Below are 72,089 nucleotides of genomic sequence, written 5' to 3'. Positions count from 1 at the left end.
GTTCTTTAATAGATGGAAAAAAACTAACACAGCCAGAGGAGGTATCACCCTCTGTCAAAAAATGGAAAAGTACACAATAACTACTTTTGTATGGTCACATCGCTTATTGTCTCACGTAACCAAGGAAATGGAAGTTAGTTTGTCCTGTGCTGAATGCCTTAACATCGCAGAAACAGCTCTCTGCTTGTCACTGTGAATTTGTAGTGTGAATGCTGGAGAGAGAGAGAGAGAGAAATCTGTTTTAACTTCAATCTAATTACTCACCTTCACAAATTACTAAAATTGCACCAGCCAAAATGAAACCAATTTATTCACAGAACTTGTGTCTAAACAAATGGAGACTGTTTTCTTGTACAACAGGTTTGAATAATTAATTCTTGCCTCATTAACAACTAACATACTTTGAAGATCCAGTATATCGGTGTCATAGATATCTTACCGCCAGTGTATCACTTTCAATATCGTGGCTTGATTTAAGAAAAAGTACCTTATAAAAAATGCCATCTCCAGTTCTTACTGCTTTAAGTTCTCTTTAGTGCAATCAACTTTAAAACTGTTTAAATACAATTTTAAAATTTTCATCATAGGCACAACAGTCCCACAAAATAAACTGATCTCACATTTTGTAATTATTGTAGAGAAACTAGTTGGTAAATTTAATTTTTATTGGGAAATGAGGCAGTAACACTGTCGTTTGGTTTCAGTGTTCCCTCTGGAAAAATATAGAATTCAATAAAGTAAAATGTAAATGTCATGTGACTAGGGCCTCCTGTCGGGTAGACTGTTCACCGGGTGCAAGTCTTTCTATTTGATGGACTGTTAGAACAAAAAAACCTAAATTGTTTTCATTAGTGGTATTCAGTCTAAAAACTAAGCAGTTCATGCAACTTAAAGCTGCAGAAAGCCCAAAATCCCATTCAAACTATCTTAGCTTCTGTAACTATGCACATTAAATTAGCTCCCTTGGGTATATTTCCTCCCATCACTTGATCTACAGAACAAAATCTGCATTTTAACCTGAATTGTAATTTTTGCAGGGTGTGTTGAAGATTTGTGTTGTTCTGTTAATATGATGGATTATGGAAAAATAGGTGCCCATATTAGTATATGTAACTTTCCTAGAAATGCGTTAAACATAGGTCATGTTCAATCTGTCAGTTTCAGTTGAAATTAAACAGTTTTAATGCAGTTCTGTTCCGAATCGCATACCTTTTCATTCTCAGTGAAAGTGTCAGTGTAAAGTTGTATGTAGTATGTTAGTCACACCTGAACACTTGTAACTGGAACACGTAGTAAAGAATCCAAAATTGTAGGCAAGCATGAATACTGCAACAAGTTTTTAGTAGTGTATCAGGAATATGTAACCCAGCAATTATTTCCTGAAACTTCTGCATACTTGTACACTAAAAAGTTTAAATATTAAAGCCTGAATATTTTTTGCAATTAAAAGGCTTTACAGGGAGCATGCCATTAAATATTGTGTGTAAAGAAGCTCAGAGTGAGGTTCATTGTTGGAATTTTGACTAGGTTAGGATGAATTGTAATTTTTAAAATAAATATAGCATGAGTATCAGCTTCATTGTGAATTCACATAAGTGCAGTTAACAGTAAGGGATGAAGAAATTACATCGAAGGGATCAGTAGAGAATAAATAAATTACTATAGAAGCAATGCAAGAAAAATAAAATTAACTTTTTCCATAGTGTTCTTGTGACTTAAGACAGCTTGATTCACAAGTCAGTGATACAGAAATGACACTAGTTGTCTCTCACGTGGATGTAAACAGATCATGGATGACTGAAATAGTTGCATTTCAGCAGTTACTGCCTTCTTCTGGTTCTTGTTCTGCATAAAAATCCAAAACTTACTCAACTTGGTGCCCTATTTTGAGGTCAACACGAATAACAGAACAAGGAATCATGGTTGTGATTTAGTTCCCAGATTGCGAATTAATTGTAGCTCATGCTACTTTTCTGTATAATTGCCCATAGTTAGCCCCCATTTGCGTGAAAAAGGGGGGGGGGGGGCATGGATTAGGCTAGGCATTGCGAAAGCAAACGTTCAGTTCCTGTTCCCTCATTTCAAACTTTTTAAGGTGTTTTGACAGTCATCTGCCCCATATAAAAATGTTTCTTATTGTAATTAGTGTCTCGGAATTGACTTCTTTTCTTGCCTGGTAGCATTTTCATATTTCCTAAGAATAACAGAATGCGAAGGTTACCTTTGTCATATCTTAAACTTGATTATTTTTTTAAAAATTTTGTTCTTTTTTTTTAACCATATGCAAAGAGCAATAACCAGTCCTTTGAAATTTAATGTACAGTACTGACTCAATGTTTAAGTATAGTCTCAAGATGTACAGATCTCTCGTGCAGAATTGGAGAGCTCAGACTGGTACAAGCTTTAGCCCGAAGGTGATGAAAAGGTCTGTCTTCTGCCTTCTACTTCCATATCTGGCAGAGATATGAAATTTTTTTTCGTTACAAGGTTTAAGTGATTGTGTAGGCATAATAAAGGTTTCTCAGGCTTCCAGCCATGTCAAGTAGCTTTATTAGTACATATCGTCGTGAAACTATGCACTTCTACATGTAAGGATATTTTAAATTATTAAAACTTACTAACTTGATGTATAGACTTTTCCAAATCTTTGTTTTACTCTCATGTAAAATTTCTTGTGGCTTGGGCTTGAATCATTTTGACCTCTTCAATTCTTGACATAATTCTGGGCTTAGTTCTCTTACTATTTCAGCTCCCCTTAAAAACATCATTGCTTGAGGATGCATTGATGACTCCTCTCCCCCAGGGGGCTCGCCACTCTTTGGAGGGGTTCGCACTTGGCCACCACGGGGCCCGGGTGTTATTGGGAATTTTCTGCATTCTATCGCTGACATGCAAACAGTGTTCCCCTTTGTTTTTCACTCCTTTTTCCTTTCCTCGTTTCCTTTCTCTTGTTCCTCTGCTTCGGCATTTGAGGATCCTCTTTTTTTTTCCCCTCCCTGTGTGCTACTGAAGGCTGGCCCACACGTCTGATGCATAACAGGTGATGGGGTAACACGTAATTCCTAGCCCCCGGTAGACACGTATAGGCCAGGTCCAGGGAGGGGTGATTGCCAGAGCTGTAACCTTTCCAAATTGCCGATTGGTCCTTTCGTCAGGTGTTCAGGAGGTGTGAACAATCACCTAAGGACGGTGCACCCCCTTGTGAAGGGGTCCCCAGTTGGAAGGAGCGTACCATCGGAGATGCTCGCAATGATGGGGATTTCCTCATGATGAGTCAATCATGTTCCCACTCAACGTTCACAAAACAAATGGAACGAGGCTAATGATTCAAAGACCCTTCTCGCTGGATCGCGGTTCCTCTTGGTCTTACGTACTGAAGACAGTCAGTCCTTCACCACGGTAAATCCGTTTATTATTCGGAAAGGTGTAGATGCAATTGCTGTCCCTGTGAAATCCTGCTCTCGTTTGCGGAATGGCACTTTGCTTTTGGAGAACGCTTCTGATTCTCAAGTATGCTTTTGGAGAAGGCTTCTGATTCTCAAGTACAACAACTGCTTGCTGCCTCTCTTCTCCACGGTTACCCTGTCTGTGTCGAGGCCCATAGAACTTTGTTTTTTCCGTGGTGTAATTTACACTAGGCTGTGCGGTAGATTCCTCCTTAGTGTCCACTTGCGCTCTTTTTCTCACTTTCGATAGAGTGGTGCTTCCGTCCAAGCTCAAAGCAGGCTATGAAATTACCACCGTGCAGCCATACATTCTGAACATGATGCACTGCTACCAGTGTCATCATTTTAACCACCTGTGGTAAGGATGCGCACAAGGGCGATAGTCCACCTCCTACTCCCTGCTGTATCAACTGCAGTGGCGACCATGCCACCTCCTCTCGGGAGTGTGTGGTTTATCTAGCTGAGGGGGCTGTTCAAGAGATCTGGGTAGAGGAAAAGGTGCCTTATCCAGTTGCTCGCAAGTTGTTGGCTAGTCGCAAACCCTGCATTCTCCAGTCTGTTACCTATAGTCCTGTTCTTGTTACCCCTCACTTCATGAAGGACATAGCCAAGCAGACATCCGACCTCAAATTCAGCTTTGAGGTTATGAAATCGCCCAGTGTCAAGGTAGCATCGCCATCACCCCATCCAGCTGTGCAACAAGCCGTCAAACTCTTGCCTCAAGGGGCAAAACCACCAGCTACACAACCGGTAGGCCGGAAAGGACAGGAGAACTTCCATGAAGACTTCCTCCATCCCTCCAGCCAGACAACTACTGAATCTTCATCTAACCAGAAAGGCTCGAAGAAGTCCACCAAGGGCAAACTGTCTTCTCCTTCGACACCTCGAAGATCCTCTTCGATGGTGTTGCCACGTAATACCTTAGCATTGCATCTTCCCCTTGTACTCTGCCTTCAGGAAACGAAATTCTGCCCTCACGGTTGCTTTAAGCTTTCTTACAGATTCATTTTGACCTTCGCCCTGAGGTCGGCATTCCCTCTCGTGGGGGCGTAATAGTGCTCTTCTGGGATGACATTCACACTCAACCCATCTCCCTGACTACCAATCTTCAAGCTGCTACAGTTCGCCTTTTCCTTCCCCACCTACTTTTTCCCTGTGTACCATATATGCCCCTACTTCATTCCTTCAAATCATTGGGCAGCTACCTTCCCCATTTTTGTTACTCTGTGACTTTAATGCACGTCATCCCCTTTGGGGTTCTCCTAGGACCTGTCAGAGAGGTGCCCTCTTGCCTGACCTTCTTAACCATGTTAACCTCTTTTTGCCTTGAGCACCCACTTTCCTTTCCGACTCATCACACACCTATTCCCATTTGGACCTATCCTGCACTGCCCAGCTTGCCCATCGTCTTGAGTGGTCCGTTCTTTCTGGCGTCAACTCGAGCAACCATTTCCCGTGTGCTATCTGTTTGCTGACTCCTACCCCATCCGCATGCACGCCTAAATGGCAACTTCCTAAAGCTGCCTGTAACCTTTACTCCTCCCTGGCGACCTTCGAAGAACAAGATTTCCCTAGTTGTGATGATCAGATCAAATATCTCACAAATGTTATCCTTACTACTGCAGAACATTCCATCCCAGCACTTCCTCGCTACCACATTGTGTCCCAGTCCCTTGGTGGACTGAGCAATGCCGCGGCGCAATTTGCGTACGTAGACATGCTCTCCGTATTTTTAACTGCCACCCTAGACTGGCAAACTGCTTCATTATAAACAGACGCGTGCAAAGTGTCATCGCATTATTCGGGATAGCAAAAGAGCTAGCTGGATTTCATTCACTGATTCTTTTAACAGTTCCAGACCTTCCTCTGCCATTTGGGCTAACCTCTGACTGCTCTCTGGCACCAAGATACATTCCGTAATTTCCAGCTTGACAGTCGCTGACTATGTCATCGTGGACCCTATTGCTATCTCAAATACCCTGAGCTGCCGTTTCGCGGAAGTTTCGAGCCCTTCCCACTATCACCCTGCCTTCCTCCATCAGAAATGAGCGGAGGAGGCTTGGGCGATACCCTTCCCTTCTCCAAATCGCAAGTGCTACTGTGCCGCCTTTACTATGAGGGAGCTAGGTCTTGCTCTCGGAGTAATGCTGATCCTCTGCCCCAGGGCCAAACGTCATCCACATTCAGATGTTGCGGCACCTTCCTCTTGCGGGCAAGCACTTTCTGCTGAACATGCACAACCGCATCTGGGCAGAGGGCATATTTCTTGGATGCTGGCGTGCAGCCCCTGTCATACCTGTAGCTAAGCCCAGTAAGGAAAAATCCTTTCTTCTAGCTACCACCCAATCTCTCTTACCAGCTGTGTTTGCAAGGTGATGGAACGTATGATTCATGCTCGGCTGGTGTGGTGGCTCAAGTCTCAACATTTACTAACGAATGCACACTGTTGATTCCGAGCGCCGCGTTTGAGCATTTTTACAAGACGGAGTTTTCAAGGTGCGTCAGGGTTTTGCCTAGACAGATACCTTAAGTCAGGAAAAAGATGTGCCTCATGGTTCTGTGCTGAGCATTGTCCTCTTTGCTGTCACCATTAACCCTATAATGGCCTGTCTCCCATTGGGCATCTCCACGGACCTGTCTCACTGATCAGCGTCTTTAGTGCTGTCTTGATAGTCTTTACTCTTCGAGCATCGACAGTGGCTTTCGCTTTTCCCCTGACAAAACCATCTGTATGAATTTCTGACAGTGCAAATGGTTTCTCCCACCCTCTCTAATTCTTGGGCCTGTTGTCCTTCCGTTCGTTGAAACTACGAAATTCCTGGGGCTCGTGCTCGATAGGCAACTCTATCGGTCTGCCCACGGTACGCGGTCCCTCAATCTCCTGTGTGTGCTCAGTGGTACTCATTGGGGTGCCGATCGAACCATCCTCCTCCATTTGCACTGGTCCCTTGTCCGTTCGAAACTAGACTATGAGTGCTTTGTTTATGCGTCTGCACGCCCATCCCTCCTACGCCGTCTCAATACTATCCACCATCATGCCATCCTTTTAGCCATGGACACCTTTTACACTAGCCCAGTTGAGAGTCTGTATGCTAAAGCTGCTTTTCTACCAGTGTCCTACCGCCGTGACTTTCTCCTCAGCAGGTATGCATGCCGTTTGTCTGCCATGCGTGGGCACCCCTCCTATGCCTCCTCCTTTGATGATTCTTTTATCTTCAGTATGGGGCTCATCCCTCTTCTCTGTTACCTCCTGGAGTCTGCTTTCACTACATGCAACTTTCCCAGTGGGTGTGAACCTTTCACCACTTTGGCTTTGTGAAGCAGCCAATGTTGACCTTGGCCTTCATTCTCTTCCTAAAGACACTACTCCGGCTGTGGTCTGTTGCTTCTAGTTTCACGACCTTCCCATGGAACGTCGCAATAGTACCTTTGTATACACTGATGGCTCTCGGAGTGACCTTGGGGTCAGTTGTGCCTTTGTCATTGGCACCCGCGTCTTTAAGTATCGGCTTCTGGCACACTCGTCAGTACTTACAGCTGAGTGCTTTGCCTTGTATCAGGCCACAGAGTACATCCTGCAACACAGCCTTTTCAATTGTCATCTGCTCGACTCACTCAGTGCCTTCCAAACTGTCTGTGTTCTGTGTACATTGCTCATCCCTTAGTGCAGTGAGTCCATGAAAACTGTCACTTGCTCACTCTTGGTGGAGCCAGTGTCTTATTTCTGTGGGTCCCTGGTCATGGCGGTTTGCCAGGAAACGAGGCTGCTGCCAAGGCTGCAGTCCTCATACTTCAGCCCGTGAGTACTTATATTCCCTCTGATGATCTCTGCATTGCTGTCTGTCAACAGGTGGTGTCACTTCGGCATCGACAATGACCCTCCCTTCACGGGAATAAGCTTCGGCTTATTAAGCCTATCCCAGCGCGTTCAATGACCTTCTCTCGGCCCTCTTGCCGGGAGGAGATAAAATAACTCTACTGTGTATTGGGCACTGCCGTTTTAGCCATCGTCATTTGCTAAGTGGCACTACTCCACCACTTTGTACACATTGTGCCCAAATTTTAACTGTGCGCCATTTCCTGACGGAATGCTCCTTTTTTAACCTTTTACGCTCCAACTTGGGTTTGCCGTCTGATTTATCAACAGTTACAGCGAATGACACATGGGCTGTCCAACTGCCTTTTACTTTTTATTCACAGAAGCAATATGGTGAAGGCAATTTAATTTTTAGTTTGAGACTTCCATTTCTGAATGGCGTTTCTTAGCCCTTTTTCCATGTGCCTGTTTTTAGCTGTCTCTTATTCTGTCCATTGGGACTGATGTATAGCCGTTTAACTCCTTTCTGTGTTTGTGTTCTATAGTTTTGACTTGAGCGCGTATGACCCCAGTTGTTTTTTGTGCCCTAAAGCAAAGCAAAGCAAAACAAATTACTACATTGATATTTATTTGCGAGAGCTGTCTAGAAGTTTTGTTTCACTGCCTTCCCTAGCTAAAACTACTTACTCAGCATAGTGAGATTATGTGTAGCCATCTCGGTTGATTACCATGTAACAAGCCACATTAGTCACAAAGACTGGCTGCTTCATAACTAATTGAGATATGAAGATAAGTGGTGGATGAAACAAGTCAAGACCACTTATCTTGGAGCTGTTACTAGAAATAGTTAGCCAGTGGTGAATCAAGTTTCTCCAGAAGAGGAGTCTGAGTGTTGCATGTTTGCCAATATTAACTTCAATCTCATTTGATCATAGTGGGGCAGTTAACACGGTCTGCATACTTACTTGTATTTCTGCTTCTTTTTATATTCTTAATTTCTTTTTCTTTTTATATTCTTAATTTCTTTTTCTATGTTTTACTTACACATTGCAATGCAATCAGTTTATTCAGTTTACTTGGATATCTATTTGACTGCAAATGTTAATATGTCAAACCACTCACTAACGCACTAACCCCCCCCCCCCTCTCTCTCTCTCTCTCTCTCTCTCTCTCTCTCTCTCTCTCTCTCTCTCTCTCCCCCCCCTCAATCAAATAAATTGCTGCACTCTGTTAAACTGAGTTGTTTTTTTGTTGCATGTTAGCCAATATTAATTTTTTCTCTCTAGACAGCTGTATTGTCTTGAAAAACAGATACATGATTCACTATGCTTTGGTGGAGAATTGCTTCAAACACTTGTTTCTACCTGGACAGGACCAGCTCTAAATTCCCTTGTTCAGACACGTCACAATTTTCTTAATTGCCAGGAACATTCTTAAAATGTGTGCTGCAAGGATCCTATGATCATTATTTAGCATGTGGCTAATAACATTAAGAGACATGCAGATATATACATACAAATGAGAAACAATTATCTCTGCAAGGTAATATGTTTGTTAACCAAATATATTGGTCATAGTCCATATCAATTCAGGCAGGCTAGGAAAAAATCTTATCTTCATAATCTCAGATGTTATTGAATTTAGCATATGTTAAAATGAAGGGCTAAGTAAGAAACACACTTTTTTTGTTTTCTCAAAAAAAAAAAAAAAATTCTGCTCCGAGGTACAGCCCTCCAAAGATGACACTGCGCAGACCATTTTGAAGGTGCGAATTTTGGGGAAAAATTTTAAAATGCTGTATATCTGGAACAGTTCTAAATATTTTTGGGTTTTTTATTTGAAAGGTAATTGCTTTGTGATTACAAAGAAATCCTCCATTTGGACTTGTCTTTCAAAGTTCTTTTACTATAGCATTCTTAACTTTTTTATAATTTATGGATTTTTTCCCCCCAAAATGCCAATCCATGAAATTTTTAATTTTTTTTCTGTTGATTAGTACCATATAGTTCTACATTCCCTGAAAAGGAGAGCTTCCACTTCAAGGTTGAACAGGTTTTACAAACAACTGAAATTTTTGCCATACATAAAACCTGTTTCATTACCACATCATGACATAACAAGATTATAAAATCAAAATGTAGCCTTATTTAACATAATTTTAGTTTCGAAATGTGTGTAAGAGACTCTTTTCGAAGCATTTTAAATGGCTCCAAAATGTCTGTGAAAGGTCCAAAGACTTCTCAGTTTATACAACTTCTGTGCACTCTGTTTTGTGCTGAAATTAGCCAGTCAATGGACTAAAAATGTGTTCCACTGCTTCTGTATCTTCCTTTGATATAGAGTGATGCCTTCCTGTGGAACCAGTGGGAACTGGAGCACTTACAATCTTCAAAACATTGTGAACAGGAAGTGAGCACTAACAGGATTGTTGCTGCCCTCCAGCTGGAAACCTATATCCAGCAGCTGGTACATGTGGTAGCATAAAGTTCACTACAATTTCGTTTAACTTATAACTGGTGTCCATGATCTCTGAATCCACCAGTCAGTCACACAAACATCCCCCGCCTGAGGTTGTGAATCCGAATATTATCCTGAAGTGTGCTGAATGAACGAAATTTCTTCTTTCTTGCTCTTTTAAAGTGCGTGCAATATGAGTTCACTCATGACTTTGTCCAAAAATGTGTCTGCCTTTTAAATTCCTTTCACAGGAGTAGTTGTGGTGTTTTTTTTTTTTTTTTTACCATTCTTCTTTTTTCTGCTCACAGAATTCTTAGTTTTCGTCTTTGGACAAAAGAATGAGAGCCGTGGATGTGTAAGATTTCACAACTCTCGTAAAATCTTCAGCATTGTGAATCACAGCTGTATTTGGTCTGGAAAGATCGTTTCGTAGCATGGTGATTCAGTAGGCCTCCTACACCATCACAAGGCCCCTTCCCGTGACCAGATGCACTGTATACCCAGTCAGCTGGTAACAATTTTTAAAATGACTAGGAGCACCATTAGAAATAATGATGATCTTCTCTGCCCCTGTTTGCAGTTGAAGAATTTTGTGCATTGCTAGCAAAGCATGTGCTGAGTCATGTCCTGTGTCATCATTTACAGCTGCAACACTTGTGGTCTTGTTTTGAAAATCTGTCACTCCTTCAAAAATTGAAACCCGATCATTGTTCCAGTGATACCCTTGTACTTCTTGTGGGAGAATTGCAGACCAGTTCTCAGCAAAATCACAGGAACTACTAAACGTACTTCTTCAGCCTGTACACACCCTTTCACTTCTGTAATGTGCTGATGTTGCAATTTCTTCAAATGCTGGTGCGTTACTGCTTCCACTGACCATTTACCAAATTCAATGAAATTGTCAAAGGTAATAGTTTTCTTAATTAGTTTATTTTCCTTCCATGTCGCAAATGTGATTTCTGCAGAGTTATCTGCTACGTCTTCGAGGCCAAGTGTCTGTAAAGACAGTCCTCCCTTTCCAGGGCAGTCACCACATTCTTGAAACAACCAAGTCTCTCACTTTACGTCACAGACTACTAACGACTTCACAAACCCAACCAATGTGTCATATGTCACATGCTCCACTGAGTTCTTCAAAGTTACCACACAAAGTTCCAAATTGGTGCCATACACACAAAAACAGACATCTCTAGGTGGGTGTGTACTACCCATTTAGGTCATAGTGCAAAAAATTTTGATCTTCCAATATGTGAAGTTGTATTGTTGCTCTTATAAATTGCAAGTTTCTTTAATACTGCGAGTCGTGTACCTCTTCACTTTCGCAACTTTTTTACCTTTCAGCTGTTAAAGTTGGCACTCTAGCGAGAACAGTCCCATTTTCACTGGATACATCTTCACTTTGTAACAGTGTCTTCAAATGAGAACACTTATTCCCAACCTGAACAAAGTCTGTTTATTTTTGTTTGTCTCATATCACTCTTTTATGGATATGCAAATAATCAGCACACTTCACTCTCACGTTTAAAACAGTCCTTTTCACAAAACACACTGCAAATGTGTCAACTGGCAAAATCCTCACGAAAACACACAACTCGCTGGATGGTCTTAGATCTCTTGGACGCCTCTTCAGTAAACAAATTAACACTGAACAACTAAAATACAGAAACCTGCAATGAACCACCACGACAAAGAAATTGACAAGAAACTACAACAAATTGAAAAGAAATAACTGCAACAATGAAAGTGGAAATAAATTGTAACAAAGACAATAGAAAGAAACATTGTAACAAAGAAATGAGTAAGAAACAACTTCAGTGAAGACCAAATTACCCCTGAAAGTTGAAAAAAAAATGATTTTTTAAAAATAAAAATGGTCCAAGTTAAAAGTGGAAGCTCTGCTTTATATAGAGTACAGTACTACGTCTAGAACTGTTAGAGATGCAGCATTTAAAAAAAAAAAAATCCGAAATTCGGGTCTTCAAAATGGTGTTCGCAGTGTCATCTTTGGAGGCCTGTATCTCGGCGCGGGAATTTTTTTTTTTTGGAGAAAACAAAAAATTTGTCTCTCTTATTTACTCCTGAATTTTAACGTATGCTAAATTCAAGAACAACAGCGATTATGAAGCTAATCCCCCTGCCTGAAGTGATACAGATTGTGCAACTGCTAGCAGGAAATCATGACCATGATATGCTAGAATCCAGCACTCACTGACAATGTGATGATGTCAAGTCTGGTGTGAAGTTGTGATGTTACAACTTGGATTGGACAGTGTGTTCCACTTGTGGAGTGCTTCTTTGCACCTCCCATGGCCTGTTCAGATTGAATTCAGGAAACGCCTTGTCTTGCTTTGTACAGCTTAGATGATGTTTAGCAGTTGCACAACTCTTACTGCTTCCCACCGACCTTTCCATTTTTAAAGTGGTTTAAAACCTCTGGTAACCATGTCAGAATCAGTCCACAGATCAGGATGTGATCGTAGTCTTCTAAAAGTGGTAGATCTCTATTTTTGGGTGGAATAATATTCCTGGAGATCTTGATGAATTCTCTGAGAAAATCAGGTGGCATAATTATCTGTTTGGTAGCCAATTAATTAGGGTGGGTATGTTAGTGCCAGATATTATGTGCACAGCAATGTGTGTTTGGATGCCTACAAGCTTTCATGATACCTGTTCATCCAGACAGATGCATAATTTTCAGCACTTCAGTACACAAGTCTGAAGAATGCAGAGTGGTTGCTGGTGATCTCCACGTAGTTCCATATAATCTTTAGTGTGTGCAGTGAAATCTTCAGTTTCTGAGCCGGGTTCAAAAACTGTTGTTAGGTGGACAGTATTCACTCTTATGATGATCTGGTCAGCATCTCTTCTGTCTGCTACAGTTCCTTCCACTGTACAGCCAGAACCAGGTTGTGGCATAACATAATTTTCTCAATGAAGTGTCAGGAAGGTCAGATAGGTAAAAGCTGAACAATACTAGAGAGAGGGGGGGGGGGGTGTTCCTTGGGATAATCAGTTGTTTAGCTTACTCTTCATGCTGACCTTTCTTCCTGTAAATAACGTGGAACGTTGTGTAACGTAGTGCAGTGTCAGCAAGTTGCACCCTCCTTCTGCAGTGTATAATTTGAATAAATTTGCTGTTTAGGCCTTCTCTCCATACACAGTCGAAGGCAGCTGTGAGATCAACAAACAGAGTGGATGGTTTTATCTTCGTTTGGAACTCTGCCTTTTTCAGGGTGTTGCAGACAACACTTTGTCACAATAGCTGTGCTGTAATGTGATCTTGTACCAGCAGCTAAGTGCAGCTATGAGGCAGTAACTTCCTCCTTAAATGCTGGGTTTACCAGGTATCAAAATAGAACATCTCTTCGCTTACTTAAAAAACGCCATTAGTAGGTGACGAGTCAGCAGGATGTCAGTAAGGTATTCTTCCAACCCCTTCTCACTATATCCTCCTGTATGAATTCACAGGGTGTATATGAACCGGGAGATCTGGGAATTTTTTCATCCAGGAGAAAAACAGGAAAAACCCGGGAACTGTTTTGAATTCTGGGAATTTTTCATTGTTTTGGTTTTCAGTTAAATTTTTGTGATTTTTGACTGGTAAGAACCAATACTCTAACAAAGGATATTACTGTATCCTGCTGCTGCAGAATAATACTGCAGCAACAAAACATGAACGAGAGGGGGGGGGGAAACGGAAATAAAACTTAAGTTGCAAAGGAAATGCACTGTATACAATAAAACAGTGCTCATACAAGCGTCTGACAACAGCAGTGTGTGTCAAAGGCTTTAGGAAGACTCTGCAATGCTTTATAACAACAGATTGCCTCCGATGAGCATGACAATACAACTGTTTAAATTAGATTCGTTTGAGCTGTTTGGTGGGGGGGGGGGGGGGCATGCGCAGTTGAGTCGCATATGAGTAATACCTTCTCCCGCTTCTGGGAAATATACTACATCTGGGGCTGATACACAGAACAGTCTTGAGTTGAGGTGGAGAGTCTCCACATGGCCTGTTTTTTTTTTTTTTTTTACGTTCAGTGATTTTTGTTGTTTCCTCTTCTTTTATTGCTCTCACGTTAAATGATGACTAAACGGATTTTTTTGGCTGGGAGCTGTCAGATGAATTAAAATACGTTCGCATAATTATGGAAGGTGAAAATATGTTGTTAGTTTCAGATTTTATTTCCACCTTTCTGACCGGTTTGCTAAAGAGATTTGGGTTAAAATTAATCTTTTCTGCTGAGGCAGTCAATATATTTGAAACAAAGTGTGTAATTTCACACTATTGGCTACTTTCAGCTGTTCGCTGCATTTCAAGTGCACGTATTGCATTTTGCCATAATAAAAAACCAAACATTAGATAATACAGTATTGATACTCAAAGTAAATTTACATACGAATGTGCATTTTAAGCAGAATTATGCGTTTTGGTATGGTTCACGAAATTTCGACACTCTTGAAGTATCGTCTGATGTCTTGTTTTCTTTTATGACATACGTAAGATCTTTTTATGTTTTACATGTACAAACATATGGGTTTCTTGCGTCGTCATGGCTGTGCAAGTGCAGTGATGGCTGTTATGTGGCGTTCTCTTGCTCCCTTGCAACTGCTGAAACGAACCTATTTCTAACAGGTCGTGGGAAAATATCGCGAATGAAATTAGAATTATATTAATACCTATAGCTGCTGACGAGCGTTGATAAGTATCAACAGGGACAGGCGAAAATGTGTGTCTCGACCGGTACTCGAACCCGGGATCTCCTTCTTACATGGCAGACGCTCTATCCATCTGAGTCACCGAGAGCACATAGGATTGTGCGACTGCAGGGACTATCTGGCGCATGCCTCCTGCGTGACCCACATTCTCAACTAGTATGTCTACACACTACATTGGTAGTGTCTGTACCCAACACACTCATTACTCATGGAAGACATTCTTACCAAATCCCGTAAGAGTTCGGGGAATATGTGTGCATCCGCACAGGAGGAGGTCATGGCTGGTATCACCAGAACTATATACTTATATCATTAATTTGAACTATATACTTATATGGATATGGTGTCTGTTCTTTCGGACATGATCAAAAGAACAGACATTGTATCCATATAAGTAATATTGCGAATGGTGGTTTGAAAAGCGTTACATTCAAAGCACATTTCCTTTTACGCAAGATGAACTATGTGCAAGAATGTACGATGAATTTCTTAAATCGCAAAGCGTTTGACTCTCATTTAAAAATCAACTCTTTGAAGACGACCATTTAAAAGAATTAAGAGCCCAGAAGATCAGACATTTACGTTGTTATTAAAAATTTCACTGGCAAATTTGTGTGATGTATCTTAGTGCGACACGCGCAAAAAAGATCAACATTATATGTGGAAGCTTAACTGCTTTTCCAGCTTATTAATCTTAGAGACCAATATAATATGTGAATTCTATGTATATTAATTTAAACCATTAACTTTTCTTGTTTGCGTGTTCGCGCTGCTGAAGAGTGATCTTGCTATTGGCTAAGTACATCACGTGTCCTATGCTGCCATGAGCTGGCGGGATCACGTGACTTGAGCTATGGCTGACTTACAAAAGCGCATCGCAATCTCTCTTTCAATGTTTCGGAAAGTAACATGCGGTGTTTGGTGGAATTCAAATTTAAACCTTCGTAATACGAAAATATGCAGCGTACATGTTGCAGCACATCAAAGGTCTTTCAAAATGTGTTTTTCCCCCCTGAGTTTTGTTTCCTAAAGTGCCATGAAACTCTACTCTGGTATATAAAACCATAAACATTCAAAGGATTGATGAATTTTACTGTGCCGAGGAAGAGTATACTGTCACTTGACACGGAAAAGGTGTATTTTCACCCAGGAGAAATTGTATTTTTAACCGGGAAATCCGGGATTTCCCCCCCCCCCCCCCTTTTCCTTGTCCACATTACACCCTGATTCCGGATGGATGCAATCGAATATAGGAGCTGTAAAAGGCTTGAGGTCCTCCAGCAATGAGCCAATGTCTGGAGCACTAACTCTGACAAAGGAGGTGGTGATACTTAACACCTGGTATTATTCTTATTGGTCCAATACTGCAGCTGCTGGTATAAAACATATTCACATAAGATTTTCTTCAGTCGGGAGAAAACTGGGAAAAATGCAGGAATTTTTTAGAATTCAGGAAACTTTTCAATGTTGTAATTTTCACTTAAATTTTTTGTAATTTTGACTGGTAAGAACTGATACTCTGCAAAGAATTTTACCGTATATGTAAAGTTTTAACACATACAAAAGAGACCAATATTATATGTGAAAGCTTAGCTTTTCTGGTAGGTACACTATGTTTATTGACTTAAAATATGCTGGTGTATAAAACCTTAACCATTCAAAGGATTGATAAGTTTCACAGTTCTGAGGGAAAGTGTATTACTAATAAGAAAACCTGAAGAAATCTAGGAAGAATTTTTCTGTGTCCCTGTATACACCCTGATTAAATAATATATGGATGTGAATTACACCTTAAAAATGTGGAAATGTCAAATGATCTTTTAAATGGTTTTTTTAGTGAATTGAATCCAGATGCAGTTTTTTTTATCAGATACTGTTTGAAATACTGTCTTCTGCATACAAATATTTAAAATTTAAACCAGTTTTCACATATTTGTAGTGGACATCGTCTAGCGAAGCCAAGTTTGGAAGAACAATGGAATTACTTATCAGTGTGCTCAGCTTAAATACAGGAAAAAGAAGAAAATAAGACCATTTCAGAAAAAGCTGTTAGTTTTTGCAAAAGCAAACATCTTAGTGAAAATGCCCCAATTGCACTTTTTTCCCTTTTTCTTTTAAAGCCTATGCAACAGACTACAGCTTCTTCTCCAGGCACATCGTATGCCAACATTTTAAATTTGTGTGTCGAATCACTTACGAGGAAAAAATACGTGAATTTAGCCAAAAATAGATGTTAAATTGCCAGTTCCCCCTATTGAATGTCATCCAACCAGCTGTACCAGAGCTAGTTACAAACCGTGGTACTTAGTAAAATTCACCTGCTGGATGAATGAGACTTACAATCAGGGGAGTACAGGGCTATAAAAACCCAAATGAGGGTAACACAGGAGTAGGCCTAAATAATAAACAAACAACACACTAAGTGGCTGCGAGCAGCATAGTGAAAACATTGTCATAGCCAAAAGAGAGAGAAATCTGTGCACTGTACAACAGGCGTTCAACAAGTAATCCAACCTCCCCCCCCCCCCCTCTCGCTCTTCTGAAAGCAGGTTGGTTTTGTTCCGGATTCCAATACACCATATTATTCCACAGTCCTTTGGTAACAACCCTATTTTTCAACATAGTCTCCATTCAGTGTGGCAGCCTTACACCACTTAGTGAAAAGGCCTGTATGTCCACATTGTACCACTCCACTGCTTGACGTCAGAGCCAATGTGCTTCTTAACTAACCTGCCCATCATCCACGTACTGCTCCTTACAGAGTGCATCTTTCATTGGGCCAAACAGATGCAAGTAGAAAGGTGCGAGATTCGGGTCACAGGGTGGATGAGGAAGAGCAGTCCACTGAAATTTTGTGAGCTCCTTTTGGCTGCACAAAATTGTGTGAGGCCTACATTGTCACAAAAAAAGTGAAGTTTGTTTGTGTTTTTGCTGCAGCAAATGTGCTGAAGTCGTTCCTTCAGTTTCCTGTGGGTAACACAATAGACTTCAAAAGTTGCATCAGTGCACCATGAGAGAGGACATGACATAGAACGACTGCTTCAGTCTGAGAAGACAGTCGCAATAACTTAACCAACTGAGGAGTCTGCTTTGAACTTTTCTTCAGAGGAGAGTTGGTGTAGCGCCACTCTATAGATTGCCGTTTTGTTCCCAGTTGGAAGAGACGAACCCATGTTTCATTGCCTTTGATCGACAAAAAAATCATAAAGATCAGTCTCGTAACATGCAAACAATCCCACACAGATGCTCCTTTGTTGATGTTTATGGTCTACTGTTAGGTGGCGAGGGACCCAGTGGGGGCACACCTAGAAGCACCCCAATTGTTGAATGAGTGTGTCAACGCTAGCAACAGAGGCATCCAGTTACGCAGCAAGGTGTTTGATTGTGATCAGTTGATCACCTCGAATGAGCATTCCAACATAGGAGTCACAGCTGCTTGCGACCATTCTGCATGCAGGAGATCGGACTACCCTGCGTGACCTTGTTTTGGTGATGACACATTCTTCGACCAATGACTTATCGTGTTTTTGTTTACTGGCAGGTCTCCATAGATATCCCACTAGTGCCTATGAATATCTGTGATGATCAGATTTTCCACCAAGAGAACTCAGTTACAACTCCCTGCTTGGAATGCACCTCCATTACAGACCCCATTTTGAAGACTAAGTAAAGCGCCGTCACACATCAAAAATATTATTGAAGACTATGTATAGCACCGCCATGTATCGAAACGTTAAGAAACTATAGGGGCTGAAGTGGAAATATTCCACAGTAAATTCTGCATTTTTGTCATCTGAACTTGTCTGAAGAAAAAAACTGTATTGCATCACTTACTAAACACATCTTGTACAAGTGAATGTGCCAATTTACTTTGCAGATAGAGAGATTGAAAGAAAATATGGCATAGAAGAATTATTCAGACAGTTATGTAAAATGAAAATTTGTGCTGAGTGAGTGGCATTCACTAGCAAGAAAAGAAAGATGAGGAGAATAGTAAGAGAAACAAATGAAAGCCTAAGCCGCATGTTAAAATTTTCCACATAGTTTAATTCAATCATCACTAAGCGCGCGCGCGCACACACACACACACACACACACACACACACACACACACACACACACACACACTGAAGAGCCAAAGACACAGATACACATGCCTAATATAATGTAGGGCCCCCCCCACATGCATGTAGAAGTGCCGCGACATGACATGGTATGAACTTGACTAATGTCTGAATCTGAAGTAGTGCTGGAGGGAACTGACACCAGGAATCCTGCAGGGCTGCCCATAAATCTGTAAGAGTATGAGAGGGTGGAGACCTCTTCTGAACAGCACGTTACAAGGCATCCTAGATATGCTCAACAAAGTTCATTTCTGGGGAGTTTGGTGGTCTGCGGAAGTGTTTAATAACTCAGAAGAGTGTTCCTTGAGCCACTTTGTAGCAATTCTGCTTGTATGGGATGTAGCGTTGTCCTGCTGGAATTGGCAAAGTCTGTCGAAATGCACAGTGGACATGAATGGATGGAGCAGATAGGGTGCTTCCATGTGTGTCACCTGTCAGTCTTATCTAGTTATATCAGGGGTCCCATGTCACTCCACACGCCCCACGCTATTACAGAGCCTCCATCAGCTTGAACAGTCTCCTGTGTATGTCCATCTGCTAGGTACAATTAGAAACGACGTGTCTGACCAGGCAACATTTTTCCAGTTAACAACAGGTCAGTGTTGTTGTTGATGGGCCCAGGCGAAGCGTAAAGCTTTCAATCATGTAGTCATGAAGGATACAAGAGTGGGCCTTGGGCTCGGAAAGCCAATATCAGTGTTTTGTGGAATGGTTTGAATACTGACTTGTTGATGGCCCAGCTATGAAATTTGTGCAACTTGTGGCAAGGTTGCACTTACGTCACGTTGTCATTATTCATGTTCTTGCAAGATCTTTTTCTGGTTGCATCAATGTCAGAGATTTGATGTTTCACTGGATTCCTGATATTCACGGTGTGCTCATGATATGGTCGTACAGGAAAATCCACACTTCATCCCTACCTCTGAGATGCTGTGTCCCGTCGCCCGTGGGCAGACTATAATGCCGTGTTCAAATTAACTTAAATCTTGATATTCTGCCATTGTTACAGAAATAACCAATGTAACAACTGCTCCAGACACTTACTGTCTTACATAGGCGTTGTGAATGCAGTGCTGTATTCTGTCTGTTTACATCTCTCTGTATTTAAAAAGTGGTGCCTATACCAGTTTCTTTGGTACTTCAGTGTATATCTAACCACTTTTGAAATTGAGACGTTTCCAGGGGCAGATGTGGGATCTGACTACAGTTGGTTATGAACTGTAGATCAAAAGTGAAGAAATTACAGAAATGTAGGAAATTAAGGAGATGAGATCTGGATAAGTTGAAAGAACCAGAAGTTGTTGAGAGTTTCAGGGGGAATATTAGACACCAATTATCCTAAACAGAAGATAAAAAGTAGAAGCCGAATAGTTATCATTGCAAGATAGTGATGTTAGCAGAGGATCACATAAGTAAAAACACAAGTTCCCATAGAATTCCTTAGCTGTCACAGGAGGTAATGAATTTACTTGGTGAAAGGAGAAAACAGAAAGGTGGAAGTGTATATATAGAAGGGCTGTATAAAGAAAATGAACTTTCTGCAGTGTCATGGAAAGGCGAAGAGAAGTCGATAATAGACGATACTGTGGGAATAACTTGACAGAGCACTGACAGACCTTATTCAAAACAAGGACCCTGGAGTAGATGACATTACTACTGATGTCTTTGAGAGTGCCAGCTATGACAAAACTATTCCATCTAGTGCGCAAGATTGTATGACACAGGCAAAATGCCCCCAGACATAAAACCTTTCAGCAACACTTTTTTTTTTAATATCAATGGACTATGAGTTTAATAAGTCATTGTGACAAAATACTGCCATGAATTATTTATGAAATACTGGAACAGCAGGTAGAAGCTGACCTTGGGGAAGATTAGATTGAGTTCTGGAGAAATAGAGGGACATGTGTAACAATAATGACCCTACAACTTATCCTAAAACTGTAGGATAAAGACAGCAAACCTATGTTTATATTACTTGTAGAGAGTGTTTACAATGTTGCCTGTGATACACACTGACATTCTGAAGATAGCACTGGTAAAATACAGGGAACAAAAGGTCATTCACAATTTGTCAGAAACCAGACAGTATTTTTGATTCGGGGTGTGACAGGGATGCAGTGTGGTTGAGAAGGGAGTGAAACTGAGTGGAAGCGTATCCTTGACGTTATTCAGTCTGTACAGTAAAGAAAACAAAAGGTTCAGGGACCAAATTCTATAAGAGGCAGCAAAGGACTTGAATGAACGTTTGATCTGAATAGATTGTTTCTTGAAAGGAACATAGAAGATGAGCATTAACAAAGGCAAAACAATGGTATTGCAATAAAGGCAACACTGAGAGAATCAGATAGGAAAAAAGACACTAAAAGTAGTATGAGTTTTGCTATTTGTGCAGAAAAATAACTGGTAATAGCAGAACTAAAGAAGATATAAAATGTAGACTGGCAGTGGCAACGAAAGCATTGAAGAAGAGAAATTTGTTAATATCATATACAGATTTAAGTGTTAGGAAGACTTTTCTAAAGGGATTTGCCTGGAACGTAGCCATTTACGGAAGTGAAATATGGACAATAAGTAGTTCCAACAAGAAGAGACTAGAAACTTTTGAAATGTGGTGCAACAGAAGAATGCTCAAGATGGGTAGATCATGTAATCAATGAGAGGAAGTACTGGATACAATTGGGAGTGAAGAATTTGTGGCATAACTTGACTAAAAGAAAGGATTGATTGATGTGTGACACATAAGGAGATTATCAGTTGTTACCAAGTTTGACCTCGCAGTATGGAAATAGTAATTCGTTTTGCATGCCCAGTTTTTACTACTACTAAAACTACTACAATACATGTCCTGCCGAGTTTGATCCAAAGAGCATTATCCTAGGCGGCTGGGCTTGCGATGTTGTTATTATGGATGCTGTTGAATCTCCCAAAAATCAGTATGTGAGGTCTGCATGATTACGCCGTGAAGCACTGGCCTGCAAGGTAGAGCTGGCGAAGTACAGGCGCTCAGCGCCGCTATTTGCGGCGTGGAGGCGCTGTTGACGCCGGCGGGCTCCCGGTCGGCGTGTTTGTTCAGTGATGGAAGCGGCCGCGCCGTGGCCAGCTGACTGGTGTTCGCTGCCACCCGCTGGCGCCTGCTGGTGGTGGCAACTGCCGCTAACCCTACCCGCTGTGAGTTGCCTCGCTTACTTGCGCTTGCGCATTGTGCCGCCTGCCGGATTGCACCACCAAGCAATCACTGGAATCTCTCCCACCCTTCAATGAATTAACTCCTAAACCATTGCCTGCACAAATTAGTATTGGAGTTCCTTGTAATAACATAGACTGGTTCTGTAACAATATGCACACTAAACTCACAATAATTTGATTAATTCATGTGTTAAAATGAATAGTAGCTATGAGCGACACAGATGATCACTCGGCTCGAATACTTCGAATAGAGTCACTAAATAAAATCTGAGACATTTTAAGTTCCATGTTTGCCTGGCACTAAGTATGTTTTCGCTACGTTAAAATGATCATGGGTGAGAAAATTTTATCCCGTAAAATATTATCCCTGCATACGTAGAAGACTTGAGTTTCAGCGATTTTTGATGCAGAGCAGCGGAAGTGGAAAGTTTGCTGCTGCTGCTGCTACTACCACCAGTAGCAGTAGTAGGGAACGAAGAGCTTAACTACGTGAGTTTCTAAAATTGAGTCTACTCTCATGTGTTTATGGAAAGAGAGATTTTCACCCAGCACATTATCCCAGTAAGTTGGATTTTCAACCAAAGAGAATCTTGAAATACTTTATCTGCCATCGAAGAGGGCATTGTACTGGCGCGAGCACGCACACAAGCTGGAGAGAGAGAGAGAGAGAGAGAGAGAGAGAGAGATTCGTGGAGTTCTTTATTGCGTGCTTCTGTGTTGACAAGGCATACCCGAAATAGATCGCTGGGCGTTCGGCAAGTAACTCAGCTTTCTGCTTTTCGATTACAGAGACGTACCAGATCTATATAACCTGTTAATACACTGTACATCTGTTAGGAGTACGTTGCACCTCTTAGCTACAAGAAAGCAAAGTAGATAGTCCTTACCACAGCAATGGTAAAATGTGATTGTTCACTCTGTCGGACAATGAACGTGTCGGCTATGTTGCCGGCGTTCTCAGAATTAAATTTCAGTTTTTCTCTGGGTTTCGGGAATACATTGTCGGGTGTTTACATTATGTTGCACTAGTTGAACGACTACTACGCGAATAGGGAAAAAAATCGCTAGCACCTACAGTACTGACAACAGAGAAAAATCTTCTATTAAACTGCCTTCTGGTTACTGGTGACAATAATACTTCAGTTGTGTCAAATGTAGTGCGGTGTGTTCAAAATAAAACAGAAGTACACAGATATTTTGAGTAATGTGAAATATGTGCCTTTTGCTAGAGTGCGACAAAATGAGAGCTAGTTACGTACTTCGCACAAACGGTGATTCGTATTGTCATTTCTTTGAGGGATATTACTAATATATAGGGAACATTAGTCTCGCGTGCAGATTAGATGAAACCAATTAAGAAAATAGTTCAAAATTATGTACGTTCACATTTATCATTCTTATTAACGTAGTGTGTCTGGAAACTGAAGAGCGAGAAGTGTCCCCATTCTGTCGACCCATCGACGTTACAAGGGAGCACCTGCAGGCTGTTCCACGAACTCGCGCCGAACCTTATGAATCGTGCCGTTTGAGTCATTGTCGAACTTGTGCGCAGCTTCGTCCGAAGCAAGGGCGAACATACCCGCGGCAAGAGGAGAGGGTCACCTCGTAGCTCTCAAGGAAAGGAAAAACGGTTTGTAGTCAGGTGTTTTTTCTTTCAAGAAAATTACTTGAAAATTTGGAATTACGTCGGTTTTAACAGTATTGGGACTGGAACTCTTTGTAGATACTTACGTTGCATTTGTTTTCATAAATATTGAAAGTATTTCGTATCCCTAGGTCTTACCGCCCCCCCCCCCCTTGCAAACTAACATGTGGACGCCCTTGGCCCGAAGAATGGTTATTTTATACCAGATGCGTTAGTATTAGACTAAATACAGAAATTAGTAACAAACATAACTAGCACAAGAAATGCACACAATCAATCTTGCAAATTAGCACGCTGTACTGCACTGCTAGACGGGAAATTGATTCTTAGTCATCGTGAACGGCAATTTGTAGTGCTCTTCCAGGAAAGAGCATTTAATCCCGACAAGCGCTGCTTGCCTTCATACAGATTTCAGGCGCGGTTCTCACTTAAGGACACTATATTCAATACGACACGTAGCAGTAACACATGAAATGTATTTGCAGTTGCGAATATGCGCAGCCGTCAGCTTCAGCTGTATTATGGAATGACAGTGGCAATATGTGTCGGACCGGGACTCGAACCGGAATTCCTCGCTTATCGCGAGCGGTCGCTTTATCATTAGGGTATCTGAGCACGACCCACGGCCAGACCCAAACTTACATATGTTGTCAACAATGTGTCCACAACCTGCACTCGTTCATCCATTATGTATTTTCCTGTACAGGGGAGACTTGTTGATTTATACTCGCTTGCCTTCTTTCGGCGAATGAATAAGACACTGCAATGTATGTATGTATGTATTTTCGAAGGAACTACGCATCGTGCACTTCAATATCGTACGTAGCAGTAACAGTCGCACGACGCGGTGCGATGCAATAGGCGATACGATCAGCGATGCTATTCTCGATATAACAAGCAACACAACAACACGAATCATTTTTTTTTGTTTCCGTTGCAATCATCAACTCTTCTGAAGAGATAGTTATTGGGCCAGACATTACTTAACGTTAAGACTGGAAAGAAGATGAAGCAATGAGTGCACTTGTACAATGCTATAAATATCAAAACATATTTCAGCTTTAGTTTATTGTGAGGTTTCTCAATGCGAACCCAAATTTTGCAGAATGAGTCCACTTGATCTTTCTTCAGCTGAGGAGCTATTTGTTACAACAGTGTAAGCTGGTGAAAATGTGTGAGCGTCGTTAAAAATGCAACCATGAAAAGTGTTTAAGGCCACCTATTATTTTACTTTAATCAGTATAGTACATACATAAATTATGATTACAAATTAATACAGTTGTGATACTATTTCTGCAACTACAGTTTCACCAAGTGGCATGTGATTCAGGAAGGATTGTTGCTGGATTTGTAGTGAAATCAGTCATCATCGATTGTGTAGCAAAATGGCTCTGAGCACTATGGGACTCAACTTCTAAGGTCATTAGTCCCCTAGAACTTACAACTAGTTAAACCTAACTAACCTAAGGACATCACACACATCCATGCACGAGGCAGGATTCGAACCTGCGACCGTAGCGGTCTCGCGGTTCCAGACTGCAGCGCCTAGAACCACACGGCCACTTCGGCCGGCGATTGTGTAGCATTGGGTGGCGAATTCGTTATGGGAATACACAATGTGTTTGAAGAAATAGGAGTCGCCCTTGATGATAAAGAAAACCCTTTGTGTCCTTTTTGGCATCGTCCACCTACCCATTCAGAAATACCAGGATTTTGATCGCTTATCAACTTTTACTCCTGTCACAAAGCTTCCCGAAATCGAGGAGCATAGACTGAAAAAAACTTCCAGCCAGCAAATCATCAGCTGACGACTCCCTGTGTTGAAGGTTTTAGTTTCTAGCTTCAGCTTGTTCGGGCAGTTTACGAGAAAGAGAAACACGGGCAACTCCGCCCTGGCATCGCATGTGGCGCGTCATGGACAGTCTTTGCTTTATCTCATGTATGTTCTGGAGGCAGGAAAGAGATACAGCTGTCCTACGAGAGTATTTAAAAAAAAAAAAAAACTGTGTGTTAGCTGCATTTCGTGCGCAGCAGTATAGGCTATAAAATCCAAAAAACGTAACCATTAAGCGACTACTTTTTTTCACTACAAACTCTCCAAAACATTGACGGCCTAATCCGTTGAATTGTGTTTACGTCTATGCTTACATTGGTAACTTGGGTTAAGCTACTTTCGGAACACACACGTAAATGGAAAGTGAAAGTATGCATGCCAGTTAGCAACTTTGAGCCATACGCATAAAATGGTCTTGTCCTTACTGTCGTTTATTTATCAATCAACATATTCGACCCCTTTTTCCGAATTAAGCGTCAAGGTAACGCAGTATACCAAACTTTTAATTACCCAAAAAATTAATATACCAGATACTTTTGACGTACGAGAACTACTGAGGAAGCAGAAAACCCCTTTGTTTAAAAAGTCCGTAAGTGGCAAGGAGACCGTGTTGGCAGTAAGCATTGTACACATTTAGAATGAAACGGGCGAACAGTGCTGGCTAAATATCGCACGGATAGGTTATTTCTACCGTCGGCGGAGTTTGCGCACTTTGCTGGTTCTGGTCCTCCGCCAACCTTGCACCTGTTTCCATTTGATTGTAGCAGGTCACTGCTCATCTTCGCAAGTGGAGGGAATGCGTTGTTCTTCCTGACTCAACGATAGTCCGTGATATCAGTGAAAGAAGAATTCCGCTTTAGTTTCTAATATAACAAATAGCGAGACGGGAATTTGGGGTAATTTATACAAACACGAAAGCCACATTGCGCCCAACATACCTTCGGGTCGCGTTTGTCGTCAGAAATGATGAACGAAAACATAGACCTTTCTTTCAGTGGTTGAGTTCAGGCTGGAAACTTAGGTAGGTAGTGTAATTTGTCCAACTGTCATTATAGACTACAGTGCCGAAATTTCTAAACTGTCGTAAAGTTATTGGCTTAGTGCATAAACAGGAAAAAAACAGGAGATAAATTCTGATTACATGTGTGCACAGATGTGGTTCATAGCCCAGCGTGTAGAATTCTTAAGTCTCATTGTCATTATGAATGTAGCCCCATTCTTTCGTGAATGTACTGGCTGGTGGTGCTGTTGTTCCTTTTCGTAACTCAACGGCTTTCCTGCAGAAGCGCAGTTCTGTACTTTATCATTTTTCTTGTGAAAATACCAAACTATAATGGAAAGATTACATTTCATACTGACAGCTCCAGCCTACTTGCCTGTAGCGTTTAGACAAGACTGCTCTGTGATAAACGTAATATTTAACGTTGGACGTATGGGATAAAATGGTGCTCCAGCTATCTGAAGTTCATTTTCCACAGGTCCTTAATAGCTATTGCCAGGATATTATTAACAATTTCTCCCCCACCCCCCACCTCACCTACCACCACCAATCATAAATGAATCAGCGATTAGTCTTCAATGATCCCAGCCGTGAGTATATCGAGAAATCAGGAGGAGTTAAATAAGCTTGAAGTGCCTGACAAAACCTCAGTCATGAATGTTCAGTTAGCTGCTCACTGTTCTTAAATACTGTCAAACCGTTCAGAATACCTACATGCTATCAAAAGTGTTTAAGCGTTGCCTAACCGCAGTGAACATTTTCTCCATGTTTGGAATGCCTCGGTATCAGAAACAATTGCAGAACTGTAAATGAAAACATCCTTGTAGACGTGCGATACGACCATAAAGTACACCACATTTCTGTACCTTAATACTGTTAACTTAAATCAGAATTATTAGAAAATTTTGCTGCGTGGATCAAGGCACTAAAAGTTAAAACGTTCCACTTCTCATCAGCGGTTAGTTCCATATGACGGCTCAAACAAGCGAATGGGAATGGCGGCGATTTTTTAACTACTAATGCTCATCTCCGAAGAGGAGACAGTAGCCAGTAATAGATACACTAAGTTCTGTTCATTGTTTACTCCGATGAAAGATTAACTTCGGTTTTCCTCCTAAGTACATCAAGCATTGCTAACCTCATCACTACACGCTTTACCGTTGCACTTATGAAACCGGCATTAATTTATATGCTGGGCCGCTTTTTATCGATAACTGCTGTCTGGCTTGCGCAGGCTGTGCTTTGTGGGGAGTGATACGAACTAGCACGCCCTGGTGCCCAGAGTCCAGAGAACAGAATCGCCCATGGCGGCAGCAACAAAACCTTACAGTCAATCATGCGTCGGCCTCGTGCACGTCTGCGTAGGCTATTCGCAGGTGGGACTATACCGCTTCTGCAGGTGAGAAGCGTACACACACGCGCGCACCTTTTCCCATTCACAGGTACAAGCTTGGTAGGTCATTTTAATTCTATTCATTGCGTGTAAAGCAACGGAGGACCGGGACTGGAAATATAATTTTCGTTGTACACTAAAATTAACTCGGTCGCAGTTAGAAGTTTACACCAGGCAAGTAAAATGGTTTTGATTGGGCTGAGTTGACCTTTGTTAATATTGTTCTAACATGTCTACTAATTAATTGTTTAGTTATGAAGGAATTATCACTGTGTAGTTATTTTAGATCAGTAATACATTTGCAATTCTGGAGAAACCAGTAAATATTTTTGTGACGCAAATTGCGACTGCATATAAAAAGACTACAGAAAAAATGGAGTGAAGGTCTTGAGTATTTGAACGTAGCGAATACGTACAAAAATCGGAGTTTCGAACGATATCAGGATAAATTACACCTTCTGCCAGTTTACGATTTTTGATGCAGTGACGCTTTGGACTGTAAGTTAACTAAAAGTTTTCTCACCGTTTGGGGTTTGTCATTTCTTAAGTTTCCGGAAAGCGTATCAGTACTATGAAAGTTCATAATCGCACTTCCCAAAGCTGTATGTACAAATAGTACCCGACGAAATACTTTAGCAGAGTTTTAAAGTGTAGGCAGAACTAACGAGACCCTTCCTAATCGGAGCTTTTGAGAGAGAGAGAGAGAGAGAGAGAGAGAGAGAGAAAGAGACAAAAATATTTCACACTAATAAAAGTGACACGCTGTTGGCGTTTTCAGGTAAATAGGAAGCGTTAATGATTGTTAACATTTCCAAAATAGAACAGTCCATTGTAGGTATATGAATTCTATTCTAGAGGCGGGTGGGTGACAGACTACTGGATGATGACTACATGAGGCAGACGTAACAGTGTAGTGTTCTTGACTGGTATCAGTACGTGCGCTGATGCTGCTATTTCGAAGAGTGAAATGTTTCACGTAAGAAGTAATCTCTATTAATTTCAGATTCATCCACGGAAAAATTTTCTCGCAATCTGAAAATGTTGGTGCTAGTGATTTGGTATCTTACGTATATGGCGAAGCATTGTCAGTTTGTAATTCATATTGGGCTTGTACTGGAAGTGCAGCTTTTCCTGCTGCTTCTGCGGCAGCGTGTTTTTTGGGCAGCGTGGTCGTCCAGTAGTATTTTTGTCAGCGAGGCAGCTCACAAGCTCGGGCGAAGGCGTACACAGTGGACTCGCCAGCCAGGGGTGGAGGGCAGCTTGCGCCTGTTAGAACAAATTTAAGTATTTAAATGGCGTTTGTAATGAATATGAAATATCTAAGACGTTTGGAAAATAAAATTTCCTAAGTGTAGTACACGAGGAGCAGCTCACCACGCCATACATCCATAACATCTGTGTAATAGTGTGGTCCTTCAATCGTCGATGGGATGCAGCAGACGAACGGTAGTCCTATAGATTCCTCCATATCCGTTGGCATCCGAGTATCATTTGCTAAATTTAAGAAGTTACACATTCGTTTATGAACACAAGAGTATAATGCACGGAAAAAAATGTGGTAGTCTCCCATGTAATTAGAAGCATTTTATTCGTTTCTGATTTAGATGTTTTTAGCAAATGAGCCTGGAATGCGAGCCTGAAAATTCCACAACAAGAGATTCTTAGAATTCTGTGTTGTTTCGCCTGATTAGTATGCGAGATGCTGCTCTGACGAAAGTATTGATCGTGAACAAAAAATGTTGCATTACTAGAAAATATGTAATCGGTGAATAGTTATTCACGTGCCATCACTTGTATCATTCAGACAACCCACCTGTAAAACTAATTTCAAAAGCTGTAAACCGTACGAAATGAAGGCAGACATTTTTTCCGAATTCAGTGCCTGCCCCATATAATGGAGTAATATTGTTTCTGATAAATAATCGAAGTTAAAATGTACTAGCAGTCTTGTTTCTTTTAATCTGATTGCGTCATTCGATACTACGCTAGTGAAACTGACTCTTAGTGCCCATTGTAATGGAAACAGGTAAAGTGCATCATTGGAACATTATAGTGAGACGCCTATTCTCAACCAGTTCTTTGGTACGTTCTTTAGTGCCATGTATCAGTTGATGCACGCTTCTCGAATGAAATATTTTCTATGAATAAAAGTGCCTAAAAACCATATCAGCAAAATTTCTGGTAACGATATATGACAAAATGTTGAATTATTCATCGTAATTTTAATGCTCCTTCTCCAGTCACTTCAGTTACCAAACAGTAACAGAAATTTCGGCACATTCTCATGTGCAATTGAAACATCAATTGAAAATGTATAAACTTCTGAGAAGCACTACCAGCTTGGCAGAATTCCACCGTCCTTGGTTTGTCCATTATGAGTTCTTGTTTGTCCGATATGTCATATAGCCATAAAGACCTCGACGCATTATTGAACTTAAAATAGTGTGGCACACAATATTGTGGGGACGCAAGAGCGTAGACTTTGCCTCTTGAACTGCGTGGCGCGTACCCAGCGCAACAAGGGCTCAGTAACACTTTCAATCTCGTTAGTTGCCTCTGTAATAGCGAATAATAGCGGTCTCCAGCCATAGGCTATTCGAGGAAATACATAAAAATTTGCTTCAATTGAATGTTGATGTGCCGCGGCAGAATGAAAGGTAGCTCTTAAACTTTACATGTGTTAGCGTTGAAATTTCTGGAAGATTTGAACACGGAACTAAAATTACACGGTTTCCTCCATAGCCTATTGTGTTGACACCTCCGTTGGCGAAGAAAAAAGGCTTTGCAGTTCGGTATTACATAAATGTTTAAGAAAGTTAATCTTCACCTCCTCATAGTTCCTTGAACGAGCAACAGAATAGCGGGCGTCTTTACGGGGCTCCGGAAAGGCTCAAAATCATGAAAAGTTCAATTTTTACTTTTTTGCGTTTTCTGAATCTGCAGACTATTACCTTTTAATAGATATATAATTCAATTCCGAAGACTACAACTATTTTTAATTTTTTTTTGAAATGTGTTCTACATGGGCGTGACCCACTGTGGCGCTGTTAAACTGCTGTCAAATGGTGTTATTATTAACGTCCTTGTTCATCAGGTACATTTTAGTGATGTGAGATAAAGTATGTGTTGTGGCTAACCTGTGATGGTTCAATATATATCGCTGGTGTGATTGTCGATTGTTTCATGTTTATTTACTCTGTCGTTATCTCGAAAATATTCGTAATTAATTCTGTTTCTTGAGTCTCTGTTTTGTTGAAGTATACTAATGAGTAAAAGTAAAGTTATTAGAAATCCTCTGAAGGCTTTTAAGAAAAGGAGAAATGTTTGAAAGCCAAAGGTATGTGTTATTACTGTAAACAATAAATACGATAACCAAGTGAGTGAACCTAACCTCTCAAGTACACCTGCCCATAGCAGTCAAAGTGGGAAAGAAAATACTTCACAGAAGAAGCTTGGTTCAATGAGGTGATAAAACCTATTTTCAGAGACTTAGCAGCACCAGAACTGTTGAAAAAGTGTACTCACGGAAAAACTCAAAACCACAATGAAAGTGTAAATAGTGCTATATGGTCGAGAATCCCCATGACTGTATTTGTTGGAATAGAAACACTTCACTTTGGTGTGTATGATGCTGTTGCGACTTTCAATGATGGCAACATTGTAAGGTGCAAGGTATTCAGAAATATTGGAATGAAGATAGGTTCTAACATGGTACGAGCGATGCTTGCTTTAGACAAGGAACGCCTTCGGGCTGCAGACATGGCTGTAAAGAGTCTAGAAATACAAGCAAGAGTAAACAGGAGGAGGAACAAGAGGAAGCTGGAGGAGGAGTTTGCAGAGGATGAAGATAATCCATCCTATGGACCTGGAATGCACTAAAAAGTTAATCCAATCTTTGTCGCTCGATTCCCAAAACTTTTCTCATACTAATTACATGTTTTCTAAGGATCTTCCAAACATATTTGTTTCAAACTTTCAGTAAATGTTACACAGTACCTTCTGCATAATTTAACACAGCCTTTTTCCAAAAAACTGTATATTTTTGAATATATAAATAAAAATTGCAAAAAAATGTGAATTTTCATTACAATTGAAAAAAAATCATCTTTAATAACTGAACTAAAATTTTGTAAAATCCCTGTGTTAAGTTGTAGCCCATATTCCAATAAATAATTTGTAAAAAGTTCAACTTCCTACCTCAAATACTTTGTGAGGAAAGATATAATTTATAAGCGTTATTTTAACATTGCAAGTATAGGGCGTTCCGGAGCCCCTTAAAGAAAGTAGGACATTTTCCATTTGAATGATTTCCAGAACTTTTATTCAAAATATTTGAAAGAGTTGTCCATTTTGTTTCCCTTTGGATCTGTTTGACCATTCATTCCAAAATCCATCCCGGCTTACATTAACATCTGACCTTGAAACGGAACTTGAGATCAGCTAACATCTGACCTTGAAACAGAACTTGAGATCAGCTTCTCAATGTATTGTTTTTCTCGGTGAGATTTGGTATCTGTTGTCGATTAATAACAGTACATATATATTGCTTCAATGAAATTGAGCTGCACCTAATATAACTTACGTGGAGTTCAGATCTCCGCCAGATATTAATGTAAACTGCTCAAAACAGCACACAATTCATCCATCTTTTGTTATACCCCTTCAGACTTTCCACCACATGTTCAACATTGTGATTATTAATATTCATGCTGACAGCAGTGCCTTTGTAAGCAGGCTTTATTTCAAATATTTTATTGGGGCAACAGTCTAGTTTCAGTGGGGCCGTGGGAAGATGCGAGGCGGCAACATGGCACAGAATTAGAACTCCCGTGACGCAGCACGTGGCCCAAGCGCCTAGTGCGCCCGTGCTCAGCGCCACTTGACAATGCATGTTCAATTTTCCGGGCAGTGTACGTTATTGCCTTTGTTGCTAAATTGTAGGTGGCATTGTTTCCCCCCTCTACGAAGGAAGAAAGATCACCTAATTGATAAATCATTTAGCTGTTTCGCAATATTTCAGCTTAATACAATAAGTTGATAATGGCTTCCAGTTACATGTTACTGATTTCAAAGCTCAATATCGGTTGTAGTATTAAATGTCATGCATCTAACTCAGCTGAAATTACCGTTAGAAGGCCCCTAATTGTAGCATATAACATGACAGTATGTAAAGCAATTATGGCAACGCATGAGAAACATTACTCAAGAGCGCTGCGGCATTTGCAGCAGTCTGACGCTTAGGGTTTACTGTCATGGATCATCTTCCATACACTGCCGACTTTGCCCCATCCGATTTTCGTCTGTTTACAAAATAACTTGGAGGTCGTCTTTGATAGTTATGAAACGATGGAAGCAGAGGTGGCGCACACGCACACACACACACACACACACATATATATATATATATATATATATATATATATATATATATATATATATATAGACTTGACCAATTTATAGTTGCTAATGCAAAATTCCGTTAGTAACTGAAAATTTCAGATTTATGGGGAGCAATTTATGCAAATGTTTTATGGTCGAACATACACAATAATGGCAGCGTAATGCCCTTCTATCTAAACTGAAATGCTGCTCTCTAAATAAAATTCCCTTTATCAAATAACAGAAGTAAAATAATTAAAGCAACGTGAGAATGTATTCGACGAGTTTGTGCTAGGAGGTAGAATACTGCACTACTATGAAAACTATGTTCTACGAAATATTCTTGCTTAAGATGATGTATAATCATCGGCTCATTAATCACAAGCGAGTGTGTGAGAGAAACGTTTAAAAACAACATCGACATTATAAATGTCAGCAATTGCAACGAAATAAATTGTGAATTTGGTTCGTGTTGAATCCCTAAAACTGACGTCATTCCAGTGGAATGGAGGAGGGTAAGATGGATTAAGGGAGAACTGTTCTACAGAATTCGGTGACTATTTCACAGAATTATTCAGTCATCGACAAGTAATTTTTTAACTTCGGTAAGCACATAATTTCGGTTTGCCGTGAGCAATAAATTGCTAATGGACGAAATGCAGAAAGGCGGCGCGCCGAAGGTAGATAGGCGGAACCGTTCAATGTATGTTTCTGTTTTGCTCCCCCAAACTTGTCCGTATAATAGAGCTACAATGAGACCATCATAGATGAATCGGTTCAGACATTATCATCTAATAAAACTTTGTTTGGCTAATGGCCTTCAAAAATTTAGTTTTCAGCTGACAGCTATGCCACTAGGTTGACACTGCCCGGCGAGTTGGGCTTATACATCCCTTTACGTAAGGCCAATGCGTCGTCGCGCGGAGGCGCGTTGTTATATTTAGCTTGGCCAGTATTTGGCAGGGGGCACCCGCCCGCCTGGCAGCCTTACCACTTGCCTGCCCCAGGCCAGGGTATCTTTAGTTGCATCCCCGGAGCGTACGTGAGAGGTTCGAGTCTTAACCATGATCTGGGCTGCCGTCACGAACCACGGTAACTCGACGGCTGCGGCAGCGCCAGCTGTGGCGGGTGCAGGTGTAGATTCGGGCGGTCGCTGGGACGCGAGTGCTGGGGCGGCAGGCGCGAGGCGACATCGGTACGCCCGATCTTCTACTGCCAGTAGTGTAACGCAGCTTCTGAGCGAGTCATGTTCAAGTCTGCTTCAACGTTTGACGACGCGTGTACGCGGACCGTCGTCAACCGCAGACTGTCAGCCACAACCTCAATCACCCTCCAGTGTCACCACTCCTGGGACTTCGTCTGCTGCTGCTGCTACTACTGCTACTGCTGCTGCAGCTGCTACTTTCGGATTAGGCACTACTCGGTCGCGTCTTGAAGACAAGTATTCTGCAGTACTAAAGCAGCGTCGTCCAGAACGTGACAGAGAAAGAGTAAGGGAGAAGGATGACAGAGATAATGACAAAGAAATCGAACGCCTTCCATTATTGCAGAAGAGTGCGACAAATGTGCAGTTATTAAGAGATTCTCCTCCAGCCCTTGAATTAAATCAGCATCGCCATCATGGCCACTCCCATCATCACCACCACCATCACCGTCACCACAGGCATAAGTCCGATCGTGGACCTGTCAGTGCAGCTGTGCCTTTGGCTTCAGAATCGCGTACCCGCACCCGGACTCGAACTAGAACCCCACGCCGGGAGCGCTATTTACCCTCTCGCCTTTGCCCTGTTGAAATACCACTGTCTGTGGATGAACCGTCAACCACTCCAGCTGATGATGAACGCCAAGCGAAGCGACAAGAGATTCAATCTCTCATTCTGAAGTACTCTGCATTGGATGAAGCATACTCGCGTCTCACGGATTCAAAGCGTGTCATACCTGATCAGCAGCATCCACGACAGCCTCAGCCACACCTGTCATCGCTGCAGAAGCACAAGCACTCGCTACAGCCACATATTGCAGCACCCATGCCGACTGTAAGTTGGTCTTCATCTTAGTATTTTTCCCTTTCTCAGGAAGAATTACCTTAATTGGTACACAGACCGTTTGTTATGTTTGTTAGGGGAGATCCTAATTGAAAGATATTACTTAGTATGAGGTGTCTCATATAATTTGGTGGCCCTCTAAATTACAGTGATAAGGTCTGGTGGCATGAGTGGTAATGATATTCACTAGAATTTACGTAAATTTCATTGATTGTTGTATACTAATGGATCAAAATGTTAGTTTAATACCAAATCTTTTTGGTCATTAGCAGGATTAAGAGAAATTGATGAAAAGCTCAAAGATGAGGCTAGGAATTAACAAAGCTTCTACTGCAAAAATAAAATGCACCAAATAAAGTGGAAGATTTTTTAATTAGAGTACTGAAATTGGTTCAGTTAGCACAACTATAATTTGGTGCAAGAAATAATTATTGGTGGTTTCGAAAATAATTTAGTATTTCTGCCTTTTTAAGTTGCCTACATTATTCAACGCTATTGTTGGGAAGTTCGTAAACTCATAAGACTGTCGAAAAATTAAATAGTTATTGGAAGAAGTAATCTTTGTGCTCTAAAACTGTATGAAATGGAGACTCCAGCAGTCATCTTATTTTCACAAAGGTCGAGTTAATTAAGTACATGCATTTTGGTTGGGATATGTTTGCTGTTGCATGTGTGTAAAAGTGTTAGGTAAGAATTCATTCAGGATTCTTCGGTTTGCCTACATGACAGTGCAGCAATAACAAACAGGTGCTTGGTGCTTGATATATTTATAATTGCCCCTATCACTTTATTCCTTCCTTCTAATATCCAGCCAGTTGTCGATTATTCCTGTTTTCTTTCCTGTTTCATTCTTCTATGCATGCTGTTGAATGCTACCACTTTCCAGAATTGTAGAATTAATGGACTTGCTCCAGAGTCAGTATTTTAGTTGTAGCTTTCCTAAAAATTACTACCGTTTTTATAATATTACGTTCAGTTGAGCACACATTCAGTGAAATATATCTGCAAAGTGCTTTATTTGTATTGACTATTAAATTTTGCAGAGGAGGCTGTGGTGGTAAATTTAAAACTGTCCTCCCACATTATACAATATTTAGTTTTAGTTAATGTCTTTAAGGTTCATTGTGCTAGATTTTCCCACGTTGAACTGCCATTGCCTCCATCTGTTTATTACATTGCTGTGGTAACGCACAGTTCCCACTGCAATAATGTATTTGACATCATTTGTTGAATTGGCAAACCATTTTGCCCTCTCCCCTTTGTCTCTTGATTGTTGGGTTCGCATCTCGGTTTGAAATGGCGGCTATGAATTGGCACGTGGTCCACGCGTACCACGAATGGACGGACGGATCAACCGACCGCAATGGGACGGTGATGCACCTGTGTTGCCCTGCCCGCTCTGCTAAATCGGTGCTGGCTGGCTGGTGTTGGCGATGGCTGGTGCCGTTTCCTGATTGTGTTGGTGGCTGGCCCATGCTGTGCAGAGTTCTCGAGCACCCTCCGTGGAGGACGACGAAGATGGCCACCTGATATATCGCCATGGCGACGTGCTCCGAGACCGATGTTCGTGAATACACCAACTTTGCAGTAGATATACTATAGACTCTTAAATCATTCCTGGCGTCACATTCTCTATAATTGAAGTTGTTCCTTTTCAGCATCTGTTGTGGTTTGTGACTGGTCTTGGGTGGGTTTATATTAGAAGGAATGAGCGGATCAGGGTGGGAAAAAGTGTAAGCAATCTGGAGAAACTTGTTTCTCTGTGTGCCTGTCAGTGTGTCTGCTGTATGGGGAGGAAGACATTTAATGAGACGACATTAATGAGCATGTCGTTATAGCTTTCTCTAAACCATAATCCAGCTTCTCTGGTCCTCTTCTGTTTGCTGGGGATTGGTAGGATCTATTCTCAAATAAACGTAAACAATTTATTTTTGACTAGTGCATGTTGGATTCCACTTCGAATAGATGCAGGTTTTGGTTTCAGAAATTAATTATAAAAAATCGGTTTCAAGTACTTTTTGTTAAAAGCCATGTAACCTTAAGCAACATGCGGTTACCTACAATAAAATGCAGTTGTAAGAGTGCATAATCAGTAAACCGTTGTCTGCATTTCAAAAAGTGGGTTCCAACATTTGCACGGTCTTCAGTTATAGTTAATACTAACTGCTGTGTGATTACTCTTTTTCAGATAAAATATTGGCCACCTTAGGAGAAGGCACATTTGGAAAAGTTGTCAAAGTGAAAGATTTACACACGTAAGTACTTCACTATGTGTAAAATTACCAGAAAATACTGTGTGTCAAATTTGTGTAGTTGACATTATTTAGCAGTTCGTATTTGAAACTGTCTAACATTTCCATTACATTCTTCCTGTTACTTTTATTCTTAAGGTAACTTACAAAAATACATAGGTGAAGTGAAATAGTGAAGCTGCATATGCAGGCATCGTGTTAAATGTAAAGGAAATGCATACTTTTGTTATAAATCCTCTACTGATCTGTAGTATATGTTAAATCTTCTTTTACCTAAGTGTTCTACTCTACTTCCTTAATATTGTTCTTATCGATCTTTAATAGGCCCAGAAGACATTTTCCAAGAAATTTGAAAATCCCACGTAGCAATAGTCACAACAGGCGAGTGATGCTTCTAATGTATATTTGGCTGAGATTGGAATTGCCCTTTGCTTTTCAGTAAAAGCATGCAGTTGCGTTTGCGACTGTGTGTGTTTCCTTAATCAGTATGTGGATTAATTTAACAAAACATTCACACTGTGTGTCAGGTCTGCTGACAGCTATTGTGAGGAAATCCTTTTCCTTGTGAAGTATGTGCTTTTAGGATGATGATGCAGCAATTCTAATCCTTAATGATTTTGTGTTTATCGATTATATGGATGTGTTGTGCTAAGAAAATGGGATGCTTTTATTCCATGTAACTGTTTGTTACCCATAGAGTCTGCTGATTTAGTCTTGGACTTACTCTTCACATTTTTTCAATGTGTTGCTATAGTTACAGCTACTGTTTATACCACTAGTCACTTACAAAAAAGTGTGGTGAAACACACACACACACACACACACACACACACACACACACACACACAATGTGCGGAAATCTGAAGAATGGAATGTTGCAGAGAAAGCTATCTTTGTGAGATACTGCACCGAACACATGCATGACGAAAATGTATAAAGTGCATTGTGTATTTATACGCCTTGGGAATTTCCTTTACCATGTTAGTTCAGTGTGTGGAATAATCCTTCTTGTCCAGAAACAATGTGATCTTACATATTGATAATGGTGAAGATAATTTTAAATGATATTATAGGAGTGAGAAATGGGAAGGAGGTGTTACAATCTCATCTGAACACAAGTGGATATATTCAGGTTAGATTCATATTGTTAGAAGTCGGAGGCATTGGTCTTGTAAATCATTTTCCCTGTGATGTAATTACTTTTTCCTTGAGACTTCATCTACAGTCATGATAGATGCTGAAGAAATGAATTTAAATTTTTGCCACGTCCAGGAACTTTGATTCTATTCTAATTTCGGAGAGCCTTGGCAATACTGACAATTTTAGAAGGGGAAAATAGGCTGAAGGTGTGTATTGAAATTTGTGTTAGAGATGGCATTGGATTAGGGGAGCTCTTGCAGCTCTGTGGCCTATACTGCAACAGTGGTGCAATGGCGAACACATCTGCCTAGTAAGCAGGAGACCTGGGTTCAAGCCCTGGTTGTGGCACAAATTTTAAGTTATTTCTTCAGCTTCTAAAATTCTCTCTTGTGATTTAAGTTATGGTAATAACACTTCTGCTAATCCTCACAAAGGGGCAGTACTTGGATTGCTCTATTGGTGTGGGGTGGAGTGGGATGGGATGGGGTGGGGTGGGGTGGGGGGAGGATGTCTTGTGTTACTACTAATTTGTGAAAAAAAAAACTAATCAACTGTGAACTGTCAAAAGTTTGCAGTTTTGGAAACGGGCGATGACCTATAATGAAGGGTAGAGGCACTAAAGCATGTCTGTGTAAACAGTTTCAATAATATGGATACTAACGCATAACCCACATTATTTCTTTATTTACTTATTTATTCATCATGTTTTATACTGCTTGATAAATACTACCATTGAGAAATTCAGACTGTGGGAAATGTAAAATAGTAATATTACTTGGCATAAGGAATTGAGAAGTAGTTACTCCTAGCTTGAACCTGAGTAAGCTGTTTGTAACTTAAGTTCATGAATGTAAGAGAGTGGTTTGAAAGTTCTCGGAATGGGATAGAAAAGGAAGTACTTACATCACAGAAACTCATTTATTTTGTAATGTAGTCTCCTTGTAGAGTAATGCACTTGGTCTAACAATGTTCCAGTGCCTTGATCCCATCTCAAAAATTAGTTTCCTCCAGGCCTGCAAAATAGTTGTCAACTGTGGCTATCAATTCTTCATTTGAAGTGTATCTTCGTCCACCAAGAAACATTTTCGGTTTTGGAAAGAGATGGAAGTCTAACGGAGTCATATCTGGTGAATAATGCGGGTGTGGCAATGATTTATATCTTAATTTGTGTAAGTTTGCCATGGTGACAGCACATGTGTGCGGATACGCATTGTGTTTATGAAAGATGACTTTCTTCCTTGGTAAACCTGGCCTTTTATCATTTGTGTTTTATTGCAATTTGTCCAGGAGGTCAGCATACTATTCTCCGGTAATTGTTTGCCTTGTGGGGGGATAATCTACAAACAGAATCCCCTTTACATCCCAGAACGCTGATGCTGTGTCATTTCCAAACGAAGGAATTGCCTTTGCTTTCTTTCGTGGCGGACAATCAGCCATCCCACTGCTTTGACTGTTGTTTTGTCTTTGGGGTATAGTATTGCACCAAAGTTTCATCTGCAGTCACAAACCGGCACAAAGATCTTGTTTGTTTCCCCTAAAATGGGCCAAACATTTTTCTGATATGTCCATTCTCGTGTGTTTTTGATCCAGTATATAGAGTTGCGACACCCATCTTGCAGATAATAATTTTTTTTTTTTAAATTCTTCAGTTAAAATGTGGTATACTCTTTCAGATGACATCTGGCAAGCATGAGCAATTTCACACACTTTGTCGGCGATCCTCCATGACCATTTTGTGCACTTTTGCAATGATTTGTGAAGTAGTGACACATCTTGGATGCCCACTGCGCAGATCATCATCTACGCTCTTCCTACTAAATTTAAATTCATTTGTGCACTTGCAACAATTGAATATGAAGGAGCAGAGTCCCCCAGAGTATTCTGGAAATAGGCATGAAAGTCCTCCGCTTTCATACCTTTGTTTACGAAGTACTTAATCACGCCTCGAATCCCGATTTTTATTTTCATCTTCGCAAATCCCTACGCGGGACAACAGAGCCATATCACCATCACAGCTCTCTTCCAAGAGCAGTGACATGGCAGATCTTCGCAGGCAACAACAGTCCGATGAATATCGCACAAACAACTCATTGTGGTAGTGCTGACCTTTCGTGATGATTCCGAGAACTTTTCAAACCACCCTCATAAATGGTTTTGAAGATAAAGGATTTCATAATTTTGAAAACTAGGAAAAACTAAATCAAGGTTTGTTTAACCAAATTATGCAATGTGAGTTTCCTTTATTCTTAACTAGTTTAGAGTCTAAGCTCATTATCAGATAAGCAGCTTACACATGAAACTAATCATCAGGTAATAAAGGAAATTAATATTGGAACTTTGATGTTTCTCTACAATTTATTACATAATTTTGGTTAACCAGAATAGTTGCTGGTGCCTCGCCTTGCAGATTTCTGAAAATTATTAAAATCGAGAAATGTTTGCTTTACCTTTGAGAAGTAACTATGAAAATCAGTTCTGGCATTTAATCAACTCAGAGATACATGAAAAGCAGCACAAGATGGAAAACTGTGTATGAGTTAAGCATATTATTTCTGGCATCGCTGTATTATATAAAATTTGCCAAAGCTGCCCTTCGTAAGAAATTATATATTGTAAATGAAACTTACTACTTCATTCTCAGTTTCACTTGTGTTACAGGGATCATGTAATGGCACTCAAAATAATAAAGAATGTTGAGAAATACAGAGAAGCTGCAAAGCTGGAGATAAATGCCTTGGAAAAGATTGCTGAGAGAGATCCAGATGGTGCACAGTGAGTAAAACTGATAATATATTTAATATTATCCTACACCATTTAAGTTATTAATATGAATAATTCCCCCTCACTTCCCCCCCCCCCCCCTCTCTCTCTCTCTCTCTCTCTCTCTCTCTCTCTCTCTCTCTCTCTCTCTCTCTCTCTCTCTCTCTCACACGCACACACGTGCGTGCGTGCGTTTTGTCCCAAGTCACAAAATTTGTGTAGTTCTCTCTCTCTCTCTCTCTCTCTCTCTCTCTCTCTCTCTCTCTCTCTCTCTCACACACACACACACACACACACACACACATGCGTGCGTGCGTTTAGTCCCAAGTCACAAAATTTGTGTAGTTTATACTAGAGCTCACCCAGTTTACTGTAAAGTAAAATACCAGCATACAAAATGGTTTGGCAAATAAGCTTAAAAGGTTTCTGTATAATTGAGATATACATTGAAGTTCTGAGCCTACTCTCTGGACTCTATTGTCCTCGACACCCATCAGCTTGAATTAATTTTAGTTGTATTGTGCAGTTGTGTTCATAGTAGAATGTGCAATGCTTGACGCATATCTTTTGCTTTTGCAGCCTGTGTGTGAAAATGCTGGACTGGTTTGACTACCATGGTCATATGTGCATTGCCTTTGAAATGCTGGGTCTAAGTGTGTTTGATTTCTTGGTATGTAGAAGTCATTGTGATTGAAATACAGTTCTGGAGTGTAAGAAACATTCTAAAATGATGATGATTTGCTTTCTTTGCAGAAGGATAATAATTATCAGCCTTACCCATTGGAAGCTGTCCGCCACATTGCTTACCAGCTGTGTTACTCTGTGAAGTTCCTTCATGACAACAAACTTACCCATACTGATCTCAAACCAGAGAATATTTTATTTGTAGACTCAGATTATGACCTTTCATACAACAGCAAAAAGGTAGGTCTGCAAACAATGTCCTGTGCACTTCAAAATTTATAGACTGTAACTATGCTGTCCACTTTCTTACTACAGCATTGAGAGTAATTGAGATAAATGTTACAAGAAGCTTTTCAGTTAGTGTTTAATGCTAAACATGAGGAAATATACTCCATATCATTAATTGTTCACAGAAGAGGGATGTCAGACGTGTGAAGCGCACTGATGTGAGGTTAATAGACTTTGGCAGTGCGACATTTGACCACGAACATCACAGTACAATTGTTTCAACACGGCATTATCGTGCACCAGAAGTTATTCTTGGTATGACATCATATTTGTTGCCTGTGTGTACTTAGCATTATCACTCTCCCTGTGTTAGCCTTTGTTGAAACCCTTATGGCTAAGATTGAGATTTGTTTCAGAACTTGGCTGGGCACAACCATGTGATGTTTGGTCCATCGGGTGCATAATTTTCGAATTGTATCTGGGTATTACACTATTCCAGACACATGATAATAGGGAGCATTTAGCAATGATGGAACGAATTCTTGGTCCTATACCTTACAGGTGAGTACAATAGAATAAGCACCAATTTTTCGTACAGTGGTGGTCCAGAGACCACAGCAAAACTTATTGGACTGCAGTTACTGTAAGTAGTGAATGAGTCAAAAATGTACCAGTTCAGTTTTAATTAGCATCTCTTATTGAATCAAATTAATTCACGTGTATTTTTAATCACGCTTGATTTTTCCCATCAAGTTGTTGCTAACTTGTTACTGTGTCTGAATTGTAACATAGTTCTGCTGCTGCTATTGCCTATCCTTTAATTGATGTTAGCAACTACAAAATGAGTTTGTATTCAGTAGACCACAATATGTACAGGAAAACTCCAAATTAACAAACCCGCTTTTATGGAAATTCCACTTCTAACGAATATATCCGTTGATTCTGGCAAAACTACCATCAGGAGGTGGTTATTCTTCCCCACTTTCAACAGATCACAGTTTAACAAAAGTTCTGCTTTTAAGAAATAAACATGAAACATCCTGAAAATTAAAATCCGGTTTTTAAGCAATTTCTAACGTGCACGAGGGGGTTTTCCTGATTTAAGTTTCACTTGGTTGTACACCGTGCTGTCATGGCAGTATATTGCAATTCATTCTTTCATTTGGCATGTATGTAGATTTGAATTCCATTTAAATGACATCAGAAAGTGATATCCACCTTGCCTACGGTCATATGATCAGAAGCCACAGTATCATTAAGCACGAGCTATGAAGCGTTGTCTTTGTTGTAGTCGAATTCACGAGTTTTATATTTCTGTGGAGTTAGGGCATGCAAACATAAAAAGCTTAAGATTGAGCAAAAGCTGACAATCATCTATGATGTTGAAGGCAGTCGTAACAAAAACAACTTACAGGCATAGCAAAAATGTAAGATTTTTCAGTCTTAAATTTGCAGTGTTCTCAAATGTTCAAATGTGTGTGAAATCTTATGGGACTTAACTGCTAAGGTCATCAGTCCCTAAGCTTATACACTACTTAACCTAAATTACCCTAAGGACAAACATACACACCCATGCCCGAGGGAGGACTTGAACCTCCGCCGGGACCAGCCGCACAGTCCATGACTGCAGTCCCTTAGACCGCTCGGCTAATCACGCACGGAAGCATTCTCAAAAACTAGGAAGCGTTATTAAATTCCAAAGCTAGCAGTTCCTCTCGCTGCAAAAGGAAGAAAATCTGCCAGTCAACATTATATGATGTGAAAACTACTCATTTAAAATAGTTTCAAGGAGTCACAAGTGACAGCATTCCTATAAGTGGGCCAGTTCTACAAGAGACAGCTCTGGAAATTGCCCTGATAATTGATATTGAACATTTCAGTGGGTCAGACGGATGGTTAGATTATTTTAAGAAATGCCACAATCATTTCAAAGTGGATGTAGAAAATGTGAAGCCCTGGAAGAGCACATCATTGCTGCAATTAATACATGTTATGAGCCTAGAGACATTTTTAATGCAGATGCAACTTTTCAGTGACTGTGCAATTGCTTGTAAATAGCAGTGGGAGTGAGAGTTTTTGCTACTAGAAAATAGGTACATTTAAAACTGTATGGTGTTTTTAAATGTTGACACTTCTTGTACTTCAGATTACAACATGAATGCCTGGATGATATCTGAAATGGTTACAAGATGTTTCAGGCATGTAGATGCCAAAATGGGTGCTGCAGGTAGAAAAATATTACTTATGATTGACTGATGCCTTGTACATACCAAGGAAACGTCGTTCCTGAGAAATAATAATGTTGTTTTTATCGACCGAACTGCACAAGTCATCTGTAGCCTGAAGACCTGGACATAATAAAATTCATTAAAGCAAAATACAATGTTGAAGTCGTTAAGATATCAATTGCATTCCAAGAGGCGAAGGAATTGATGAAGCATAGCATTTTACAGGTCATGTGAATATTTATTGCTGCATGGAATAGTGTGATGCAGCAGACAGTGTTAAATTGTTTAGCAAAGGCTGGTTGTGGTACATCATGTGATGAAGTTTTGACTTCCACACCTAAGAGGAATGTGAGGAGTCAAACCTGTGAAATTCTAGCAAAGGAACACTGTGAAGCGGTCATGGTGATAATCATTACGAGGGAGAGGCCATTGCACCAATTTCGAGCTGCTGTACAAGGAAAATATAATTTGGTCCCCAGTGATATGTTAAAAGGGAGCTTTAGTGATATAACAGATATATTAATCTTCGTCCTTTCCTTCTTTTATCCTCTATCTTCCATTCTATAATCAACTGTAGAAGTAAATGTTTGAAGTTACATAAGATTTGTTCTAGGTATGCAGGTTTTCTTCTCATAAATGTTGCTAATATGAGCGTGGTTTGAAAAGTTCTTGGAAGAGAATAGAAAGAAAGTAATTACATCACTGAAACTTTTTTTATTTTTCAGTGTAGTCTCCTTGTAGATTAATGCACTTGGTCCAACGATGTTCCAGTGCCTTGATCCCATCTCAAAAATTAGTTTTCCTGTCTCGAAAATTTGTTTCCTCCAGGCCTACAAAATAGTTGTCAACTCCGCCTATCAATTCCATGTCCACATATATAAAACAAAGATGATGTGACTTACCAAATGAAAGTGCTGGCAGGTCGACAGACACACAAACATACACACAGAATTCAAGCTTTCGCAACAAACTGTTGCCTCATCAGGAAAGAGGGAAGGAGAGGGAAAGACGAAAGGATGTGGGTTTTAAGGGAGAGGGTAAGGAGTCATTCCAATCCCGGGAGCGGAAAGACTTACCTTAGGGGGGAAAAAAGGACAGGTATACACACACACACACACACACACACACACACACACACACACACACACACAAGCAGACATATATATAGGGTGTCTCAAAAATGACCAGTATATTTGAAACGGCAATAAAAACTAAACGAGCAGCGATAGAAATACACCGTTTGTTGCAATATGCTTGGGACAACAGTACATTTTCAGGCAGGCAAACTTTCGAAATTACAGTAGTTACAATTGTCAACAACAGATGGCGCTGCGGTCTGGGAAACTCTATAGTACGAAATTTTCCACATATCCACCATGCGTAGCAATAATATGGTGTAGTCTCTGAATGAAATTACCCGAAACCTTTGACAACATGTCTGGCGGAATGGCTTCACATGCAGATGAGATGTACTGCTTCAGCTGTTCAATTGTTTCTGGATTCTGGCGGTACACCTGGTCTTTCAAGTATCCCCACAGAAAGAAGTCACAGGGGTTCATGTCTGGCAAATAGGGAGGCCAATCTACGCCGCCTCCTGTATGTTTCGGATAGCCCAAAGCAATCGCACGATCATCGAAATATTCATTCAGGAAATTAAAGACGTCGGCCGTGCGATGTGGCCGGGCACCATCTTGCATAAACCACGAGGTGTTCACAGTGTCGTCCAAGGCAGTTTGTACCGCCACAAATTCACGAAGAATGTCCAGATAGCGTGATGCAGAAATCGTTTCGGATCTGAAAAATGGGCCAATGATTCCTTTGGAAGAAATGGCGGCCCAGACCAGTACTTTTTGAGGATGCAGGGACGATGGGACTGCAACATGGGGCTTTTCGGTTCCCCATATGCGCCAGTTCTGTTTATTGACGAAGCCGTCCAGGTAAAAATAAGCTTAGTCAGTAAACCAAATGCTGCCCACATGCATATCGCCGTCATCAATCCTGTGCACTATATCGTTAGCGAATATCTCTCGTGCAGCAATGGTAGCGGCGCTGAGGGGTTGCCCCGTTTGAATTTTGTATGGATAGAGGTGTAAACTCTGGCGCATGAGACGATATGTGGACGTTGGCGTCATTTGGACCGCAGCTGCAACACGGCGAACGGAAACCCGAGGCCGCTGTTGGATCACCTGCTGCACTAGCTGCGCGTTGCCCTCTGTGGTTGCCATACGAGGTCGCCCTACCTTTACAGCACGTTCATCCGTCACGTTCCCAGTCTGTTGAAATTTTGCAAACAGATCCTTTATTGTATCGCTTTTCGGTCCTTTGGTTACATTAAACCTCCGTTGAAAACTTCGTCCTGTTGCAACAACACTGTGTTCTAGGCGGTGGAATTCCAACACCAGAAAAATCCTCTGTTCTAAGGAATAAACCATGTTGTCCACAGCACACTTGCACGTTGTGAACAGCACACGCTTACAGCAGAAAGACGACATACAGAATGGCGCACCCACAGACTGCGTTGTCTTCTATATCTTTCACCTCACTTGCAGCGCCATCTGTTGTTGAAAATTGTAACTACTGTAATTTCAAAAGTTTGTCCGCCTGAAAATGTACTGTTGTCCCAAGCATATTGCAACAAACGGTGTATTTCTATCGCTGCTCGTTTAGTTTTTATTGCCGTTTCAAATACACCGGTCATTTTTGAAACACCCAGGGGAAACATTCCACGTAGGAAAAATATAGCTAAAAACAAAGATGATATGACTTACCAAACGAAAGTGCTGGCAGGTCGATAGACGCACAAAATTCAAGCTTTCGCAACAAACTGTTGCCTCATCAGGAAAGAGGGAAGGAGAGGGAAAGACGAAAGGATGTGGGTTTTAAGGGAGAGGGTAAGGAGCCATTCCAATCCCGGGAGCGGAAAGACTTACCTTAGGGGGGAAAAAAGGGCAGGTATACACTCGCGCGCGCGCTCGCGCTTACACACACACACACACACACACACACACACACACACACACACACACACACACACACACACACACATCCATCCGCACATACACAGACACAAGCAGACATTTGAAAAGGCAAAGAGTTTGGGCAGAGATGTCAGTCGAGGCGGAAGTACAGAGGCAAAGATGTTGTTGAAAGACAGGTGAGGTATGAGTGGCGGCAAATTGAAATTAGCGGAGATTGAGGCCTAGTGGGTAACGGGAAGAGAGGATACATTGAAGAGCAAGTTCCCATCTCCGGAGTTCGGATAGGTTGGTGTTGGTGGGAAGTATCCAGATAACCCGGACGGTGTAACACTGTGCCAAGATGTGCTGGCCGTGCACCAAGACATGTTTAGCCACAGGGTGATCCTCATTACCAACAAACACTGCCTGTGTCCATTCATGCGAATGGACAGTTTGTTGCTGGTCATTCCCACATAGAATGCGTCACAGTGTAGGCAGGTCAGTTGGTAGATCACGTGGGTGCTTTCACACGTGGCTCTGCCTTTGATCGTGTACACCTTCCGGGCTACAGGACTGGAGTAGGTGGTGGTGGGAGGGTGCATGGGACAGGTTTTACACCGGGGGCGGGTACAAGGGTTGGAGCCAGAGGGTAGGGAAGGTGGTTTGGGGATTTCATAGGGAAGAACTAAGAGGTTACGAAGGTTAGGTGGACGGCGGAAAGACACTCTTGGTGGAGTGGGTAGGATTTCATGAAGGATGGATCTCATATCAGGGCAGGATTTGAGGAAGTCGTATCCCTGCTGGAGAGCCACATTCAGAGTCTGATCCAGTCCCGGAAAGTATCCTGTCACAAGTGGGGCACTTTTGTGGTTCTTCTGTGGGGGATTCTGGGTTCGAGGTGATGAGGAAGTGGCTCTGGTAATTTGCTTCTGTACCAGGTTGGGAGGGTAGTTGCGGGATGCGAAAGCTGTTTTCAGGTTGTTGGTGTAATGGTTCAGGGATTCGGGACTGGAGCAGATTCGTTTGCCACGAAGACCTAGACTGTAGGGAAGGGACCGTTTGATGTGGAATGGGTGGCAGCTGTCATAATGGAGGTACTGTTGCTTGTTGGTGGGTTTGGTGTGGACGGACGTGTGAAGCTGGCCATTGGCCAGATGGAGGTAAACGTCAAGGAAAGTGGCATGGGATTTGGAGTAGGACCAGGTGAATCTGATGGAACCAAAGGAGTTGAGGTTGAAGAGGAAATTCTGGAGTTCTTCTTCACTGTGAGTCCAGATCATGAAGATGTCATCAATAAATCTGTACCAAACTTTGGATTTGCAGGCCTGGGTAACCAAGAAGGCTTCCCCTAAGCGACCCATGAATAGGTTGGCGTACGAGGGGGCCATCCTGGTACCCATGGCTGTTCCCTTTAATTGTTGGTATGCCTGGCCTTCAAAAGTGAAGAAGTTGTGGGTCAGGATGAAGCTGGCCGAGGTAATGAGGAAAGAGGTTTTAGGTAGGGTGGCAGGTGATGGGCGTGAAAGGAAGTGCTCCATTGCAGCGAGGCCCTGGACGTGCGGAATATTTGTGTATAAGGAAGTGGCATCAATGGTTACAAGGATGGTTTCCGGGGGTAACAGATTGGGTAAGGATTCCAGGCGTTCGAGAAAGTGGTTGGTGTCTTTGATGAAGGATGGGAGACTGCATGTAATGGGTTGAAGGTGTTGATCTACATAGGCAGAGATACTCTCTGTGGGGGCTTGGTAACCAGCTACAATGGGGCGGCCGGGATGGTTGGGTTTATGAATTTTGGGAAGAAGGTAGGGGTGCGGGGTGTCTGTGGGGTCAGGAGGTTGATGGAGTCGGGTGAAAGGTTTTGTAGGGGGCCTAAGGTTCTGAGGATTCCTAGAAGCTCCGCCTGGACATCAGGAATGGGATTACCTTGGTAAACTTTGTATGTGGTGTTGTCTGAAAGCTGATCGTCGGAAGTATGTGGCTGAGGGACTGCGTCAGCTTTCAGACAACAAATGTTGTTGTGTTTGTCTTTTCTATGTGCTCACCAATCATCTTTATGACTCATTGCTACCAATTCTCATTATTATTGCTTGCCACTGTATTTGAACAAGTTATCTGTTGCATGATTGATCACTGTGGTCTCATTTCAACAAAATGTTGTTTGTGGTTCGTGAATAGCTCGCCACATGGCTGGATTTCCATGCCGGGCCAAAACCTCGGCCGTTTTTTGTGGGTATCTGTCAAGGATCGGGCCTGCCGACCTGAAGCCATTCGGTTCCCACTAATGTACAGGTGTGCCCTGTCTGATATAGTCTCATCGATGTGGGTCTGTTGCTGAGTGGCGTAATCCAATCCAGGAGTGGGGTGCTCCTCAACAGGCCAGAGGCCATGGGTGATGTATTTCAGGAATTGCGACGGTCTCGCCACAAGTACATTGTACAGTGCGGCATTTCATATATATTTTGTGTGTTCAAAGACATTTTGGCACTTCAAAAGTAATTTGTATGTTTGTGATCAGGGTGTATACGACCCAGGTCAACAAAGAGATCCTGGAAAAACCCGTGGAATTTTTTAGAATTCTGGGAATTTTTTGTGGTTTTAGTTTTCAGTTAAATTTTTGTAATTTTGACTGGTAAGAACCGATACTCTAGCAAAGGATATTACTGTATCCTGCTACTGCAGAATAATACTGCGGCATTAAAACATGAACAAGAGAGAGAAAAAATAATAATAAATAAATAAATAATAAAACTTAAATTTCAAAGGAAATGCGCCACTAAAATAACACACTGCTGCACGTACAAGCGTCTGCAAACAGCAAAATGTGTCAAAGGCTTTAGGAAGTCTATGCAATGCTTCATAACAATGAATTGCCTCCGATGAGCGTGACGTCGCAACTGTTTACATTAGATTCATTTACACATTTATGAGCGAGCTCATGCACACTTGCAGTTGAGTCGCGTATGAGTAATACCTTCTCCCGCTTCTGACTACAGAAATGTGGCTGTTAGCTGTGTAAGCAACAGTACCAGCAACCACCCTCATGGGGTACCCGGCAAAATTTTACTGGCGTGCCCAAGCTGCCAGATTCACACGTGCGCAGCAGGCACGGATCTAGTGGGGGGGGGGGGGGGGGGGGATGGAAACCGGGTGGCAGTTTCAGGGGGAGGGGACAAATTTATATTCTTGAGGAAAAAACTTTGTTTCACAAAGCACCTAGCATCCGTGCATGTCAGTCTATCGATTATTCATACGATTTTAAAACGCACCCCTGCTGGTTTTTGGACATTTTTGAACACATTCTAAGTTGATTTCTGAAAGAATTATAAGTTGACTTTTGAATGTGTGCATAGTGTAAGTGATGTCTCTGCCAGGGGAATCCTTGTCAGTCTCATTCATGAGAAATTGGAGCGTACAAATGAAATGTGAAACTATTTCCAAACATAAAGCTTTTTGATTGTAGTAGGCCAAATAGGTATTTTGTATTGGTACTTCGTGAATTATATTGTCATACTATAAAAATGATCATTATTGCCAAAACAGTCTCCTTTATTTTGTGTGTGTCACAATTGCTGCAATATTAGAAAGGCCTATTTTGTTTTTCCAGCACACAGTGACAAAATAGACATAATCAGATCAAGAAACCACACAATCTTGGGTATTATATGTATTAACAGCTTTTTCAGTATTAGACGACGACATTTCAATTTTTCACGTAGCAAAACGTTTGACGAACTTTGATGAGGTATTAGTTCTTTCGCAGAAAGGAAAGCACGCCATGTAAAGCCGCAGCAAGATTAGCGAGAAAAATCGCTAGGACCTAAGGACTGAAGAAATGTGTACTGTCTTGCCTGTCTCTTGTCTTTACTGGTTTTAGGTATCCTACATTTAATTTTATGTCACACAGAAGAGCAAGTTATTGGCTAATAGGCAATAAAAAGACCAGATTTTCTGAAGAGTTCTTGTTCTCCCGGTTACAAATAATCCCATCCAGTATTAATTGCGTTCATTTTTTAGAGGGACAAGGTGCAAACCAGCCAACTGGGAGCAGGACAGGCACTACAGGACATTTTAATTATTTACATTGAAATAGTTTGATGGCATGCATTGCAAAATATACACGTTTGAGTTCCACAGAGCACAATACAGTGACGTGCGTTACAACAATGTTGTTTGAAGAGGCGTGGCACTGCACTTTGGCTTACTAAAGACCAAATAACATGTTTTACATTTCCTCGAAGATATATGTTTTATGTATCAGACTCTTCTGAAAGACGTGCGCCGAGCAGTCCGAGTTATAGTGGGGTGGGGGGTAGTCTCCATGTGACCCGTGTTTACATTTAGTGATTTTTCTTTTTCCTCTTCATTTACTGCTCTCACGTCAAATGAAAACAAGGAGGATTTCTATGGCTGGGAGCAATCAAGTGAATTAAAATACATTCACATAATTACGGAAGGCTGAAATATGTTACTAGTTTAAGATTTTATTTTATATCCGGCTTTCTGACAGTCTAGCATTAATCGCCTTGCATAGAATGTCGGTTTGCTATAGAAATTTGGCCTTTATTAAGATTTCCCCTGAGGCAGTAAATTTATTTGAAATGAAGTGTTTTAATTCCACACTAATGGCTAGTTTTAACTGTTCGCTGCATTTCAAGTGCACGTTTTCATCTTCTAGCATGTATGACATTATGGCATAATAAAGAACCAAACATGAGATAATACAGTACTGGTACTCCAAGAAAATTTACTTCCCGAAAACCATACCGAAAAGCTTAATATCAGGTCGAGGTCTACGTCATTGGGAATCTGGACATACAAATGTGCGCTTTAAGGTGAACTGTGCATTTTAGTATGGTTCACGAAATTCCGGCGCTCTTGGTGTATCCTCTGATGTCTTGTTTCTTTTATGACGTAATGTAAGAAAGATCTTTTAATGTTTTCCATGTACTAACATACTGGTTTCCTACGTCACCGTAGCTGCGCAAGTGTGGTGACGCCTCTTATCTGGCGCTCTCTGGCAACTGCTGAAACGAATCTATTTCTAACAGGTCGCGGGAAAATATTGCGAATTGTGGTTCGAAAAGCTTTATTTTCAAAGTAGATTTTCTTTTACGTAAGATGAACTATGTGCGTGAATGTACGATGAATTTCTTAAATCACAAAGCGTCTGCTCTCATTTAAAAATCAAATCTTTGATGACGAGCCATGTAGAAGATTTTTGAGCCCAGAAGATCAGAGATTTATGTCGGTATTAAAAATTTTGCTGGCGTATTTGTATGATGTATCTTAAAGTAACATGCGCTAAACAGATAAACATTATATGTGAAAGCTTAGCTTCTCTTGTAGCTTTATTAATCTTAGAGACAAATATTATATGCAAAAGCTTTGCTTTTCTTGTAGCAACACTATGTATAGTAACTTAAACCATTAACGTTTCCTGTGGTGGAATTCAAATTCATACTTCTGTAAAACGAAAATTTGCAGTGTACATGTTGCCACTTATCAAAGATCTTTCCAAAACGTTTTTTCCCCCAAGTTTTGTTTTCTAAAGTGCCGAGAAATTCTACGCTGCTGTATAAAACCATATCTATTAAGGATTGATAAGTTTTACAGTTCCTGCGGAAAGTATACTGTCATTTAACATGGGAAAAGTGTATTTTCACCCGGGTGAAAATGTATTTTTAACCGGGAGATCCGGGAGTTTTTTTTGTCCACGTATACACCCTGGTGGTGATAAGAAGAAGAAAATTCTGTTGCTGGCAGTTTGTACACTACATACTCAAATATTTCTCAAAAGGAAAATCAAAAATACCTATAAAATGATGATATATCACAGTGGGTAGTATCTGACAATGAGAAATGTACTAGAACCGACGTTTTATTGGTGGTCACCTAGAGTGTTGGTTTCCACAATACTACCCCACCTTATACACTTTATTCAAGAGGCCTACTTTTTCTGAGTTTATTTCTGAAATTATTAAACGAACTTTAAATCTGTCTTGCAACACCAAGGAAATGCATATTTTTGTCACCAAATGTTTCATTTTATTAAAATAACGTCATTGATCTTAATGAAACACCCATACCATTTGGCTTGCATTCCGCATCTAAAAACAATTCATTACAAAAGACGATGTTAGTACTTACAGTTTTTGCATTCATCAAGAAACGCCATCTGCTTGCAAGAGGGAAACATTCCACGTGGGAAAAATATATATCTAAAAACAAAGATGATGTGACTTACCGAACGAAAGCGCTGGCAGGTCGATAGACACACAAACACACACACAAAATTCAAGCTTTCGCAACAAACTGTTGCCTCATCAGGAAAGAGGGGAAGGAGAGGGAAAGACGAAAGGATATGGGTTTTAAGGGAGAGGGTAAGGAGTCATTCCAATCCCGGGAGCGGAAAGACTTACCTTAGGGGGAAAAAAGGGGAGGTATACACTCGCGCGCGCACACACACATACATTTCCATCCACACATATACAGACACAAGCAGACATATTTAAAGTTTGCCCAAACTTTAAATATGTCTGCTTGTGTCTGTATATGTGTGGATGGAAATGTGTGTGTGTGCGAGTGTATACCTCCCCTTTTTCCCCCCCTAAGGTAAGCCTTTCCGCTCCCGGGATTGGAATGACTCCTTACCATCTCCCTTAAAACCCACATCCTTTCGTCTTTCCCTCTCCTTCCCCTCTTTCCTGATGAGGCAACAGTTTGTTGCGAAAGCTTGAATTTTGTGTGTGTGTTCGTGTTTGTTTGTGTGTCTATCGACCTGCCAGCGCTTTCGTTCGGTAAGTCACATCATCTTCCTCACTATTCTTTCTTGTACCATAGCTGCAAAGTCAGATTGTAAACTTACATCTTAACTTGCCCTTGAGATCTCAAAATTTGTCACGGAAGAATACTACAGCTTGTCTAGAAATCAGGGAATTTCACTTTGGGAAACTTGGGGCAACCCTGTTACGGGGTAATGTACCTATATCAACAGCATCCTGCTGTCATTCAAATAGGCATTTTAGGGCTAGTTGGTAATTTTTATTCCATTATCACCTAGTGTTGACATTTCCTATCTATCAATGGGGAGCGAAGATATAGGCAGGATAGAGAGAGAGAGAGAGAGAGAGAGAGAGCGAGCGCATTGAGCAAGTGGCAAAAATACTTCTCCCTACACCATCGCACAATAGTGAGCTGTTTCACTCATTTACAAGATATGCATGAGCACATGGGCCATAACTTGCTGCTCAGACTGGAAACAAGTTTTAGTTTGTTGTTCAAATACAGAAGTGGTGAAATTACATTACACATGCATGGAGTAAGTTCAACTGTCACTGGCATGTGTCACAAGCTGCTAACCTTAAGAGGCGAGCCAAGTGTTCATGGAAAAAATCTGAAAATATGTCCTGGGCAGAGTACAGTGTGAGTGAGTGTGACTCACTCTGCCGTGCACATATCTTTCTGCGGGCCAGATTGAAACCAGATGCAGACCAGATCTAGGCCCGTGGGTCACCAGTTGCTCACCTGTGGCTTAGAACATTTAATGTCTTACACTGCCAGGGGCCCATGGACCTTATTGTGACTTAAATTTCAGCTTGATACGGCAAACTGTTACTGAGGAAAAGGGTTCTTAAGTCAGACAGGTTGACAGACAACAAAGCAATCCTATAAGGCTTCCATTTTTACCAATTGAGGTACCTAACCCTAAAAACACTTTGCTTTGTACCGTTTGTACATTACATTCTGTTACTTAGACATTGCTTATAACCTAGTTACACATTTTTTCATAGCTAAATCTAGTATTTGTTAAACTGTGTTTATTAAATGACACAATATTTTAAAAATGAATGGTACTTGTTCCTTAACACATTTTACTCAATATTGTGCAGAGAGAAATGTGATGGCATCATAAGTACAAATAACACACTTTAGTTATAAGCAAATAGGATTGAATTGCATTTCTCATAAATGTTCTCTAGTTATTCATTACAGCTAGTAATGTTGTGCTTTTAAATGTAATTACTGAAGTTTACTTTCTGTTACAGAATGGCACGGAAGACGAAGACGAAGTACTTCTATCATGGGAAATTAGACTGGGATGAAAAGAGTTCTGCTGGCCGCTACGTGAGGGAAAATTGCAAGCCTCTACATGTAAGTTACTGAAAATCTTTGATTTTAGTCAATGTAGGTATTATAAGTTAATTCATGGGTGAGGGTTGTCACTGTGCTAGTAATTTTTACTCTTTGTATTTGTCAGTTATTAGTGAATTATATATCTGTACTGAATTTCAACCATTGCATATCACATGATAGTGACAGTACCTTCAGTCTTCTTTTTCTTTTGCGATCTGAGAATGTTGACTGCCTTACAAACATGCAGCTTTACTTCATGCTGTCAATGGCATCTACTGGCTGCTTGGAAAACATTTCACTCGTGTTTTAATATTAACGTTTATGTAACTTAACGCGTACAAAACTTTTAAGTGGTGTGGTTCCCATATCCAATATTTCCTAATACAGTTTTCAAAGTAACTAATAATCCATTGCTCCAATACAGAATTTAAATTATATCTTCTGCCCTTTCCAATTAACATTAGTTACATAGTAGTCAGCCTAGATTTATATCCGTGCATTTTCTTGGAAATTGTTATATTATTTGAGATTGGCTAAATTTTGACAACTGAACAAAAATACCTCTCATTTCATTGACTTTTGTAATTTTCAGGACGAATTAAATAATGCTACTTGTTATGATCGATTGTTGCAAATCTATGAATGTGGAAGTAATGCTAACTTGCAATATTTTTAGCGATACCAACACAGTGATGATGAGGATCATCGGCAGTTATTTGACTTGGTGTCTCGAATGCTGGAGTATGAACCCTCAGCACGCATCACGTTAGCTGAAGCAATGAGGCATCCATTCTTCGATAAAATTCCACCACATCAGAGGCTTGGCAGTGACAGGCGTGGTGGAGGCAGTGCATCTTCGGACCGGGACCGCGAGCGAAGCCACTCCCTCTCACGGTGAAGAGGCTAGCGCTGGGTGAGCGCCAACTCAGCGCTCTCTCTACTTTCAATGCATTGCTTGCAGTAGCACACCATAAAAATAGTTAAAGATTAATCAGAAGTTTCTGAGGACCACACCTCAAATCATTTTGTGGTGATTAATAGTAAAGCAAATTGAACTAATACTGTATTGGGACGAGTCACTTTTTCGAAAGTATTATACTGTACTATTTCCTGGATCCTATCCTGCAGTTTCGAAATATGAATTGGTGTGTTTACATGGGCTATAAAAATGGCTGATTGCCAACTGACGTCCAGCTATGTTTGCAGCAGTACATTACTGGGTCAGAAGTATATACATGGGCCACACTAATGCCACAAAATGGAAGAAATAAAAGATGGTGGGAGTGTGTGCACTGTCCTGCTTTTACATCACAAAAGGAATGAAGTTAGAAAGAAACAGAAAAACTATGATTTGTGAATGTGTTATTCTTTAAGTAAGCGTAATGCTTCAGAAACTTCTGCTCCTGAACTAATACTGCATACATGCCTTTTCTAGAATTTTACTACATGTCAAAACACAATTTTAAGTATCTCATAGAAACAGTTGGTCCAAGAACTGCTAAAACTGATACAAATATGAGTAGGTACACCAGCTAAAACAAGATTCGTGATCATCCTCAGTTTTTAGCTTCTGGTGATCAGAACAAAAGTTCACTGTACTACTTCAGAGAGCACTATTCAACAATAAGCCTTTTGGTACCAGAAGTGTGCATGTGCAATTATTTGGTAGAACTGAAGAATTTCTCCCCTATCGCTACTACCACCATCACCACCACCACCAGCGGCAGCACATGGAAACTTGTGACATAACACCAATTATCTTTTATTGTAAAGATAGGAAAACTTATTTCTCTGGCAACTGAAATTTATTCTTGAGTACCAGTAATGTTTCCCCTGTTCGTGTTGGGAAACTTTAGTGGTTCTGTAGCACATACAAAATTATTAATTAGATATATTTTATGTGGTATTTGTGGCGATCTTTTTGCAGTTTGTTACAATCAATTTATATCTGTTTACAATTACATGTTTGTGTTTTTAGTTACATTCATTTTAGTGTCCTGTTCATTCATACATTTGTTGCCCTGTACTTGCTAAATGCGCATGATATAGCACATAAGGGACAACAAATGGCTGATGAACGGGACACAAAAATTAATGTGAGTAAAATACACAAATATATAACTGTAAATAGAAGTAGGTAGGTCCAAACAAACTGCAAAAGAAATCATTACAAATCTCTCAAAAAAAAAAAAAAAAAAAAATGTAGAATTAATAAAATGAAGATGCGTAACATGACTAAATGGAACATGTCTGGCACTTTTTGAATAGATGATGGTTGCAAAAGGCAAAAGTTTTTTTATTTTGATGATAAAACATAATTGAAGTTATTAGCAACAGAAGAAAGTGGCTGCAAATATTAAGGAAACATGATATAGTCTCACATTTGCCATAGATTCGAAGGCTTCGGCATTTTTTGTACGCTTCCCAAGTGTGGTACTGAGTTCATCAGTAACAGCTCACCAACTCTTCTTTTTCTATATGCAATCTTTATGTACATTACTTCTAACAAACCATAGCTCTGGTCATAACATCTACATCTACATTTATACTCCGCAAGCCACCCAACGGTGTGTGGCGGAGGGCACTTTACGTGCCACTGTCGTCACCTCCCTTTCCTGTTCCAGTCGCGTATGGTTCGCGGGAAGAAAGACTGTCTGAAAGCCTCCGTGCGCGCTCTAATGTTACATTCGTAATCTCCTCGGGAGGTATAAGTAGGGGGGAGCAATATATTCGATACCTCATCCAGAAATGCACCCTCTCGAAACCTGGCGAGCAAGCTACACCGCGATGCAGAGCGCCTCTCTTGCAGAGTCTGCCACTTGAGTTTATTAAACATCTCCGTAACGCTATCACGGTTACCAAATAACCCTGTGACGAAACGCGCCACTCTTCTTTGGATCTTCTCTATCTCCTCCATCAACCCGATCTGGTACGGATCCCACACTGATGAGCAATACTAAAGTATAGGTCGAACGAATGTTTTGTAAGCCACCTCCTTTGTTGATGGACTACATTTTCTAAGCACTCTCCCAATGAATCTCAACCTGGTACCCGCCTTACCAACAATTAATTTTATATGATCATTCCACTTCAAATCGTTCCTCACGCATACTCCCAGATATTTTACAGAAGTAACAGCTACCAGTGTTTGTTCCGCTATCATATAATCATACAATAAAGGATCCTTCTATCTATGTATTCGCAATACATTACATTTGTCTATGTTAAGGGACAGTTTCCACTCCCTGCACCAAGTGCCTATCCGCTGCAGATCTTCCTGCATTTCGCTACAATTTTCTAATTCTGCATCTTCTCTGTATACTACAGCATCATCCGCGAAAAGCCGCATGGAACTTCCGACACTATCTACTAGGTCATTTATATATATTGTGAAAAGCAATGGTTCCGTAACACTCCCCTGTGGCACGCCACAGGTTACTTTAACGTCTGTAGACGTCTCTCCATTGATAACAACATGCTGTGTTCTGTTTGCTAAAAACTCTTCAATCCAGCCACTCAGCTGGTCTGATATTCCGTAGGCTCTTACTTTGTTTATCAGGCGACAGTGCGGAACTGTATCGAACGCCTTCCGGAAGTCAAGAAAAATAGCATCTACCTGGGAGCCTGTATCTAATATTTTCTGGGTCTCGTGAACAAATAACGCGAGTTGGGTCTCACACGATCGCTGTTTCCAGAATCCATGTTGATTCCTACATGGTAGATTCTGGGTTTCCAAAAACGACATGATACTCGAGCAAAAAACATGTTCTAAAATTCTACAACAGATCGACGTCAGAGATATAGGTCTATAGTTTTGCGCATCTGCTCGACGACCCTTCTTGAAGACTGGGACTACCTGTGCTCTTTTCCAATCATTTGGAACCTTCCGTTCCTCTAGAGACTTGCGGTACCCGGCTGTTAGAAGGGGGGCAAGTTCTTTCGCGTACTCTGTGTAGAAACAAATTGGTATCCCGTCAGGTCCAGTGGACTTTCCTCTGTTGAGTGATTCCAGTTGCTTTTCTATTCCTTGGACACTTATTTCGATGTCAGCCATTTTTTCGTTTGTGCGAGGATTTAGAGAAGGAACTGCAGTGCGGTCTTCCTCTGTGAAACAGCTTTGGAAAAAGGTGTTTAGTATTTCAGCTTTACGCGTGTCATCCTCTGTTTCAATGCCATCATCATGCCGGAGTGTCTGGCTATGCTGTTTCGAGCCACTTACTGATTTAACGTAATACCAGAACTTCCTAGGATTTTCTGTCAAGTCGGTACATAGAATTTTACTTTCGAATTCACTGAACGCTTCACGCATAGCCCTCCTTACGCTAACTTTGACATCGTTTAGCTTCTGTTTGTCTGCGAGGTTTTGGCTGCGTTTAAACTTGGAGTGAAGCTCTCTTTGCTTTCGCAGTAGTTTCCTAACTGTTGTTGTACCACGGTGGGTTTTTCACGTCCCTCACATTTTTACTCGGCACGTACCTGTCTAAAACGCATTTTACGGTTGCCTTGAACTTTTTCCATAACACTCAACATTTTCAGTGTCGGAACAGAAATTTTCGTTTTGATCTGTTAGGTAGTCTGAAATCTGCCTTCGATTACTCTTGCTAAACAGATAAACTTTCCTCCCTTTTTTTTATATTCCTATTAACTTACATATTCAGGGATGCTGCAACGGCGTTATGATCACTGATTCCCTGTTCTGCACATGCAGAGCCGAAAAGTTCTGGTCTGTTTGTTATCAGTAGGTCCAAGATGTTATCTCCACGAGTCGGTTCTCTGTTTAATTGCTCGAGGTAATTTTCGGATAGTGCACTCAGTATAATGTCACTCGATGCTCTGTCCCTACCACCCGTCCTAAACATCTGAGTGTCCCAGTCTATATCTGGTAAATTGAAATCTCCGCCTAAGACTATAACATGCTGAGAAAATTTATGTGAAATGTATTCCAAATTTTCTCTCGGTTGTTCTGCCACTAATGCTGCTGAGTCGGGGGGTCGGTAAAAGGAGCCAAATATTAACCTAGCTCGGTTGTTGAGTGTAACCTCCACCCATAATAATTCGCAGGAACTATCCACTTCTACTTCACTACAGGATAAACTACTACTAACAGCGACGAACACTCCACCACCGGTTGCATGCAATCTATCTTTTCTAAACACCGTCTGTACCTTTGTAAAAATTTCGGCAGAATTTATCTCTGGCTTCAGCCAGCTTTCTGTACCTATAACGATTTCAGCTTCGGTGCTTTCTATCAGCGCTTGAAGTTCCGGTACTTTACCAACGCAGCTTAGACAGTTGACAATTACAAAACCGATTGCTGCTTGGTCCCTGCATGTCCTGACTTTGCCCCGCACCCGTTGAGGCTGTTGCCCTTTCTGTACTTGCCCAAGGCCATCTAACCTAAAAAACCGCCCAGCCCACGCCACACAACCCCTGCTACCCGTGTAGCCGCTTGTTGCGTGTAGTGGACTCCTGACCTATCCAGCGGAACCTGAAACCCCACCACCCTATGGCGCAAGTCGAGGAATCTGCAGCCCACATGGTCGCAGAACCGTCTCGGCCTCTGATTCAGACCCTCCACTCGGCTATGTACCGAAGGTCCGCAATCAGTCCTGTCGACGATGCTGCAGATGGTGAGCTCTGCTTTCATCCCGCTAGCGAGACTGGCAGTCTTCACCGAATCAGATAGCCGCCGGAAGCCAGAGAGGATTTCCTCCGATCCATAGCGCCACACATCATTGGTGCCGACATGAGCGACCACCTGCAGATGGGTGCACCCTGTACCCTTCATGGCATCCGGAAGGGCCCTTTCCACATCTGGAATGACTCCCCCCCGGTATGCACATGGAGTGCACATTGGGTTTCTTCCCCTCTCTTGCTGCCATTTCCCTAAGGGGCCCCATTACGTGCCTGACATTGGAGCTCCCAACTACCAGTAAGCCCACCCTCTGCGACCGCCCGGATCTTGCAGACTGAGGGGCAACCTCTGGAACAGGACAAGCAGCCATGTCAGGCCGAAGATCAGTACCAGCCTGAGACAGAGCCTGAAACCGGTTCGTCAGACAAACTGGAGAGGCCTTCCGTTCAGCCCTCCGGAATGTCTTTCGCCCCCTGCCACACCTTGAGACGACCTCCCACTCTACCTCAGGTGAGGGATCAGCCTCAATGTGGGCAGTATCCCGGGCAACCACAGTCGTAGTCCGATCGGGGGATGCGTGGGACGAGCTGGCCGTCCCCGACAAACCCATATCCGGACCCCCACAGTGATGCCCATTGGCAACAGCCTCAAGCTGTGTGACCGAAGCCAACACTGCCCGAAGCTGGGAGCGAAGGGATGCCAACTCAGCCTGCATCCGAACACAGCAGTTGCAGTCCCTATCCATGCTAAAAACTGTTGTGCGAAGAATGTCTGAACTAATCTACAGAGAGCGCAAACAAATCGACAAAATTTAAACGGTTATTAAAATACAAGATTGCCTAGTAAATGCAGTAATGCTGCTACTTGCGCACTGCTGACACACTGCTCGTCGGCGGAAGGAGACTACGCGATTTTACACTATTCAGGTACTAAAACGCGATGCTACAACTCTCAAATACTATAATACGCCCGAAATTTATGAATTAAACAATGCAAGTACCAAAAACACGCACAGAAATTAAGAATTAAACTATGTAACAAATGAGTGAGCTAGGAGTATACGACTTGCTGCTGCAGCTGGTTATCCAACGGCGGCAGGGAGCACACGCAACGTAAGTTGCATTTGTGAAATTCATATTTCTCTTGTTTGTACATTTCTCCATTGTTTTGTACAACAATGAACAAAAATGAAATATTGTTTTTGTTCAGAACGTGACTGCACTGGGAGAAGCAGGAAACAAAGATGAGAGTGTTAGGGAGACTCTTACACACAAGCACGGAGATAGAAATGGCCCTGCAATATGAAATGTTCTCAGCGTCGGTGGATAACTTTGGCAAAGGACTTCCAACATCAACAGTACTGCATGCATTACAGCTCAGTGCTGTTGCGACCACATATTGTCATTAAATACGGCTTGTCTAAAAACTCCTTTACATATCTTGTGACTGAATAATGAGTATGTGAGGCTATGAACAAAGAGGTGGGGCTAATCTGAGGAAAATAAATTAAAATCAAAATTGGTTATGTTTGTACAGAAATTTGATTTTCAGTATTGGTCTTTTTGAAAGAGAACCTTGAAATTTGTTTTGCATACAGTATGTTTCCAGTTTTCTGTTTTAATCAAACTTAAAGAATTACAAATTGAGAAATTTTGTACAACTGGTGCTACTGCAAGCATTTTTAGTGTATAGTTTTTATGTCGTAACCACTGCTGCATAAGCTAAGTTCTGTGTTAGTAGTAAGTCGCATGTGAAACTGTCGTGATTTATACAATTTGAATTCTCTCTCTTGTGTTTGCTATGAGCTTGAGGATGTTGAGTAGACAATAGGTCACAAACTTGCGGAAAAAAACATTAAATTGCATCCATTAAGTTTCTATATAGCTTACATTACGGGATGAGGCATATAAGCTATGAGTCTCCCACATTTTCTGATCCATTGAAATATCAACAAGAGACAGTGTCAGATTTAGGGGGGGGGGGGGGGGGGGGGGGAGGGATCAGCGGTATGTGTCTACACACAAATGGTTATTAGCAAAAATAAAATATTGCTTGTTGGTACACGGCATTCATGACACATGCATTTTGCAAATATGTATTTGCAACTGTGGCTGGCAGAAGGTTGTAGTAGAGGCACAGCTATTCAGATTCGGTATAATTTAAACAAACAAGGTTGGCAATCTATTACTAGTGGGACGAACTTGAAATATGTGACTACTTCATCAGTTGTTTGTAAGCATAAATTATTTTTTTTTTATTCCCGCTATGCATTAAGCTGGAGATGATATGAGTGGGTCTAAACGACAAAACTTCATTAGGGTGTTTTTTTTTTACACTTAAAGGTAATAGTGAAATTAATGTTAGACAAGGGCATCATTTCCAGCAATTGTGGGTTCAGATTCTGTTAGTAATTCCTCTAAGTAATGTGAATGGTTTATTTGATGACAAGACTATTATACATGAAAATGATGATTATCATTTAGTGAACAGACGTTAAAATCTGACTGATTAATTAATATTTCATAGGTTGAAGTGTGTTTTCGTACTTCCTGCCAAATTTTGCTTCCTGCAAGTTGCAGATGGTAATAGAATGTGATCATTCCAGAGAAAATAGCTAGAAGAAAATGTTTGAATAGCCTCTAATAACAAAAGTGGTGGATTTTGTAAAGCTTGCATTCTGTTTGCTAGGGCAGGAGGAGGCAAAATCGGTATGAAATCAGGAAGACTATTGAATGGACCACTGAAAATGGATAAGAAAGTAACTGTGACTATAGACAGTGACTGGGAGAAAGAGTATTGTAAGAGAAATGTGGTTGCCTGGCAGAACTATCTGCATGTGATTGAAGAGGTCAACAGATGTTTTAACAATAATGGATTAGGTTAGAAGGAGAAAAGTGAACAAAAACAGAAAAAATTAATACCAATTATAAAGGCAGTAATATAACGTGGAGCCCAGACTATATGCTTGTGGGGGTGTAGAGATGATAGATTATTGGTTGGTGAAGACAGACAGGAGATAAACAGTGAATCATTGAAATTTTAATTCCGAGGAAAACTCTCACTTCACAGTACTTTCGAATGGATGCAGGCGATGAAATATTAACAAAACACATGTATATGGTCTCAAAAAATCCATTTATATCAGTAAGACAACACACAATAATTTAATAGATTGCTGTGCTGATGTTACTGCTGGAAAAGTGGTAGATTCCTTTAACAGATTCAAATTTTTGTCGTAATAGCAGACGGAGAAACCCGATGTAAGCTTCTCTGAAGAGTTATCACTGTGCATGCGGTTCTTTAATGTTGAGAGTAGTATTGTAAGAGAATAATTTCTAAAATGCATTGACATTAATGACGTGATAAGTGACAATCTATCAAACGCCATCCTTCAGGAGATTGAAGCAAATAGTATTGTTGTAGCTTATTTCTGAGGACAATCCTATGATAGAGCAGCAAATGAGTGTTGAATTTAAAGGAGTTCGAGCAATTATATCACAGGAAAGTTATTAACAATTTAGTCACTGCTAGTCATCGGCTCAAATATCTACCAGTGGAAAAGATTCACACACTAAAGAAACTGTGTGAAACACATCAGTTAGAGGCGCATGATGCTGTCCTTCATTTTCGAGACCTATTTCCTAGCCTAACTATTGCACTGCAACAACTGCATCTTGAGAATTTATTGCAAGTTTGTGTGCTTGCGTGTAACAGATTCAAAGAACTTCGCCAGGACAATATTTCACACTTCCATCGTATCTTTAAGGTACCAGAACAAATTGCTGAGAAATTTGGCACAGACATAAAAACTCCGCACTACAGAAGAATCGAACAAATGCCCCAGCTGAGTGACAATCTGGATTCCTTTCCTAGATTTTGTGTGTAATGAAGTTGCCTGTATTACCCCAAAGCACACCTTGAAGCCATTTGGTCATTTAAAGAAGCCGATACCAAAACACAGTTCTGATGGGACCACTGGGAAGTGTTGAGTGCTGAAATATAGAAAAATGATTTCTCACATTCGCAGTTTTTGAAGGGGAACTGATAATCTGGAATCAGTTGTACAAAAGACAAGACCACAAGCCAGCATCTCCAGCAGAAGCTCATAAAACTTCATCTTGCGTGCCAAACATCGCAATCCTCATTCAGTTCCTATGAGTTCTGCCTGTCACTACTAGCACAGGAGAAAGATTATTTTCTGCACTGCAACACTTGAAAACTTACCTTCTTAGCATCGTGGCAGAAAGCAGAATGAATGGCTTAGCATTGATACACATCAATAGGAACATAAAATTTACAGCAGAAGTGCTAGAAGTCTTCTATCGAAAGTTTAAGAGAAGACTGAAATTGCAGTATTTTTGAGAGTGCAGTATTTTTCAGTGTTTATATTATCTTTCATCTGTAATATGTACTTTTAACTTACTTCACTGTAATTAAACTAGTAAAATTTGAATAAAACGATCAAGTTGATTTAAATTTGTCACATGCAAAGACCACCTTGACTCAAACGTATAGATTCCATATCATAGACAGACAGTGTGCCTAGCTGTGACATGGATAATTATTGATGTGACAGCTTTTGTTCCCTGCACATAAAAATAATATAAATACACCCCTCACAAGAGACCTAACAAGTATTAATGCAAAGTAGTTAGTATTTTACTGAACTAGTATTTCGCTGTTCTAGTATTTCGCTGTTTGTAACCTTTTCTGAAGGTGTATGGAAGAGTCCATGAAATACGAACTACAAGAATCTGAACTTTTTGTGAAAACGGGCAGCAAGTGCTGCATATGAACCCATTGTTACTATATGTTTGTGTTTGGATTGGTATAATTTTTCTGTGCTCAGCTCTCATACCATTCAGCTCTACCATATTATTATACTGATTTTTGGGTGATAACACGAATGCAGTTCAGGTACATTACACACATAGCAAACAGTGGATGGAATAACAGCTATATTATGAATAGAATAAATTGCTCCTTACCACACAGGAGGCCTCAAATTGCAGACACACTCAATGAAAAGACCACTAACCATTTAAGCGTTTGGTCAAAAGGGCGTTGTCAGTAACAGCGGGCGCACGCCGTTACATGGTTTGGATGAAAAGTAGAGGCCCTTTTTCATACCAGACTTTCAGATGTTCACCATATTACATGGCCACAAGATAATTGCCCCACATCTCGATAACTTTCCCCACAAATGGAAGGCGTCACACACCATTAGCATGCCATTTCTGTGTGCGCCTCGCAAGGACTGCCACGGATGAATTCTTCTCTTTTGTTTCGCTGTCTATTTCTCATTTTGATGACCAGCTCGTAATCATGCACACTCATTTGGGATAAATACAGTGTATGTTCAGTATCTCCCACCATCACATACACAGGAGCTCATGCATATGGTTTTCCATGTTGTATGGTGCATTCTCCTGAAGGTTGATGGGTGCAGTGCCAGAAGGTGCTGTCTTTCTTTTCAGTGTGGGTTGAAGTTGATGCATTAAGAAATTGAAGTATTAGCCTGCAGGGTCGTCTGCCTCTGTGGTACAGCATTATATGGGATTAACCCATGGATATCAAAAGCCACAATAACCATGCCTTTGGTACCATCTGGTTCATGGCACACATTCTGTGGATGAGGAGAAGTAGGGCATTTCTATGCATTCGCCTCATCTTGAATGATTTTCCTGCCATCCCGAAACACTTTCACCCTTCTCGTCACCGTACAGTATGACAGTACTCCACGATTGCATGCCTTGTGCAGTCTGCAGAAATGTGCATTCCGACCGTATGTTATTTCAGTCTTGATCCACACACACTCATGTTTCCTAAACAAGCTGTACAGTGCTTGAACTGGCCTCCTCCTCAACTGCACACACTGCAACTGACTCCAACACAGCTGTCACTGCTCACTACATTATTTTAAGTAACGTTCGGCTGTCACCTGTGGACAGTGTGCATGACATTGGACATATGTTCTTCATGTTACGGCAGTGTTGCCACTACTTTTTATCCAATGCTGGTAATCAGAAACTTGATGCCTACTGTATCTTCTGGTTGCATTGGAGAGGGGATACAGATGTGTCTGTGTCACTATATGCAAAGTGCTAGTTGAAAAACAAATTTTTAAAGCTGTTAAAAATGTCACTATATACACTGACTTTGTAGGCAATTACAGTATAGTAGATTACAGATATTTTTAAGAGTACTGAAGGGCTTTTAAGATAAAATTTTTGTAATACAGAGTGCAAAGAGTTTGGCTGTTGGTTTGGCGTAGATAGCATATGCAAAGTGATTCATTAAGTAATTAGGCTGGTATTACACTAACTTATTTCTTTGTCAAAGTTGATATGTCAAAGAAATATGATGATGTAATAGGGAACTTCTTCAAATCTCTCCTGCCGTCAAATAAATATGATTAAATCTAGGGGCCTCGCAGTAGATTTGATCATAAGTCACTTGTCTTCTGTTCACTGCATTGTGAAACGTTACCCCTTGGAGCGCTAGCATCGCTGCGTGTTTGTAAACATGGCTGTGAAGTGTAATTCGTCTGTCCCGTCAACTACAAAATTAATAGAAATATATGAAGCTGAAGCTGATGAGGTGCTTTACAACGTAAGGCTCTGTGAGTACTAAAATAGGTTAAGAAGACTGGAGAGCTACAAAAAAAAAAAAAATTGTGGAGGTAATTTGCCTTGAGATAGGGCCCACCACTGATGATACAAAAAAGAAAATTAATGTCCTCCGGCAAAGCTATTCTCACGAGAAAGCAATGCAGTGTTGCCTGCTGAAGGCAATTAAAACACGATATGTTCCGGCATGTCCTCTGGAGTTGTTACATCGCGATAGACAATGTCTTTAATGCATCCACAAGTCCAGAGAATTTAAATCTGGAGACCTTGCAGGCCAAGTAACTGTTCCTCCTCAACCATTCCATCTTACTTGAAACCTTCGGTTCGGAATGCGACATACACACAACGCATTATGTGCTGGACATTCATTGTATTGATGCCTCAAACGCCTAGTGGTTCTTAGTGGCACTTAATCCAGAAAAGGAGAAAGAATTTGTCTGAGGAAGTTGGCATACACTGTGCCATTTAAACTACCATTGATGAAATAAGGGCCAATAATTGTAGTACCAAGCATCCCACGTCAGACGTTAACCCTCCATTGTCACTGATGTTCCACCTGTCCAAGCCATCGTGGGTTGTTGCTGGACCAATAATGCATGTTCCTTGTATTTACCTGTCCCTTATTTGAGAAGGAACATTCATTGGTAAATTGAACATCGGAGAAGTAGTTCGGGTTGGCAAAGATTTCCAGCTGTGCCCACTGACAGAACTGTACAGAAATTGTTCCCATCCATTTCTTAATGTAGGTGTACATGGTAAGGATGGAACCGTTGACATGTAAGAATACGATGTACACTGGTTGTGAGAATGCCAATCTCGTGTTCAAACTGTTGTGTGCTAACATGTGGATTCACAGCAGCAACGGAAGCGAAAACAGTAACTTCGACAGCTTTGTCTGCACGAGTGCTAAGACGATTGCATTGTCGTGAGTTGAAACTACCAATTTCTGCAGCATCGCAACAAGACGAGAAAACATAAGTATGAAAAGTGGGTTCTTGTCAGGTTATCGCTCTGTACAGTTCCGCTGCCTGCGTATCATTTCACCCACCTTCAACAACAATAAAAAAAAAATGTCGATCCGTTTCTAGGAGGGACAGCCTTAACTGTATGCCTACTCTACACAACAATATTTAAATGGACTAAACTACTTAAATGTACCTGTACATAAGAAATTGCGATTACTGTTCTGCTGACTTACAGTCCCCATAGACGAGTAACATTTATACCTTCTCTTCATTGGTGTACATTCTACTCGCACAACTCTTCAACTGACTATGGTTGACGGAATGACGGGTGTGCATTCTACTTAAGTTTACATTTGCCATCTGTCAACGTCAGCACGTGAATGTGATCCATTACCCCCTAGTACCTGCTCTAACTGCTGGGAGCGTCAACGTCAGTGTTGTGTTATGTAATTAATAATGTTGTGTTTCAATGAATGGTACACTGTGATACATTTTTGAATAGGTCTTTAGGAGAGGAAATGAATTACCAAATATAAAATACAGGGTGCCATTTAAAAAAGTCATACCGCTATACATATCTTTGTAATTTAAAAAAAACACAGTGCTACAACGAAGGCAATCATGCTGATCAATGTTCACTGATGGCTAAAAAGCATTTGCTTGAAGAAACATTTTGTAATTTGCGTAGGGACAAACAGTTATTTAGGGTGGTCAAGATAAATAGGACACCCTGTGTGTGTGTGAGTGTGTGTTTTCTTCTCTCTCTCTCTCTCTCTCTCTCTCTCTTTCTCTTTCTCTTTCCCCCCGCCCGTGATGCCTGACATTGTAAAGTGTCTCATCAGCTTCATACATTTCTATTAATTTTGTAGTTGTGTGACACAAAATGTAATTATTACTTTGTTCTAGAATAAAAATAGTTTTTATTGCACTTAAAGTGCTTTGAACATTTATTTTACTTTCAGATGTTGGTCCTTTAGTGCTTTATAAATTGCTTCAGGCATTTCCGGTATTATTTTAGTTAATGTACACTGTGGTATTAGAGTGCTGGACTGTAAGCAAGGGTAACTCTGCTGTAGCAATAAATCAAAATCTTACTGTGAGTCTGTCTTCAGCGGATATAGCAGTTCTTAAGTGAGTATTGTGCTTTGTGGTATGACGACACTTCACTGAGCAAATAATGAAATGAATGCTCATCCATTCTTAAGTAATTTTTGTACAACTTATGTCCTCTGCTAGAAGCTCATGTAGCAAATTTTGTTGACTGCTTTTATCGTTTCGGTGTAAGGCTCACGGCTTCGTTCAGGTACATTTCTTATTCCCCCCTCCTCTTCTCTTCCAAATGCACACACAGTGCAGTTGTGGTACATGCAACTGCTGCGCATAATAACATGTTGTCAGCCATCTTGAGCTTCAACGAAAAATATGGTAACACCCCTTTTTAGCACCATGTCAAATATCTTTGCCAAACAAATTTGACGAATATTTGATCAAATCTTTGTCAAAGAAATATGATAGTGTAATACCGGCCTTACACCATAGTAATTTTAAGTACACACATCCTCATCCAGAACTGCTCTCTTCTGATCTTTGTTCTTTGTTATGGCTTATGCATTGAAACACTTACAGCTTTTCTAGTACCTTGCTGAAAACATAAGTTGTCAGCAAAATATTAGATGGAAGGCATTTTCAAAAACACACACACACACACACACACACACCTTCACTGCTTTGAATGACTGACATTATAATAAAATCTGGTAGCAGTGTGAAGCATATCCATAATATAGTTTTGCCACACTAAACATTTAATGGAAAACCTTGGAGTTTTGTGATGCTGTCCTCAAGTTGTTTACATGATCCAGCATTCTGAAATTTTTAAACTGAGTTGTGTCTCATGGAGTGACAATATTTATGTTTAATGTGCACAGGTATGGGAGTCCGCGTTCTGGAACTCATTGTACGAGTCGCAGTCGGGGAAGTTCACCTGGTGTAGCAACATCGAGGTGTGCATACGGTGATTCGGACAATTGAGTCAGACATCCAGCTGCCATTGTCTCCTTATTTTGACTTTGGACAGCTGCATTGTTCCTGAAAAGAAGTGACTTACTGCAAAAGAAGTGCTTCAGGTTCCCTGGAAGTGAATTTTTCACTGTACTGTAGTGCCTGATAGGGACACTTCCCATATCACCCATTATTGTATATCTGTACATACGTACGTGTGTGTGTGTGTGTGTGTGTGTGTGTGTGTGTGTGTGTGTGTGTGTGTGTGTGTGTGTGTCCGTGTCCGTGCCAGAGGGCTGATACAAATGTCTTAGTAAAAGGACTGCTAAAACGTTAAGGACTTTTTATGTAAAGTGTGTTTTACATGTTTAATTCATATTCATTTGCTTCATTGATAGCAGTATTGTAAAGATCATTTGCCTCAAACTGTGAATGTTTGTAAAATTTCGAAGTTATCTTCATATTATAAAACAAAGAAAATCCCATTTTCATGATGGATCAATATAAGTAATAAATAATTTATATTTTTCAGACTTGGAGCAGTATTTTTTTAGTGTAATGTTTTTGTCCAGTTTTCTAAAATTGTCTCAGATGATTTAGTTTATTGCAGATCACTTTCTTTTTTACTGGAGCATTAAGCATTTATTGTCATGGTCTGTGTCCACCTCATTGTTGTAGATTGAATACTTTTACATGTGAAAATTTACTATGGCAGTAAGAAAGTAAATTAGTAATTAGAAATGAATATTCACTTGTAATATTCATATAATGTTACAAACATCTAAGAACCATATGTGGTTGTAATGTCATTTCGAGATCCGATATGCTTGGGATTATATCAATCATTATTATTTGTACACAATTCTCTTAGTAAGAGGCCTTCATATGTAATGAAAAAACTTCCAGTACTCGTTGTACCAAATATCCAAGCCCACATTTGGAATTTGGTCATATGTAAATAGGAATAAAAGATAGTGTCATTAAAGGCTACCTTTTGTTCGATGTTCCTTTTTCTTCAGAAGAGATGTAAATCAATGGTGGCATTTCCATTTCTCAAGATTCTGCTTGATGTGATCAATCACCCAAACATGAAATATAGACTTGTAGATTATAAAATTAATAAGAGTACTTCAGTTTCTAACAAGGGGAGGTCACGTTGTTTGGATCACAGATTTACTTCAAACTTTGTGCACCTTTAGTAGACCATTAAAATAACATAATGTAAAAAGTAGTAAGGTGCACTACTCTGGCTATTTCGAGAAAATCGCAAGAGAAGTTTTATGCATATGTTATATAATTTACGTTTCTATGGCTAGGTGCCAGATGATATAGTTCATAGTGGTCAAGGGGGTAGTGTTCAAGCTATGTAAGACTTTGTATGAGGCAACAGTTACTCCCGCTCAACCATAGTTTTTAATCTGTATTTTTA

At 40.8% G+C, this 72,089-nt stretch overlaps 1 protein-coding gene across 4 annotated transcripts; it reads left to right on the top strand.

The window, feature by feature from the left end:
* The first annotated feature begins 33,315 nt into the window (after positions 1-33,315).
* LOC126196329 (dual specificity protein kinase CLK2) lies at positions 33,316-71,193 on the top strand. 4 transcript variants are annotated; one of them, XM_049934556.1, is made up of 12 exons: positions 33,316-35,039; positions 36,533-36,611; positions 37,237-37,303; positions 37,625-37,681; positions 41,099-41,212; positions 41,780-41,870; positions 41,954-42,124; positions 42,298-42,427; positions 42,529-42,673; positions 55,343-55,448; positions 56,107-56,324; positions 70,588-71,193. In XM_049934556.1, exons 1-12 carry the CDS (start codon positions 34,068-34,070, stop codon positions 70,688-70,690), a joined length of 2,253 nt encoding a protein of 750 aa, XP_049790513.1. In that variant the 5' UTR covers positions 33,316-34,067; the 3' UTR covers positions 70,691-71,193. The 4 variants fall into 4 exon arrangements, with proteins under 4 accessions (XP_049790513.1, XP_049790515.1, XP_049790514.1 ...); XM_049934558.1 differs by having other exon boundaries at positions 33,324-35,039; positions 56,107-56,343; XM_049934557.1 differs by lacking the exon at positions 37,625-37,681 and having other exon boundaries at positions 33,330-35,039.
* Positions 71,194-72,089: the final 896 nt, after the last annotated feature.

This window comes from Schistocerca nitens, chromosome 1, assembly GCF_023898315.1.
Source record: "Schistocerca nitens isolate TAMUIC-IGC-003100 chromosome 1, iqSchNite1.1, whole genome shotgun sequence".
NCBI lineage: Eukaryota > Metazoa > Arthropoda > Insecta > Orthoptera > Acrididae > Schistocerca > Schistocerca nitens.
The sequence above is the reverse complement of the archived record's forward strand: the minus strand, read 5'-3'. Positions and strand labels throughout refer to the sequence as shown.

Bases quoted from the DNA above. Each gene is read 5' to 3' on its own strand.
- LOC126196329 (XM_049934556.1), top strand. From the start codon at position 34,068: ATGATCTGGGCTGCCGTCACGAACCACGGTAACTCGACGGCTGCGGCA. The intron at 41,213-41,779 runs GTGAGTAAAACT...TTGCTTTTGCAG, and splicing joins AGAGATCCAGATGGTGCACA to CCTGTGTGTGAAAATGCTGG. The intron at 42,674-55,342 runs GTGAGTACAATA...TTTCTGTTACAG, and splicing joins CTTGGTCCTATACCTTACAG to AATGGCACGGAAGACGAAGA.